General features: G+C 37.6%; 4 protein-coding genes across 6 annotated transcripts; 2 read left to right on the top strand and 2 right to left on the bottom strand.

The window, feature by feature from the left end:
* Positions 1–15075: 15075 nt before the first annotated feature.
* Positions 15076–20734, bottom strand: LOC112179507 (nuclear transcription factor Y subunit A-4). Of its 3 annotated transcripts, none has more exons than XM_024317945.2 (7): positions 20577–20734; positions 19430–19677; positions 18105–18220; positions 17766–17837; positions 16498–16662; positions 15639–16069; positions 15076–15534 (listed from the first exon to the last, which is right to left on the bottom strand). In XM_024317945.2, exons 2-6 carry the CDS (start codon positions 19662–19664, stop codon positions 15659–15661), a joined length of 999 nt encoding a protein of 332 aa, XP_024173713.1. In that variant the 5' UTR covers positions 19665–19677; positions 20577–20734; the 3' UTR covers positions 15076–15534; positions 15639–15658. The 3 variants fall into 3 exon arrangements, with proteins under 3 accessions (XP_024173713.1, XP_024173704.1, XP_040368994.1); XM_024317936.2 differs by having other exon boundaries at positions 15642–16069; XM_040513060.1 differs by lacking the exon at positions 20577–20734 and adding an exon at positions 19864–20479 and having other exon boundaries at positions 15642–16069.
* A 6039-nt stretch (positions 20735–26773) lies between these two features.
* On the bottom strand, positions 26774–32881 carry LOC112181694 (protein FRA10AC1). The gene is made up of 11 exons (XM_024320084.2): positions 32701–32881; positions 32532–32599; positions 31525–31606; positions 30235–30318; positions 29838–29877; positions 29548–29593; positions 28690–28748; positions 28098–28165; positions 27798–27881; positions 27620–27678; positions 26774–27315 (listed from the first exon to the last, which is right to left on the bottom strand). Exons 1-11 carry the CDS (start codon positions 32754–32756, stop codon positions 27221–27223), a joined length of 741 nt encoding a protein of 246 aa, XP_024175852.1. The 5' UTR covers positions 32757–32881; the 3' UTR covers positions 26774–27220.
* A 24016-nt stretch (positions 32882–56897) lies between these two features.
* LOC112184995 (cellulose synthase A catalytic subunit 3 [UDP-forming]) lies at positions 56898–64111 on the top strand. Its single transcript, XM_024323215.2, has 15 exons — positions 56898–57277; positions 57483–57607; positions 57813–58008; positions 58209–58429; positions 58515–58632; positions 58726–58924; positions 59318–59584; positions 59729–60074; positions 60170–60307; positions 60425–60550; positions 60643–60855; positions 60964–61228; positions 61795–61997; positions 62615–62965; positions 63240–64111. The coding sequence occupies exons 2-15, from the start codon at positions 57584–57586 to the stop codon at positions 63822–63824; spliced, it is 3252 nt and encodes a 1083-aa protein (XP_024178983.1). The 5' UTR covers positions 56898–57277; positions 57483–57583; the 3' UTR covers positions 63825–64111.
* Positions 64112–66715: 2604 nt separating this feature from the next.
* Positions 66716–68059, top strand: LOC112198492 (LOB domain-containing protein 23). Its single transcript, XM_024339628.2, has 2 exons — positions 66716–67458; positions 67829–68059. Exons 1-2 carry the CDS (start codon positions 67306–67308, stop codon positions 68057–68059), a joined length of 384 nt encoding a protein of 127 aa, XP_024195396.2. The 5' UTR covers positions 66716–67305.
* The last annotated feature ends 4030 nt before the right edge of the window (positions 68060–72089 follow it).

Raw genomic sequence — 72089 nt, 5'->3', positions numbered from 1 at the left:
AGCATGATTGCTACACAGGTCAGTGGACTCCATTCCGACACAAATATATTCATATGAATATGCATGTCATTCATGCCACCATCAACATATATGTTGCAATCCTGCAATGTACAATTGCAGATTCTTCCTTCTTCTAACTTGGTTCTCGCATTATGACCAATGTCTGAGTTCTACCATATACACACACAATAATGTGCACACATATTCATACTGTGCAGCCACAATTATTTACCAATTTTTAGCTCCATATCGCTATGCATGTGGTATTGACAATCAAAGCATACATCTCTACCTCTCATCAAGAGTAGATGAATTTTCATGATGGGGATAGCTACAATGTGTCTCCCCCGTATTCACCAAGATTGGTATAGCTCTAACGCCTGTACATTGATATCCATTTCTTTGATAATTGATTGCTCATATAAACTCGGCATATCACCAAGCCGTAGTCATCAATGCGCACTAGTATATTGATAACACCACTTACGCTTCCATTTGATTCTTGCACAAGCATTTATTTAAACATTGCAGAAAAGCTATATGAGCATATCATATCTAAAATAGTCAATTAAATATTTGGACTAAGCTACTACTCACTTGCTTATTTTTGATGAGGCACTACACTATGAACGACTCAATGTGTGTTCAGGTTCATATTGACTTGTCTACTCTCACTGTGCATATCTCTCAAGTTCATATTGACTTGCTGCTCTCTCTGATAAAGATAGGCAGGTTATCAGTGGTGGGAGACTTCAAAACAAAATTGATTTCCTCTCACCATTGTATACTCGACTTGCAGAAGATGTTAGCCAAGCCCGTTGGTATATTTCTAAATTGGGTGACCTCAGTCAGTATCATATTGATCCAGGAAATATCAAGGCTATTATTTCAAGTGCAATTATTCAATTGCATTTAAATGAAGCTACTGAGTTATATAAGGGAATGGACAATCTTCTTAGAGCCTTTGGGATATATATAGTCTTTAATTCTTCAACCTACCATCTTTGCTCAAGTGGGCCACAAGTTCTAATTCGTTGATATTGTATTCTTTGTGAATTTCTATGATGGAATTGGGGATCTTTGGCTTCCTGCTCATGATGAAGGATCCATTTGCCAAGGAACAAAGAGAATCAGTAGAAGGTCGCTCACATTGCTTACCCTCCATCACTGCAATAATAAGATGGCCCAACAATTCAGTTACCTGCAGGTCATTCTGAAGAAAGTCATTTTGGCAGAACTGCAACATGCGAAGAAGGCTTTTGATGAAAAGTGGGTGGCAGAAATTGCAAAGGAAGTTGCCATGGATATGACAAATGCAAGGCTTTACACCACTACCTATACCGAAGTGTTCACTGGATTTTATAAGACCCTGCAACTTTCTGAATATGAGATTAGAAACTCAGATGGTTTATTTAATGGTGAACTTGCTAGACATTTTCCTCGTATTAAGTCTGCATCAACTCATTTGAGGTATTGTTCTTCTTCAGCTATCTCAATTAATGTTACTGTTCTTCTTTATGTGGCATTAGTTATGTGTGTTACTGCTCTTGGTTTGTTGAGGACTATAGAAAAAGCACACATTGATGAATGTGGTGAGAAAGCTAAGAAGAAGCAACTTGTTTCGGGATTAGATGAGAAGAAGCTATTTTTAATAATATTGCTTGAGAATGGAATTTCTAAGGTGGGAGGAGAATTTATATATGATATTTTTTGCCTGCAATTCTTACTTGACTTGGTAAGTAAAATGCTGCAAACTTGGACATGGGAAAATACAGAACCTTTGCAGACTCAGATGACTGTTGGTAGATTTCTCTGCTCATACATGGTGATAGTTAGAGTTGATGATGCTTTGGAACTTTCTAGCTGGGACAAAGATTTGGTCAAGGAAAATTCTACATATGAGTTGGCTCCCAAGTACTTTGGTTCTTTTCAGGTCATTGCTCGGATTGGGAAGGTAGCCTACAAGTTGGAACTGCCGCCAACTGCTAAGGTTCATCCTGTTTTGCATGTGTCATTGCTGAAGAAAAAGCTGGGAGATTCTGTGATCACCTCTTCACACCTACCCCTAGGTTTTGACTCTAACAAGGAGAACTAGTATCCTGATAAAATTGTGGACAAAGGGTTGTTTAAACATGGAAATTCATCAGTGGTGACGTGGTTAATTAAATGGAAGAATGAAACTGAAGGAGATTCTACATGGGAAGAGGCCGACAATTTTCAGCTGCATTTCCCTGACTTCAGAGGTTAAGGCTGAGTTGCATCTGCAAGGAGGGTGGGATGTTGGGACCCCAACTATGTTCACTCATTTATCAGTTAATATTAGTATTTCCTTATATGCATGAGTTGTCATTGTTATCAATCATGTTGATAACATGTGCTATTATCCTTTAGGAAATGGGACAGGTGTCCTAACCCTTTCTTCTTATCTATCTTGCTCCCTATATGTACTGGTTTCGGACCATTTTGAGATCAATCGAAGAATTATCATTTCATCTTATTGCTTTCTTTCTCTTTTCTCTGTTTTCTAGAGTAGGGCCTTAATTCACTTGAATGGAGACATTCCAATGATGCCTACATCTTTGCAAATTGCTTTAAATCTCAGCAGCAACCTTTTTGAAGGACCAATTCCGAATCATTTTTCCCGCCTCACTGGTTTAGAAATTCTGGATCTCTCAAATAACAAATTCTCAGGTCAGATACCCTCATTTTTAGCGGAATTGGGAGCCTTGACACAATTGTCACTTTCTAACAACCAGCTCTCTGGAGTGATTCCACACTGCAATTCTTGGGTCATGGTCTACACAAGTGGAAATGAGGGTCTGATAAACGCTCCAAGCCCACCACCAGAGATGAAAGCAAGATCACATCATTTCAAAATTGTGGAACTGAGCTCCTTGTCATTTTATGTATTTTTTGTTGTTTCCTTTTGGTTTTTTTCGTTCGATACTTGCCGTAGGCTATGATCTAGTCTTTGGACCTCCCTGGCTTTTTTTTTTTTTTTTTTTTTCAAATTTGTCATTTAGCACCTCAAACATAATAATAAAAAATAAAAACCGTTGCTGCAGGCCATGCTTTGTTCCCACTGAAGATTAACTATCCCTGTGTTGCTATGATCTGTTAACTTGATCTTGAAATCTCATGCAACAACAACATTTAAATCTCATATGTTTGGCACAAAACAAGAGGTTCATACCTGTTAATATGATACAATTTAAGCAATATATCATTGTTTCTGGTGGCTTTCTCCGGGTACCTCACACAGAATGCTATACCGTCTGGGGTACCGATCCAACTCCTAAATCCTGTATCAAGAACACAACGTTAGAGGGGTAAACCGTACCGGACGGTTTACACCTCTCCGATGCCTGAGTGAGAAACTAATAGATGTGTATCAAGTAAATAGTGGACAAAGGAGTTATTACCCGTAAAAGGTGGTTGTGCTAATGTCTTTATACTCGAGCATGGGAAAGGAGTCTCCCCTATCTTCGATGTGGGACACAGGTTGTTCTTCTGATGCCATATCAGCCCTCTTGTGTAAATAGATGGGCTGTGCTGGCCTTGCCCCGGGCCCTGGGTGCCCGAGGTGGCATCCCATATGAGCCCCGCCATGGTGGGTCGTGAACCCGGCCCATGGCATAGTACTTGGGAGTACCGATGGGGCCCAGCCGATAGTGCCAAACTTAGTTAAGACTTCCCCAGTATGTACAAGTCCCCCAAGTTCCCATTCAAGATGTTTCTTGGGTGGGGACTTATTATTATTTTGTCTCAAGGTTTGGCACTAGTGTGCCTATAGGGAGTCCCCCAAGTTCCCGTATAAGAGAAATCTTGAGCGGGTTACGCTGTAGGTAGGTAATCTACGCGCTGGGATAGGATGAGGGTTGAGTCTCCAGTACCAGATAGGGTGGAGAGAGGACTTGGCTCTGATACCCGATGGGGTAGAGAATTTGAGCCTCCGGTACCCAATGGGGTAAAGAAAGAACTTGGCTCTGATACCCGATGGGGTAGAGAATTTTGAGCCTCCGGTACCCAATGGGGTAGAGAGAGAAATTGGCTCTGATACCCGATGGGGTAGAGAATTTTGAGCCTCCGGTACCCAATGGGGTAAAGAGAGAACTTGGCTCTGATACCCGATGGGGTAGAGAATTTTGAGCCTCCGGTACCCAATGGGGTAAAGAGAGAACTTGGCTCTGATACCCGATGGGGTAGAGAATTTTGAGCCTCCGGTACCCAATGGGGTAAAGAGAGAACTTGGCTCTGATACCCGATGGGGTAGAGAATTTTGAGCCTCAGGTACCCAATGGGGTAAAGAGAGGACTTGGCTCTGATACCCGATGGGGTAGAGAATTTTGAGCCTCCGGTACCCAATGGGGTAGAGAGAGGACTTGGCTCTGATACCCGATGGGGTAGAGAATTTGAGCCTCCGGTACCCAATGGGGTAAAGAGAGAACTTGGCTCTGATACCCGATGGGGTAGAGAATTTTGACCCTCCGGTACCCAATGGGGTAGAGAGAGGACTTGGCTCTGATACCCGATGGGGTAGAGAATTTTGACCCTCCGGTACCCAATGGGGTAGAGAGAGGACTTGGCTCTGATACCCGATGGGGTAGAGAATTTTGAGCCTCCGGTACCCAATGGGGTAGAGAGAGGACTTGGCTCTGATACCCGATGGGGTAGAGAATTTGAGCCTCCGGTACCCAATGGGCTAGAGAGAGAACTTGGCTCTGATACCCGATGGGGTAGAGAATTTGAGCCTCCGGTACCCAATGGGGTAGAGAGAGGACGGGTAGAGAATTTGAGCCTCCGGTACCCAATGGGGTAGAGAGAGGACTTGGCTCTGATACCCGATGGGGTAGAGAATTTTGAGCCTCCAGTACCCAATGGGGTAGAGATACCCGATGGGGTAGAGAATTTGAGCCTCCGGTACCCAATGGGGTAGAGAGAGGACTTGGCTCTGATACCCGATGGGGTAGAGAATTTTGAGCCTCCGGTACCCAATGGGGTAGAGAGTGAACTTGGCTCTGATACCCGATGGGGTAGAGAATTTTGAGCCTCCGGAGTTAAACTTTTTACCAGCATATCGTCCACGTATACCTCCATGATGGTACCGATAACTTCCTCAAACATGGAGTTGACAAGTCGCTGATAAGTGGCACCTGCATTCTTTAACCCAAAAGGCATGACCTGGTAGCAATAGAGACCTTTGTCTGTGGTAAAGGCAGTGTGCTCCTCATCTGCCGGGTTCATTAGAATTTGGTTGTACCCACTGAACGCATCCATGAAACTGAGTAACCGGTACCCAGCAGTGGAGTCTATTAATTGGTCAATTCGCGGGAGCGGGAAGCTATCCCTAGGGCACGCTCGGTTGAGGTTTGTGTAGTCCACACACATGCGCCATGATCCCGGAGATTTCTTTGGTACCATGACCACGTTGGCTAACCACCGGGGGTATGTTACTTCCCTGACAAAGTTGATGGCCATCAACTTCTTTACTTCAACCTGGATAGCCCGGTACTTATCGTGTGTGAAGGCCCTTCATTTTTGTCTTACCGGTGTCGAGTAAGGAACAATACTAAGATTGTGCGTGGCTATCTCTGTTGGTATACCGGCCATGTCCTCATATGACCAGGCGAATGCAGATGTGTTAGAGCGGAGAAACGAGATCAACCCTTCCCTGACAATCGAAGACAGCCTAGTACCAATCTTAACAGTCCTGTCCGAGAACTGCTCTGATAGCACCACCTCTTCAATGTCTTCTACGGCACCGGGCCGTTCTTCGTCGGAATCGGTATCATCTCTGGGATCCTCGTACCTGTCCGTCAGAGGGTTAGTAGCTACGTGCAACATCTCAGACTTTCCTCTACCGCGAGATACAGTCAAAGAATAGCATTTCCTCGCAGCGGCCTGATCACCCCGGATCGTAGCAGTGCCGGCCGGGGTTGGCACTTTCATCATCAGCATGTTACCTGCAATGAAGGTTTTCAGATGCCAGAGTACCGGTCGACCCAGGATAGCATTATAGGATGAGACGCAGTCCACTATGATGAACTCTGTTTTGATGGTTGAATAGTTCGGACTTTCGCCTACCGTGATCGATAGGTAATTTGATCCAAGTGGTTGGACGATATCTCCTGAAAAACTAATGAGGGGCTCATTATCTTGTGACAGCTTGGCTCTTCCTCTGTTCAAAGCTTTGTATGCATCGCGAAATAATACGCTAACTGAGGCCCCGGTGTTCACGAGCACCCGGGACATTATATAATGGTCCATTTGGAGCGTGATTAGGAAGGGATCATCATGGTGCATCTTCAGATCGGCTTCCTCCTCCTGCAGGAATGTCACCGATGTCCATCCGGTGCCACCATCTTGCTGCGGGGCCTTGTGGAAGTTGAAAACTTCCGGACGGCCGAAACTAGAATTTCGTTTCTTCCTCTGGGGAGGCAACTCTTTCGGGCCCCCACCGTGGATCGTGAAGATCTGGCCGTACAGGTCTACAGCTCCTATCTCCTTAGCAGGTAGGTATCGTTGAAGCTTGCCCCTCTGGATGAGGGACTCGATTGTATTTTTTAAAGCAACGCAGAGATTGGTATTGTGTCCGGCATCCTCATGATAAGTGCAGAATTTTTCGGTATCATGCTGGGTAAGTTCACTCTTCGGGAACTTCCTTGGGGGTGGTCCCGGTATCTCATCCTTATTTTCGTTCCAAATAGTCTCGTATGTAGCGTTGAGGATTGTGAACACCTCATACCGGGGTGGTGGTGGTGTCCGCGGGGCCTGTTGTACCCTCGGCTCCCGGTGAGGGTGAGTGGTCCCGTAACTGTTAGACCTGGACGAGGACTCTTTGCTTTGTTCGAGGTATGAGGTGACCTGTCATGACTATGGACCCACTCCCTCTTTCGTGGCTCATCCCTGACCGTCGAGGCCGGTGTGGAAAATCTTAGCTTTGGTCTGGGGGTGTCCCCGTACGTTTCGAATTCGGCCTGGGCGTGTTTGATGGCAGTGGCCATCAGCTCGTCGTAGTTAGCTGGAGAATTATGGTTGATCCCGTAGAGAAATTCTCCGCGTCTTAAGCCCCTCCTGAAAGCCAACTCAGCCAGTTCCTTATTAAGGTCCCGGCATTTAGCGGTAGCCGCCTGCCCTCGATTTACAAAAGACTTCAAAGTTTCATCTTCTCCCTGCTGGACCTTTAACAGGCCCTTTGATGTGTGTATCCCATCAATGCGTAAGATGAATCGAGCTACAAACTTGTCAGCTAACTTCTTAAAATTCCCTATAGAACCGACCGGCAGTTCGTAGAACCAACTCAAAGCCTCCCCTGACAAGGTCTCCTGGAACATATTACAACACACTTCATCCGTATATCCCTTGGCGCTTGTTTGCGATCGGAAAGCCTGTAGATGCTGGTAGGGGTCTCCAACTCCCGTATAGTCAATCTTCAGTGGTTTAGATGTATTCGCTCGAATGGCTCCTCTAACCTGTTAGGTGAAGGGGCCTGGGCGGTCCTCGTAAGTGGTCATAGCTCTCTAGGTGTCTCTATTTTCTGTGGCCTGTACCCTTGCCTGTAGGGCATGCAAAGAGTTGCTCATTTGCACAAGTAATGCCGTGTTTGCATCGGTTACCGGTGGGATATTGTGAACTGGCTGTGGTAACGGTGGTGGTGGCAGATGCCTCAAGTTTTCCGGGAATAAGTCTACCGGTATCTGGATTATCCGTTGACCGCCCTCCGTAGAAGGTGCTGGGGCGGTGCTGTGGTCTCCTGTTATCGGGGCAGCGTTCACGCCTATTGCTAGCTGGGATGCTCTAGCCAGGGCCTGGGCGAGTGCCTCGTTGTGCTGGTGCCTCCTGTCCAGTGCTCGGACCAGCGCTGTGTTTTCATCTTCCAAATCCTGCATTCTCTGTTGCGCAAGGCGGTTTGTTTCCCTATCGGTACTCTGTTGTTCCCGATCGATCCTGGATTGTTCCCTGAAGGCTGCGATCTCAGCTCGCATAGACTCCAACTCCGATACCGGAGTCACTTGATCCGGGACTATCGGGTCCAAGGATCCGAGACCATGCATTTCTCCTTGAACACTTGGCGCTTCTGCTGACGAAGTTCCCGGAGAGAATATCAGTGCCTGGGCGACACTTCTTGTTACGTCCCGAATCTAGAATTAACGATTTACTCACTTTTGGACGGTAATGGTCGGATACTTACAATTTTTACTTTTTATTGATATTTTAGTGGCCCTAAAAGTTGACTTTTTGTTCGGGTCAAAATTTGAGGAAATGTTCTTCATGAAAGTTGTAGGGGACGTTAAACCGAGCGCGTGCATATGTGGTGCGTAAAAATTGGACTTAGTATGTGAGAGTTATGGCCAAAAATGTAGAAGTTACTGTTCATGGTAATTTATATATATATGGAAGTTACTGTTGGTAGATTTCCATTTTCGGAAATTCTACCCAGCCCCCCCCGGTAACTCTCTCTTCTCTTCCCCGACCCTTCCTCCCTTTCGGCCCGATCTTTCCCCTTCGATTTCTTCCTCCTCCGGCCGACCCAGGACGCAATCCGGCCATTCCCAAGCTCGCCTCCTTCCCCTTGTTACATCTGTGGAGGTATTTTTCGAAGATTTGGCCGGAGAAGCTCGATTCGGAGCGGGGAAGTCACTGTAGCAGTTCGCCATTATTGCCGATTTCCGGCGATTCCGGCCACCTCCGGTCACCATATCGGCGTCGAAGGCTTGGTTTTCGACGGAGATCATTTCGCCCCTAGCCTCGAATCAAGATTTGCCGTGTAGGGGCCGAATCGATAACCTAGGGTTCTTGAATTTCTGGGTTATTTTCGCCGGTCGAATTCGACTATTTCCAGGTAAAATTTGGGGATGTTGTAGTTGAGAAGTTTAATCAGTGTGTTGAATTGTTGCTGTACATGAAATTTGGTAGCCGGTGGTGGAGGTTGGTACCGGCGCGTGGGTGCCACGCGCCGCCACTGTTGGTGGCACGTGAGACTGTGTTTGGCCGGACTTTGACTTCTGTTGTTGAGATAATTAGTCAATTATACATCTAGTTTCGTAATAGCAGCTTTGGGATAGAATTGGAGATGGAATGAATATGAATTTTGATGTTGACCAATGATGAAATTGTTAATTGGATTACGAGGAATCCATCCATCGGATTTCCTGGATTCGGCCCTAAAGCCCATACCTTAAGAGAATAACATTAGTGAAGAAGATTGGGAGGTTTTGGGCAAATAAAGATAATGTTAGGGTTTAGTTTTATTTATCGTAATTTAGTTTTCCCTCCAGTAATTATGGGTTTACGAACGTTTTATTGTACAGGACGTGAGGAGGATTCCCTCGAGGAGGGTTCGGATCGACGGCAGGCTTAGCCGTACACTGTGAGTGGACTTTTGTTTTTAAATAAGTGATGCATGCATTTATACTAAAGTACTATTTAATTAACATATTACTTTCCGAGCATATGAATTGATTTCGGAATTTGATTTCGATTTATCTCGTGGATTTGCTTCCAATAATGATTCTCATGAAATAATTATGATTTATACCGGTTGTGAGTTTCGGTTATTAAGTTGTTATGCTCGGATTCGAATTTATAATTGATGTTGATTTTCAACGAATTGTTTCCGATGTGATTTCCGGATTTATACTATTTATTTAATATTTATATTCATCGATTTGAGACTTATTTTCAAATTGAGTTTTGTTGGAGTAAATCTTCATGTTTATTTATCGATTTTCGATTTTGGCATTGGGAATGCCTCATTGATAATCTAACTATTCTTTTACCGTGTGGGACACGTTGTTAATTTATACGACTTTACGAGAATCATACCCGTGTTTTCTTTATTCGTGGGACATGGGGAAGCCTTAAGGATTTATTGGATTTTAATAGTTTTTACCCACCATACCTGGGTCGTCATATTTATTGCTAGCTAGCCTATTAGTACTCCTCCCTGCTTACTATGTGTTTGTGGGTGAGTAAGAGCAGAGCATGGGATGCTCCAGAGTGTGGGACACTCTGACCCGAGCCTGGGAGGCTCCCTCCTTTTGTATGGTGAAATTTCTTCCCCATATTTTATCATTACTTGACTAGCGGGGCTAGTCCGATTTCTTTTAACCAGCGGGGCTGGTATGTTTTTCACTAGTTTTGAATTTAAAGAATTATGTTTTATAAACGTTGCATGCATCGAGATTTTATAATGTAAATTTGTGGGAAAGTATAAACTTTTCTTCCCTTATACTTATTTATTTGTCCACTCACGCTAACGTTTTTATGTACTTTCCCCCTGGGCCCTTTGGTTTCAATTGCCCAGATCGCAGCGTTGCTGACCACCTTTGCTATCTATCCTCAGTAGGTTATTTATTAACCTACTTTATGTATTATATTCCCAGTGTGTTCTTTAGATTGCTCTGATTACTTTAAAAAGGGTGGATTTATACATTTGTATAATTATGTGTGTATGGGAGTTGTATAATATTGGAGGAAGTCGAGAGATTTAATTTGCTGGTTGTAATTTATGTAAATGGTTATGTTTGTGTAGTTTGTGTAGTACGATATTTATACTTGGGAATTTGCGGATTGTTGCTTGGAAGCAGGGTGGTTTCAAGCATAGAAATTTATTATACTTAGAAGTGTTTCAGCAGGTTAGGGTTGTCCACTTTTAGGGGAAGTTCTGTCGGATTTTCCCGAAAAGTGGGCCCCGCAGGTCCATCTTGGAGTTGGAGGGTAATTCCGGGGTGGGCCCTGACACTTCTACCCTCTCCTGCCACTTCTGGCTCATTCATGATTCACCCCTATCTGGCGCGCCAATGTTTCTGGTGGCTTTCTCCGGGTACCTCACACAGAATGCTATACCGTCTGGGGTACCGATCCAACTCCTAAATCTTGTATCAAGAACACAACGTTAGAGGGGTAAACCGTACCGGACGGTTTACACCTCTCCGATGCCTGAGTGAGAAACTAATAGATGTGTATCAAGTAAATAGTGGACAAAGTAGTTATTACCCGTAAAAGGTGGTTGTGCTAATGTCTTTATACTCGAGCATGGGAAAGGAGTCTCCCCTATCTTCGATGTGGGACACAGGTTGTTCTTCTGATGCCATATCAGCCCTCTTGTGTAAATAGATGGGCTGTGCTGGCCTTGCCCCGGGCACCCGGTGGCATCCCATATGAGCCCCGCCATGGTGGGTCGTGAACCCGGCCCATGGCATAGTACCTGGGAGTACCGATGGGGCCCAGCCGATAGTGCCAAACTTAGTTGAGACTTCCCCAGTATGTACAATCATATTGTCCATCACAAACCTTCTCTTAACCAACAAAGCCTGTCAAAAATTCATTTTCAAGTTGCAAATGTTGCCCTCCAATTTCCTCAATAACTCATAACCGAACCATTTGCTACAGGAGTCCTAGCCGCACATGCAACAAAAATTGATAAGGGGAGCTTAAATTGCAGACCTTAAAATAGATTGTTTAAGATTTGATCAAGAGATGCCCTAGCTAGTTGTGCTCAGTACCAGAATAACAATTCTTTCCCTGCGACATATGAGCACTCTATCTGAACACAGGCTTTTTTAATTTGATATGAGAAGTGGTACTATCCATCTGCATTCTTATAAGATAAACTACCAAAATCCTACACAACAACCAACCAAAGCTGAAAACACAAAGGAATATAACAAAAGCATCATTGGATTATCCGATCTGCTACATAAATAGCATGGATGAGGCTCCCCCATGAACTCCGCAGCCTATTTGCATCTTATGTGACCAAAAGATATCAAAATGTAGCAACTTTAATTTTTTATACAATGAAAAGTTAACCAGAAAATACAGGAAAAGGGAGACAACACAACTTCTCCCACCATCGAACCTTTGTCTCCATCGAATATCAGTTAGAATGGCCTGAATGGTTCAATACAAACTGCGGTTTCAAACTTGCAGAATCTTAGTAACATAAACTTACATGGCAACAATCTCAGCAGTATCCCAAAACCCAAACACTAATGCCTCAATGAGTTCTTTGTTGGAACCCCAGGTTGGGCAAAATCACTTGAGAGGTTCAATACCAGTTGGAATATCAGTTGGAATGGTCTGAATGGTTCAATACCAACTGCAGTTTCTAATTCACAGAATCTTGGGTCACGTGAACTTACAAGGCAACAATCTCAGCAGTATCCCCAACACTATTGCCTCAATGAGTTTTTTATTGGAACTTCAAGTTGGGCAAAATCACTTAAGTGGCAAGTGGCAACAATCTTGTTAACATGAACTCACAAGGCAACAATCAGCAGTATCCCACTATATACCCAACACTATTGCCTCAATGACTTCTTTCTTGAAACCTCGAGTTGGGCAAAATCACTTGAGTGGTGAAATTCCAAGGTTGCCAACATCTTTGCAAATTGTTGTAAATCTCAGCAGCAATCTTTTTAAAGGACCAATCCCGACTATTCTTTCCGAGCTCACTGCTTTAGGAACTTTGTATCTTCTAATAACAAGCTCACAGGCAAGGGCGTAGCTAGCCTAGGGCGAGAAGGGTCAATTGACCCTTCTCAATATTTAGAAAATCTTTAATTAGTGTTAATAATCTATGAATCTTAATGGAATGAAATAAAATTGACCCTTCTCAATTTTTGAAAAATCTTTAATTAGTCTCAATTTTTAAAATTCAATACAAATTTATCTTAATTAGTTTTAATTATCCTTGAACTTTAATGGAATGAAATAATATTTTACAGTTTTACACTATTAATACACTACTTATATCTAATTAATATGAATCTTTTCAAGGTTTTCTTACCCTATTGATCGATATATGCCCATATGCGCATATTTACGATTCTTTATTAATATGCTAAATTGAAGTAACACATAAGTTTTTCTATATTTATCATTCATCTTAAATCCCAAAATTTATTCAACATGATTTAAGGATCCTTCAATTTCAGCATTAGTACAAGAAATATTACACCTAAATTTTCTTAATTATACTAATATATATATATATATATATATATATATATATTTTGGGCAAAAGATTGTGTTATTTTTAGAGGACGACTAGAAATGAATATAATTTGTTAGTTAATAAAGTTTGACCCTCCTAAGAGAGACTTTTGGCTACGCCACTGCTCACAGGTCAGATGCCCTTATTTTTAAGGGATCAATTGGTAGCCTTGACACAATTGTTACTTCCAAACAATCAGCCCTCTGGTGTGTATTTCCACCATTTAATTCTTGGGTCAGGGTCAACAAATCCGGAAATAAGATGCCAACATCAGGGAAGAAAGGAAGATGACATAATTTCAAAATTGTGGAACTGATGAAAAAAGAAATCCCTCAGCAATGCCTGATTTCAGCCTGGACAGAACGAACACAATCAAAAATGGTTCCTCAACCCCAACAAAAGAGGGAGCACCAATCTTTCAATTGTAATTTCATGCATGTCTCTTAGATTACTAAATTTTTCATCATTAGGATATGCCTAACGAACATCGCATTATCTCTAAAGCTTCCAGAGACCCTGTAAATTTTCTCTGTATTAAGCAAAGACAAATCAAAAACTGAGCGCAATGATCAAATTCAGAATATATCACAGAATCAAAAGCAAGTCACAAACAATAGACTGAACCCTATCAAATGGTAAACCATTGATGTGATAGTGAAACAAGTGAGCCACTTATCACCTCTTAGACGACTTGTTTTTCAAAGTGAGTGGCCGTGGTGGAGGGTTGGGATGCTTCTCAGCTTCAATAGGGTCCAACCACTTGAGAGGGTTTGCGATTAATTGGGTACAATGACCAATGACATTGCCAGCAAACACCAGAACCATCATCTGAAACCCACCACCACGAATAGCGGAATCTGCATCAGCTCCTCCGCTAGCTTTTGCCCTCTCCAATCCATCTGAAATTCTCATGTCAGATACCCATATCTTTATATCTCAGCGGCAACCTTTTTGGATTCTGACTACTTTTTTCGAGCTCACTGGTGTAGAAATTTTGTATCTCTCTAATAACAAAATCTCAGGTCAGATACCCTTATTTTTAAGGGATCAGGGAAAAGGTGGACAATGGACACGCTATCAAAATTTTGTCCAAGTTTGGACCATTCTGGAAGTTTGCATTTCCTTGTTTGAAGATAGTTCTTCAACATTATGAAGATACTAGAATCCAATCAACCTTGTACCTGAGAACACAATGGTTCATGAAGGAGCATTTGGTATGGGAAGCATTTATTTAAAACTAAGCCATGGTAATATTAGCAACAAAATGAACTTTAGAAGACACAGACTAGATAGTCTTGGCATCATACCAAGAATTAGAATAGAACCGACCTTTACCGAGGTTAGGGATATGGAATGTGAGAGTAAATCAATATCCAGTCCATACTCAATACGCAACCTCCAGTAGACCAAACAGAAAATAGGTCTTTCATATATGAATCTTCTAGCTTGACTGTTACTAAACAATAAAGCACGGCTGCTAGGGGGATAACAACCATGCATACTTACAAATATCAATGCAATAGAATCCCCTAATAAACCCAACACAGTAGCTGAGTAGGCACCAATCAAATTAGTGTTAGCAACTTATTCTCTGAACTCCCTTAGCTTAGTAAGTCGAATTGTTTACTCTAAACCCTAAACCCTAGATATTACTTAAATGATTGTAATTTCAAACTAATTGTCCTTGGCAGTTTGGCATCATTCACATCTGAGCCTAGACCTCTCGAACTCGATGCCCTAATATCTCAATAAAATCGTCGTAGGGTTGTAGACATAATTCATATCTTGAGTAACACGTTACTCTAGAGTTTTGCAAAATAATTGTTGTGGAATTACCCATGGAAGTTTGCTAACTTGATATTCCATTAAAAGGGAATAAACAGTGAACCACAGTACAGAACATGAAAAGACTTGTTCTTGTTTGCACTACTCACCATGTACAAAACAACACACCTAGCAATTTTATTCAAACCTTCAAGGCCAAAATAAGGTTCCTGAAATTTTGACCTTAAAATCAAGCTGAGATAGTGTATACTCAGCACTTTATGCCAAGTGAAATAAACACCCATTACAACTTCCCACAAAACCTTTAAAGATTCCATTCTAAAGCAAACTCCCTTCCACAATGGGAAGTAGCAGGTGCATCAGTCACAATCTATAGACCAGTACATGGATGCAATAAACTCCAAAATATGGGAGGGAGTGTAGAGAAACTCTATTAAGTAGATACAATAAGCTCTCTTTGCCTCTACAGAAAGTCTTAACACACTTACAAAATAGGAAAACAACACTGTTTCAAATCTACGTACCCACAACTATTTTCTAAAGTTCCAAACAGTTACTTGCTTTACTGCGTCAACAACAGGGGGTGAGTGGAAGTGGTTCATGACTGAAGACAGCATGGAATCCATCACCTATCTCCTGTGGTATCGTCCCAATAATTACAAAGTAACCAAAGCCAAGAATGAATTGCCTGACAGACATTGCACAAGAAGGGTTTTTCCAAGCTGGAGACTGCACACCTTCAGCAACACCTGCAAGATAGGCAAGCCCCCATAAGAGAGAGATAACATCAATAGTATATCTGATCTTATGATTTGTTATATAAAATTCATAACCATCGCCCATAGGGTACCACAACCTCATGGGGGAATTTTGTCATTTACTGTGAATGGCCCCACGAGAGGATCCATTCAACTGCATTGTTTCCTTCTGTTGACCAAGGAAAACACCTTCCTTGCCGTCTTTAAATGTTGTACGATACGTGGATGACGGGACATGGCCATTGCCATTACCGTTGGAGAGTGTGTGGTTATTGAGTGTCCTGAACCATGAACCTGATCCTTCTTGCTGGACATTGGAGGAAACGAAATTGCCATTGCTATCATTAGGAAAGCACTCAAAACCAGATTTGGCAGATTTGGGTGAAAAGTTGGCATCCAAATTAATGGTTTTTTCTGATGAGGAATTTGCATCACTATCATCTTGCTTCTTCGTATTAAGGAAACGGCCTCCACAACCCCTTGCTCTCCTCAACGCATGCTGGTGACGAGACTCATGAAGATATGGCTGCCAAATAGAAAACAAAATCATATATAGCACAATCACTTAAGGTACTTGCAGCTATCATTTAATTAGCAAAGTCCAAAAGGCATAACACGCCTTCAGAAGTTGTGTCTTCATCTATATGCTTATAAATAGTGTGGAAGATCTGTAGAAAAAGGGGAGCATGTGGGGAAATATAGACCTTGTCAAAGCTATAATAACATTAACAGCCAAGGGGCAACCAGCACCAATCAGGCTACTGTGTACTTTAGATTTTTGTTAAAGTCTACACAGGATGAAAAACGGAAGCATGTGGGGAAATGTAGACCTTGTCAAAGCCATAATAACATTAACAGCAAAGGGGCAACCAGCACCAATCAGGCTACTTGTGTATTCCTTTAGATTTTTGTTAAAGTCTACAAAGGATGAAGAGACCTAAATCATTAACTTACCTTCCTAACTTTTATAAGCTTCCTTTCAAGCTCAGCTTTAGCACGTGACTGTCTTCGTCTCAAAATACCATGGTATTGCTTGGCATTTACATAAACAGGCTCCTCTTCCATTTCAAGGGGCAAGGGCATTCTACCATGATGCAAGCCATAGAATTGAGGGGGCACCTGGCATCAGGTCACCAGATGATAAGTGAAACTTTTCTTTGCATTAAACTTATGATGAAAACCAGTACAGTACAAAAAGGTAAAACATGCCTACTGTACACCTCAAAGTAAAAGTGTCCATAAGACAGCCGTACTTTCCTCAGCATTAAATTCATCATAACCAGTTTTAGGCTGACATTGTCCATCAAACATAAATCTCACTAATTTTGGCACACTCATACTAGCTTTCGAGAAAAAATTATAAACTACATGCATATGCATAATAGCATTTGTTGGACACTAAAATATATTGTACTCATCAAAAAGAAGTACATTGTAATTCCAAATCAGTCCTCAAATACGGTTTCCAAATGTGTTTAGAGGCCTGACCTAGACATCTCTCATTTCCTGTTTTCTCAACAAGGCATTAGAGCATCACTGGTTCTTACACCTACACTTCTGAAAGAATAAATGTTCTTTCATCAGACTACCGCCCACCATATGCTTGTCATGTTGTTTCATTTGCAAAGTCTGTTTTACATAATTTATCTCTGGTTGATCAGTGACCTAACATTCATGACGTGAGGTGAGCACTAGTGGTGGATCCCGGTTCCTCATCATCTTCTAGCAGCATTCATATCTTAGTATTATTTGTTCAATTTTCCACCTGGTTCTAACAAAATGCATATTTGACTGATAGAAAGTGTTCAATAAAGCCTTATAGAAGCAGCTATTTTGGTAGCAAGTGTTCAATATTTGGTCATATTTAGTTGCTAATTTGCTCTAGTGTTTCTTAGGAGCTTCATAATTGAACAATAAGTGTTGAGCCTAGCAGTTTTACTAGCGTTCGGTTTTTAAGTTTGGTGGTCAGTACTTTTTCCCTAAACATGATATTAGCTACCCTCTTTAAGTGTACTGAAGGATATAAGCATATTAATTATGTAGTTTTTCTAGTTTACTTTAAGGGTAATATCTAGTTTCCTAAATTAACTATTAAAAAAAGTAAAAAAAGAAGGGAAAAAAAAAAAAGGAAGCTTCAGTTCAACTGAGTGTACTTCATTGAAGCCTCCCTGCTGCTTTAGATAAATATATTCTGAGGCAATATACTACTGCAGTTTGCGTACCATAGCTTGTGGCCGATAATGAGTCAACATCCCACTGTATTGTGGATCTGAATATGGATATGATGTCAAAACCTGCATTATTTAATGGAAACCAGTAAACATTCTTCGTATAACCAATACAAGCAAGTCAAGGTCCAGAACCATAAATTGAACACCAGACATTTTCCCACGAGAATACTGTGTGGCTGTGTGCCTGTAGAGTATGGATGCGAATTCATGTTGCTCACATGTCTGTGCTCGTTTCCCATTTATCTCATGTCTTTGTGTGTGCAGTGTGCATAAACTGAGAGAGAGAGAGAGAGAGAGAGAGAGAGAGAGAGAGAGAGAGAGAGTTCTTACAATTGAGTGACCAACAAGTTCCATTTGTGAATTCGCATCAAGATGTTCACCCAATTTAGCAACCACTGCAGAGGAAGTGCTTTTCATTTGTTGGTTTTCATGTCCACTATTCCCATCTGAACAAAAGGATACTTGCACTAATTCAAATATCTATATGGGTGATTGAGCCTGGTCATATAAAAAAATATATAATGCTGGACATGTTGTAGGGAAGATATGGAGTAGACATATTCCCTATATAGTTCTAACAACATTTTAAGAACCACATTGAGAAACCACTCAACCAGGAATGTTCCCTTGAGTAAACAAATTATTAAATTTGACATGTAAACCTTTAGGCAACCTATGACAAAATTCGTTATAAAGCTCATGTCTCTTAGACTACAGGCTTATTGTAGATTCAGTTATATAGTTTATATTTCTGCACGGTGGCCCTAGAAACCAGGGTGACAAGAGGGGTCAATTTACACATTTCTTAGCAGAAGCAAGCAGACAATCAAGCCACTAAAAATAAGAATTAAAGAAGTACAGTAAGGTTTTTTCAGATACCAGAAGAAGAGATAAAGTATGTTTCTTTGGGAACTCTGATGCAGGGGGGTATTCAAATTCATCACCACATCACAGAGTCGCAATTAGAAGGCGGGCCCTATATGGTAAACAAGCTAGTTATCAAAAGGTGAGATCTTTTGCTCTGCATGTGTGCGTGCGCGCGCGCACGCGTGTGCGTGTGATGTCAGTGGGAAGGGGGAGGGGTCAAAAAGAGAGGATAAGAAGGTGAGAGTCCATTGTGCTTCCCTTCAAAATTGGTGAAAGTTATGAAGTTTCCCCTTCTTTTTACTTTAGTGCTTTATTTTATTTTATTTTTTGTTTCCAGCAAAGGGACCTAATATCAAGCAAATTCACTTGAAAGATACTTTAACAACCAATAACCGGAGTTTCAGTAACGCCTAAATCTGTTATTCTTTTGCTCCTTCTACTGAAGTTAATCTTAAATGAATCAAATTCTGGTCAATCCAGATCATAAGCACTATCTCAATCATATCAAAATAAAAACATATAAATAAAAACTTCATCTATTCCTTATTTCTCATATTAAAAAAAAAATATATATATATATATATATATAATTATATATGCATTTTAAAATCGATGATGCATTCTGTTCTTCACTCTCACAAAGGAAATAAAATTAGAGAACATTGACATGGTTTCGTAGAGTAAATAACTTGTGAATTTCTTATGGGTAGTATATAAAATCTCCAAATTTGCTTGTTATATAAAACATGAGATTTTCCAGGGGAAATGATAGTTCAAAGAGTAAGTACCAGACTGTGATCCTATTGTAGCCTGCACATCTTTTTTGAAGTTAGCTCCAGCATCAGCTTGTGACTGCATAGCGCCATTCATCACAAAACGGTTACCGTGTTCCCCAAAAGACGATGCTACAGCACTTTCACCAAAAGACAAACTATTTCCCGCTCCACGCCACCAAGGTTGTATAGTTGATTGCAACACAGTCTGGGTTCCTGGATCTACATCTTTAGATTTGGCTGGCATCATTCACCACTTTCTCCTGGGCAGAATATTTAACAGTGAGACAACAAAGGAAGAATGAGAACCGAAACAAAAAGTAAATGCTGGTCAACACCAACAGTTCCAGTTAACATCTTTCTAGAGCAGCCACGTTGCGATGATGTTAAGGACATCTGGAAATTCCTAAAGTCATCTCTACAGAAACAGGGAAGACGACAGTACTCACTACAACAAGCGCGGCTATTCTATCCCCAAGGAAACAAATACTACATCCCGAGCTCTCTCGCAATCTTCAAACTAGGTTGAGGATAAGACTAATCTGATCAGAACCATAAAAAGCATCAAAGGAATAATCCCACTAAAACGCGTTCTGCAAGTCCACATGAAAAAAAAAAACAAGAAACCAAAAACTCCAAACCTGCCGTCCAACTATCTAGACAACACAAATAGCTCAATTTGCTGCCACCTTCTGAGAATGATCCAATGGAAAAAAATCCAAAACCAACCTCAAAATAAACTAAATTAATAAAAACACCATTGGATCACACAATCACAACCGCAACGACCTTAGTTTTATCTTTGAATCAAAATCCACACCTTCAAATGAATTATAAAACTTCAAGAATTTAAATTTCATAACTTCAAAACATGTAAAATTCAAGGCTAAATTTTCGAAAATCTTTGGTCCACCAAATTGAACCAGAAAACGGCCAGAAAGCTGGGAAATTCTGACCGCCATTTTCACTATTTCAAATCCAAAAACTGAAAATTACTTCTCCTATGTTTTCAGTTTTTCCAGTTTTTCTGAGTAACCGAGGAGGGGAGAGAAAGAAGAAGGTTTCTGAGCGTAAAAAAAAACAGAAAAAAATTGACGCATGCAATTCGAAGTAGAGGTGAAGAGAATTCGCATAGAAATTTGAAGAGAGGGGGAAATCTTACAGTGGTGTGCGAAGTAAGGGATAGAAACTCCGGAAGAGCTGCGGTGGTTTTTAGGGATTCGAAGTCGCGGAGGTTGGACTCATTCTTTCTCGCTCTCTCTCTCTCTCTCTCTCTCTCTTTCTTTGCAACCTTAAGAGAGACAGTGGAGGGTGACGCAGATGCAGGAATTTTAAATATTATACTATTTATTATCTACATTTTTTTGTTTTTTTTTACCAATTCTTCAGGTTTCAATAGATTACGGGGAGACTTTAGAACGGATGAATTTACCAAATTAACCTCCACTCATGTAAGTTCTTTTTACTGTCGAGTGGGGACGTTTTCTAATTTTGGAATATTTTATTTTGTAAATATATGATCAAAATCATTTTTAACTTTTTGGAGAGAAAAATAGAAAATTCTCGATCAATCAAAATTGAAAAACATGCATGCAGTGGGGGGAATATAGACTAAAAAGGAAATTCTAATCACGGGATGTTATTTTCTAATGCTACAACGATTATGCAATCTCAAGAGTTCTGATAGTATCTCATAATCAATTATAGAAAAGACTGCACTGTCCTCTAGACGGTGTCCAAAATATATCCAAGCAAGTGTAAAGTGTACCGATCCCCTATTAGCAAATCGGCACTTAACAAAACACTAATTTTTAATTATCACTCGTTTGGCCAATTAATAGACAATTTGGAGAAACTCTAAGATTCAACATTTTGATAACCAACTTTTTATATGTTTATGCAGTTGAATAACGAAATAATGTCTGATATGAACAATGTTTTATAATTTTTCAGAAAAAAAAATTACGTTTTCTAAAGAAAATAAAAAGAAACAACATTGATAAAATAAAAACTAGTTACAGTGTATGGTCACACTTCTTTAACATTCTGATCTCTTTCTGCCCAAATTAAGTTATTCCTTAAAAAAAAATTATGGGTGACAAGCAGGCCAACAGAATGAAAAATTCCAATTGCAAGAATACACTAACTAATATTTAAAAAAGGTTTCTGTATATAAAAATTAAAAAAAATCACAAACAAACTAGTATCTCAATGGTTCCTAGGCTTTAGGCCCTCTGTTTTTCTTTTATTTTGTTCCTATTGGCCAAAATAAATTTGATTAGAATATTTTTTCTAAAGAAAAGAAGAAAATGATTCGAACAAGTATTATTTAATTTAGTGACATAAGTTTTCTTTTTATAATCTTTTTATAAGTGGGAGGTTGTGAGTTTAACTCACTCGCAATAAACTAATTATTATATATGAGTTATTTATTTAATTAAAAGGAAAATGATTCTTACTGGGCGTGGGGCTGAGCCTCCCTGCTAGGCTGGAATCCATACCCCTTTAAAAAAAAAAAAACAGGAAAATGATTCGGACAAGGATAAACGGCAGGGGCCAATCGGACAATAAACCCCCGTTTGGGGTGTGTGGGACGAGGTTCCGAAACACTAGTCCAAGTCAGCTAAAGATTTAATTTATTAATTAAATAATGGGAATTCCTTCCAATCCAATCTTGGAAGCTTTTGCCAAACATATGGATGCAGCAACGTGTCAGCAAGCCAGCATCTATGGATGGGCCCACAGGTCCATCGGGCTGGTAGCCTGGTACCGTCGGCTGCTTATAATAATCCAACAGACCCACGGTAGAAGACAAAATCCGTGCTACCCCTCACCACGCAATGCGTCCCGAAATCCACGTGTTAGTAGGTCTTTTTTGGCTTTTGAGGGTGGTGGTGGTGGCGGCTAACACTTGGCAGCAATATGGACTGGTAATGGAACATACAATATTTATGGGATTTATAGAGGATGAAATTCACACTCCTTATTTTATAATTCACATTCTGTATTTCTTTTTTTGTAACTTAAATTTTTTTTTTTATGAGAATTTTGATGAAAAAGAGAGTGTGGATTTCACTCTCGTATTTCTAAAGTCTTATTTTTTATTTGCTTTTTTAGGATAAAAAAACAAAGCTTCTAGACGAATAAATAATGTAGTTCTGAGTTGTTATATGTCTGTAGTTTGAGATAAACGTGGTGATTTTATTTAATAATTTTTTTTTTCCTCACTTAAACAGTTACGCATATGTGTCCGCGTTGCAATGGTTTGGATCATATCCGGAGTGCACAATAATTATTCAGATTCACTCCTTGGTGATTTGACTTTGGACTTGACACTTGAAGATAAGAAAGAAGACATAGCAATAGATGTACAAAAAAAAAAGAAGGGAGAAGATGATAAGCATCAATTCTATCAACGAGAAAGTAAAGCTTAAGTTTGTGGGGGGCTACAATATGCATTTCCTTAAAGTAATGTACTAATCATTGATGAGGCAAACCATTTTGCTTTCTCCTTTTGCCGTTTGATAATTAATTAATTCTATATTGACATGTTATAGTAGTATTCCAAATTATTTATCAAAATAAATCAAATAAAAATTGGTTTAATAATGATCAATTATTTACTTTACTGTTATAATTCCCTTTTATGTAAGTGGAGAATTTATGATTCGACGGACCACATTTTTTTTTTTTTTTTTTGGGTCTAAATGGACCACAGTAGTATAATGTAGATAAAATAAGAAAATTGTATCAATGATTCTGAATGCTACTAGATTCTTAGGGAAAATTTTAAGAACAGTACATGAAGTATTGGCCGTTCCGAAGTTCGATGTATTTGGTTTTAAAGAATTAACTTTGGTACATGAAGTTTCAATTCCGACCCACTTTTAGTACATGACGTCAATAACACCGTTAAATATATGAAATTATTCAATTTTCAAAGGGTAGTTTTGAGTTTTCACTTCTCTCTCTCTCTCTCTCTCTCTCTCTGAAACCCATTTCTGGGTATTTTTCTTCTTCTTCCTCCTTTTTCTTCTTCTTCCTTCTTCTTCCTCTCTCCCTCCCTCTCTCGGACACCCATTTCTGGGTATTTTTCTTCTTCTTCCTCCTTTTTCTCCTTCTTCTTCTTCTTATTCCTCTTCTTCCTTCTTCCTCTCTCCCTCCCCGATTTGATTTGGATACCCAGATTATTTGATTTTTTCCTCCTCCTTATTCTTCTTCCTTCTTCCTTCTCCTCCTCCTCCTTCTTCTTCTTCATTCTTCTTCCTCCCTCCCTCCCCGATTTGATTTGGACACCCAAAATCTGGGTACCCAAATATGATTTTCTTCTTCTCCTCCTTCTTCTTCTTCTTCTTCTTCTTCTTTGTCTTCTGCAATTTTTCTTCTTCTTCTTCTTCTTCTCCTACTTCTTCCCTCTTCTTTTTCTTCTTCCTTCTCCTTCTTCTTCTTCTTCCTCCTTCTTCCTTCTTCTTCTGCAATTTTTCTTCTTCTTCTTCTTCCTTCTCCTCCTTCTTCCCTCTCCTTTTTCTTCTTCCTTCTCCTTCTCCTTCTTCTTCTTCTTCCTCCTTCTCCTTCTTCTTCCTTCTTCTTCTTCTGCAATTTTTTTTTTGTTAATTCATGAAGAGACAAATTTACCCTTACAAATTTGACTAAAATAAGGTTGACTAACGGGGGCCATAACGGCATACACTGATTTTGGGTCGGGATTGTAACGTCATGTACCAAAGTTAATTCTTTGAAACCAAATACACCAAACTTCGGAACGGCCAATACTTCATGTACTGTTCTTAAAATTTTCCCAGATTCTTATCATTGTCAATACATTGTGTGATTTTTCTTTAGGAAAAATGTACAAACAGTGTCTGGAGACTCTGAGGACTGTCAAAATGATACTTGAACTTTCAAACGTATCAATGTGATACCTGGACTTATATTTTCTTGTCAACGTAGTACCTACATCAACTTTCCATTACGGCTCCGTCAGTTCGAGTCATGTGTGACGGATGTGAGGCCGAAAATGAGGGCAAAAAAGACTTTTCTACTCCATCAAATCCTAAAGGGAAAAATGCACGAACAATGTATGGAGACTCTGAGGACTATCAAAATGATACCTGAACTTTCAAACGTATAAATGTGATACCTAGACTTATATTTTCTTGTCAACGTAGTACCTACATCAACTTTCCGTCACAACTCCATCAGTTCGAGTCACGTCTGATGCATGTGAGGCCGAAAATGAGAGCAAAAAAGACTTTTCCACTCCATCAAATCCTAAATGAATAAATTTAAAATTTAAAATAAAAACATAATAATTAATTATATTGAAAATAAAAGATGCTTAATTTTTTTTGCTTTTTCTATTAACCAAGATCAATCCAATATATTCTCAAAAAAAAAAAAAAAAACCCAATCCGATAAGTATGAACCTAACATTTCTTCATGTTCATCTTCTCAAACCCAGCAAAAAGGCAAAAAAACAAAAACAAAAGAAATCTCAATTGTTCATGTTCTTGAACCCATTCTTGTTCATCTTCTTAAACTCGACAAACCCATTTTGAAAGAGAAATGAAAGATCTGGGAACTCCAAGAACAAAAAAAAGTGAGAAATAATTTTTTTTTAGCAAAGCTTCTCCCTTGTTCGATTCACTTCTAAAACACAAAACCAAGTCCAACTTGTTTCTGCAAAATCATTCAACCCTATTCAACTCCCAAGTCTGCCTTAATTGGTGGCAACACCAACAGCTACGGCGAGGACCACAAGGTCCGCGCCTCGAAGAAGCGGGCCGAGCCTTAGATCTAGGAGAAGACCCGCTGCCTTATCAGCTTCCGCCGCGAGGTCGATGGCCTCTTCAACACCTCCAAGTCCAACAGAGAAAGCACGAAGACTTGGATTGTAAAACAACCAAAACAATCACAGATGTATCAGATCGAATTAACACAAAATTTCATTCCTCCTTTGAAATCGCCTCAACAACATCAATGCAGACCTGTTGTGAAATAGGCAATGAAGAAGAAGAACCAAGAAGACGTTGCAGAAACCCTGAATTTCATTTTTCGTCACCACCCACACCCACACCTCCACCAAAACTCGAACTCAAACTCAAAATCCATTAATATCAAGTTATTAACTACAACAAAAACACCAGCAAGTAATGATATAGATGATCTCTCCACCCTCCTCCTTCCTCGATCTCAAGTCCCGCTTTGAGTACCGTCGAAGTTTCCAAAGAACCCAATCCAAATCCCAATCCCAATCCCAATCCCAATCTCAATCCCAATTTCAATTTCAATTTCAATTTCAATTTCAATTTCAATTTTGTCCTCCAAAATGAAGGACATACATAGTCTTCTTGAAGCCTCGCTTGTCAAAGATCTGAAATCGGCGATGAAGTGCGCCGCCAATCCTTTCGTCGAGGTGAACAGCGTCAGCGCTGTGTGCCTGAAATCGAGGAGTACTGAGGTATTGTTGCGGGAGGAATTGGCGAGGACAACCAGTCTTTTTAGAGAGTGGTTGATCGAGGGGAGAGGAAGAAGACGAGAGGTGGAGGGGTGAAAAAAATTAATTAAAAAAATTAAAGGTAAATCAATCTTTTTACCAAAAAAAATAATATTTAAAATGTTTTTACCAAAAAAATATTTAAAATTTCAGTTATAGGGCAAATCAGTCTTTTTACTTTCATTTTGTACCTCACGTGGCTCACACAGTCACACGTGGTAAATTTAACGGTGCCGTGACAGAAAGTTAATGTAGGTACTACGTTGACAAGAAAATATAAGTCCAGGTATCACATTGATACGTTTGAAAGTTCAGGTATCATTTTGACAGTCATAAGAGTCTCCAGACATTGTTCGTGTATTTTAAATGTCAATTATAGGGCAAATCAGTCTTTTTACCTTCATTTTATGTGTCGCGTGCCTCACACGTGGTAAATTTAACAGTGCCGTGATGGAAAGTTGATGTTGGTACTACGTTGACAAGAAAATATAAGTCCAGGTATCACATTAATACGTTTGAAAGTTCAGGTATCATTTTGACAGTCCTCAGAGTCTCCAGACACTGTTCGTGCATTTTTCCCTTTTTCTTTTCCCTTCCTCTTTTTCAGTAATACATGTGAATTTCAATTTAATTGTTTCTCAGTTAAATTTCAAAACTATTTAAAAAAACTAAAAAATTTGGACTATGACTAATTTGGTTAACCGTTAACTTGTAAAATCAGATGGAAGGACTGTTGAACTTTGACCCTGTGGCATTTGACGTTCTAGTAAAGAATGATCTCATTATCACATGGCCTTCCCCGAAAACTACATATAACTATAACATTTCAGCTGAGTAAGAGACAGCTATGACATATGGGAAAAGAATAGAGAATAGGACATTGCATTGCATTGCTTGAAAAAGACCCCCATCTTTGCTTATCATTAGTAACCTAAATACACCAATCAACTTTGTAGTCACACCTACAAACAAGAACATAATGTCAAGGCCTACCACAGCTGTTCTACTGTTTCTGTGGCTTTTCTAGTTGGAAAATGTATCTGCCTCACGAAACAAAGGCAAAACAATTTCAGCGTTTCATAGTCCCTTTCATACTGAAGTGCACGCAATCAATGTGAAATAGGATATAACCCGACTCCTCCGGTGATGGATTTGACTTTGCCTTCTGTCACTGATAGAAATATACACAGAAGCTTGGCACATCTTTACAACTCAAAACCTTCCATCTTTCCACCATGTTTAATGGTTTTGGCAATTTGTGGGAGATAGAGTTGTCAATCACAAACATGACATCCCTTAATTTGTTTCCATCAAGGAAACATTCCCTCAAGATACTCGTCAAAGTTTTCATCATCATCTTCATCATTGACTCTCTGTTCACTAGTGGAAAGTGAAGCCTTTTTCCCTGCAAAGAGAATGGTGTGAGCTAATCAGAAACTGTTAAGAGTGCCAAAGGATAAGAATAACGATGTTACTCTTGTATCCCTGTCAAATGTATGTCTCACCATATCTACTGACAAAATGTAATTCAGCTTTTTATAGCCAAAAAAAAAAAAAAACTGCAATTCTGCTTGACCCGCGATGAAAAACAAAGTATAATACAGATATTATAAATGTGTTCAAAAAGAAAAAGAAATCAAAACTTAATGAAAGTATTTTTCACACTGTAATTTACATAATGACAAGGTACAAGTGATATAACATCAAACCTTTTCTCCTCTCCTTGCTTCCCTCATCATCAGTGTCATCACTATCCCTTGACCGGTTCCTGCAAAAGAGATTCTGGTTAGCTTTGTATCTTAGAAGGAACATCAGATTGCCTAAAGAAAAAATAAAAATAAAATATGAAACCCAAAAGAGGCAAGGTTGTGTGTGTCAAATTCAAACCTCTTTCTTCTCTTATCTTCATTCTTTTCTTTTTCCATGTGTTCCTTCTCTTTCCGTCGTTTGTAATGAAGCTTTTCCGAACATCTGTTAGGGATCATTCAGTCCAAACATCAAAGGGAACACAATCAAAGTGATCAGGACCGAAAGTGACATCCGGTGAGACAGGTCACCAGTATAAGGAATAAACAGCAGACACATCAAAAATTTAACAGACAAACAGTCTGTTAACAACAATTAAAATGAAATTTTCACAACAAAGTACTAGAATGAGCCTATAACAGTATAATAAACACCAACTACCTCTCACAAGTTACCAATTTGACCAGCGCTTGTTTGTTTTCTCCAGCTTCATAATAAGAGAAGTTCACCTGTAAAAGAATACCCAAACTCTTAGGATGCAAACGTTTTGTAATTTGACCATTGGCAAAGAATGAGAGCCATGTAGTATTTAGGAGTTCTAATCTGGAAGCTTTTTTACCAAACAAAAAAATGTGCGACCATATAGCAAACATTCAGAAAAGAGGAAGAAACATCATTAATATTAATGACATAACGTAGTTCATTGTACCAACACCAATTAACAGATTAGACCAAGACAAACCAATTACCCCTTAGTGTACTACTTGTCTATCCTTATCACAAAGAAGTATCCAGGAGAGTGACCTCTACAGATTATTATTCACAAAGAAGTATCCAGGAGAGTGACCTCTACAGATTAATATTCATACTGACTGCTACTTTCATATACAACAACTCAACAAGAACAAGCCTACTCCTACCTGAATATGAAATGAGCGAGTATAAGTCACCCATTCAAATGACAAAATAAACCTTTTTGTTTGAGGAATATTTATGAGTCATGAATATTATATGCAAAGTTACAAACACTTGCCTCGTAGCTGGCTAAGCCATCTTTTAGATCGCAATGTTTGCTACCACATATGAACTGCCCTGTCAGAAAACAGTATCAAGTCAATTCTATACTCTAGCTCCATCCTTAATTAAGAGACAACCAACCAGAATAAATGATACACCATGTAATACCGCTACTGAAATGCATAAATAAAAATAAATAAATAAGTGGAAGGTCCTCTTTGTATTATTGCTTCTTGAGAGTGAGGAATCAATACGAAGGGGATGCAGAAGGGAGGAGAGCGAAGGAATGAGGAAAGCTGACATTTTAACCATTTCTGGGTCAAATTTTGCTAAAACAATATTACAGTGACATTTCGGCCAATTTATGCGAGAAAAGGAACTTTAGGAACTCAAAGATCAACAGTTTTTCCACAAAAGAAAAACTGATTTTGAAAGATTTTAGCTACATATGTAATTCTCACCGAGTTACACTCGTGGAGGAAAACAAATGAACAAGCATTCAGATGCCCATCATGGGTAATTTTGTTGGCCACCAATCAAACGCAAAACATTCTTGCTTGGATGCTTTAGGAACTACATTTTGTATCTTATCCACTAATCTCAATCAGATGATTTTGCATGAAAAATTGCACACTGATGCTTTACTGCATTAATCTATAGTATACATAATGTCTTACAAAAGGAAAACGTATACAACTAGCCAACACAAATAACTGAGTCTTGGAACGAAATTGGACTTTAATTACATGAAAGAACAAGTTTCGTGAGAGTAACTTTAGACCGAGAGCAAGAGAACATATATTTTATGTAAATGTAAATCAAAGGAGTTAGATGATAGCGGTGCCTTTGTAGTTAATGCAGGCAATAACATTACCTTTACCGGATACAACTTCCTTTTCTGTCCTCCACCTCAGACCAATCTACAGAAGAATTGGAAATCAGAATAAAATTATTTATAGCATAATGGGGCGTAGCATAACAACAGTCTTTACAGTAGAAAATGAGCCAAACAATAGTTCAAGGACATTCCCTTCAAACACCTCATGAGAATCCATTTCAAAAGGAGACTGAAGATGTTATATATGCATTAAAGTGAGAATTTAGAAGTATGCGAAAGATCGTCAAACTTTTGTTGGAATTTTGCAGATCAATGTGACTACTTACCTTACCACTCTTGTAATGTGACATATCAGCTATGCAATATCTTCAATAAGATTAAGGCAACAATCAATGAAGCAATTTAAGTCAACAGCCATGTGACTTGTGTGGAAGAGACACTATTTTTTAAGACATCTAGGAAAACCGATATACTCTAGGTAAAAACATGTGAAAATGCAAACATAACAATTACATAGATAATGCAATGAGTAAGAAACTAAAAATCTTAACCATTCAGTCTGAATAATAAAACCAGGCTTTAAAGGAGGTTGTTGTCAAATTTCTATCACATATATCCAAAATAACAAAGCATTGCTAGACTAAATAAGTTGATAATCATATTTTTCAATATTCGAAACAGTTGCAGGAAAATAGCACCACTGCACCAGTTTGCAAAGGATACTCTTTAAACAGCTTGTCATAGTATCGCTTCACCAGCCTCTGCTCCCAGGATGTGTCCATGTCATCTTCCTCAGATCTTATAAACCTAGTAAAAGGTGGTTAGAAGCGAAATCAAAATCTCACAATAGGAAAGAGATACTAAACTTCCAATAACTCCCATAAAAGAAAAATCAGAGTTACAATAAAGGAAGGTCTAGACCTAACAAATGCCTGACATGAGAAGACACTGACTGGAATAGGTATCGTGTAGCACACAAACCTTTAAAAAATGAACGTACATGGTCAAGCAAATTAACAAAGGGTCTTGCCAAATGCACCCAGCAAATATCTAAGTGTACCCATCACTTACAAAATTATCAAAGTTTACCAAATTTACCCCCTAAAGTCTAGAGCATACAACACTGGCTGCCTCCTCTCAAACTTGGATGCTGAGGTCCCCAAACCATAGTTTGCAGTAATCAACTACATAGGTATTATCATTTATGTTCTTCACCATCTTCTCCATCGATCCAATGACCACCAGGCTCCTTACCATTCTCTCTATTCGCCCAATTCCCAAAGATTGCTCTAGCTAACTGAGACTTCAAAGTCAGCTTTCTTAAACTTGAATCATGAATCTCCAAACAAACCATGTTTCTTAGTAAAACCCAATTGCATGAGAAACCAAAGCCCCAATATTCCAAACCATGAAAATCCTCAATGCCTATATGGAAGTTCTATACATCTGCAAATGAACATTGCATGTTTTCTGAGGATTGAATAAAAAAAAATAAAAATAAAACTCCTTTGGATGATGAAAGAAGAACTGCTGAAAGTGTGTGGATATCATCAGAGTAAAAGGAAGCAAATCAAAGGGTAAAAAGAAAACCTCCTCTGCCGCATCATTTGAAAGGAGTTGAGGAAGCTGGGTGCGCTTAGACCTTTTTTTTTTTTCCAAAGAAAGGGGCAAAGTTGGAAATAAAAAAATAATTTTTAATTGCTGGGTGTATTTAGATTTATGCTGGGTTCATTTAGCAACACCCATTAACAAATTGACAAAAGTGAAAACGTGTTTCCCAAATGAAAAAGAATTGCAGATTAAATTGCAAGATAGAATCAAAATTTTGTGCGTGTACACTAAAAACAACACATATCTAAGAGCTCAGGTGTAGCTGTAACAAAGTGGGACTTTTCTATAGTTTTTGTTTTGGAGAAGTGGTTCAGTCAATACAACCAAAATCAAATTGCTGGTAATACTACCAAGCAGGTGCAATGTACCACAGGAAAGAATAAGGGAATACAACTTACATACCGGTACCCTTCTCTTAGGGTGTCTTGATCAGTTTTGACAGGCAACTTCACGTGTGAAGATCCTTCTCTACCATAATAGCTAACTGCAACATTAATAAAAATTATAAAAACTAAAAATAAATTAAAAGTTTACTAAGAGTTGCTAAACTGTAAGATGCAAATCTAGATTTATTGATAACTACTATCAAACTGACAAACTAAATGTGAGGGAAACACCTAAATGGACATCCAGCCAATGGATGATGCTAACTTTTGTTTTGAACTAACAATAACCAACACAGTAATGAAAATAAAGAAAAAGAAAAATCACAATGTTGAAGGAGAAAGAAGTGCAAAGACTGCAGTTGACAAAAACGAGAGCAAATTCACAAAAGCAATCCAGTTCACAAGCTCCAGAAATGACAGTAATCACAGTATCAGGTCAGAGAGAAAAGATATTTGCACTGATAAAGTGAAAAAGCTTAAACGGCCAAAACATAATCATCCCGTTACTTGAAAGGCACCATTGCTTTTCCACCAACAAATCCAAAATCTAGCAAAGGAAAACCACAGCCACCATGGCTTTGCACCAAAACAAAAATAAATTAAAACAAAAGAAGTTGTGTGCATTCATCTATGTACATGTATAGACAACTGTAGCCACCCTCCTTACTAAGTAGAGGAGACTGTTCATCATCCATTTGCTCTAGGACATAAAAGGATCCAACAAATACAGAGCTCACTATTTGTCGATGCTTCCTTTTATGTCCTTTCTCTAGCGTTACATATTTTACATTTCCATAGCTTTAAGCCATTAAATCTATCATAATCCAAATGATTCGAAGTTCCGAATGCCATATAGACTTTGTCCGAATCGAAGCTCAGTCCTATCTTGATTCTCGAGTATGCCAATCAAAAATGCTCTTCTTATTTCAGCACAAAAAATGCTATATTTATGCGGATAACAAAAATTGCTGGTAACAGAAACTCGGAACTGAAATGCTTGTATGGATTCGAAAATGGCAGTACCGTAATCTTTGACGAACTTTTTATGGCGTTCGTAAGCGTTGAGGCCGCGAATGTGATCCTGGTACTGCCTGAAACATCCACGAAGAGAAAGATTTAGATCATCAAAAAAAAAAAAATTGAATAAAAGGAGAATCGATTATAGAGAAAGTTGAGAGGGAGAATGGTTTACTGTTTTCGCTCTTCTCTGTCGAAGATTGCAGATTTTAACGACGCAAACGAGGCCATCGTCCTGTGCTTCAGTGAACCCTAATTGACCCAACCAAATCCAGCTCCTAGTGAAGAAGAAGAAGAAGAAGAAGAAGAAACTTCTTTAAAGCAAATTAGGGCTCTGCGTTCGCGGTCCCTCGACCCCTTTTTCGTTGCGCGGCTAATTTTATGGTTTCGGTCCCCAAGGTTTAGACCATTTTTCACTTTAGTCCTCAATTTTTTTTTTTTTTTTTTTTTTTGCCGAATGAAATAAAATGCATTAATTGAAATTTGGAAACGAAATTATTTACTTGATGTTTGTCTAATCAGCGAAATAATACTGTGTATGGCTTATTTGACTCTCAATGAGTTTGGCATACAAATTCAGACATCATTTGCTTTTCTGTGATTATATTTCTGGTTTATTAACTAAATCGGGTGGTATAACGAGGGTCTTAGAAAATGTTAATTTAACTTATAATTACACCTATTTAGAATCAGAGTATACTACAAAATTTTGGTCGCGTTGAATTGAAACACACTTTATTCATAATAGTTCCCTCAAAATCCCGTGGCGCGGATAGAATGTTAGTGTTGTAAAATCAACATTTTCAGAATGTTGTTAGGATGGCTCTCTCTCTTCTCTCTCTCAAAATAAGGCTTTTCAATCACACTCTTTTGCATCTTATTTCGAAAGTAATGTCTTCTTCATTTGTTTCTCAATTCTGTCCAATAATAAATCTTTGTAATGTGATCTACAAATTAGTCGGAAAAACTCATGCAAACCGGCTGAAGAAGGTTCTACCATCAATCATTTCTCCCACTCAAGGGGCTTTTGTTCCATCTAGGAGTATCTTGGATAATATTATGGTCGGTTTTGAAGCTACTCATTATTTGAAAAGGTTAAAGACAGGGAATTGGGGTGAATGACAATTAAATTGGATATGGCAAAGGCATTCAATCATGTGGAGTGGTGCTTCTTGGAGGCAATGATTATGAAGTTAGGCTTTCGTGTGGACTGGGGCAACAGGATTATAGACTATGTTTCAACGGTTTTCTTTTCGGCGTTGTGGAATGGGACCCCTCTTGTTCGTATAACTCCGAGTAGGGGGATAATACAAGGTTGTCCAGTGTCTCCCTACCTCTTCTTGCTCATTGGGGAGGGCTTCTCTAACTTACTTAGGCAAGAAAAAATATCATGTTTGTTGTCTAGCATTAAAAATTCACCTTCGCCCCTCCTATCTCCCATCTTCTATATGCGGAAGATAAATTGCCTTTTTAGCTGCCAGTCAAACTACACCGCAAGTTCTATCAAATAGGTTCTGCATTTAAGATGAAATTTTAGGCCAATAGATCAATTATCAGAAGTCTGCTATATATTTCAGTCCAAATATTAACTTTGTTGTTCAAGAATTCAACAACTTCTTCTTAGAAATTCTTATTGCTTATTATCATGAGAGATACTTGGGACTTCCTACTCTAGTAGGCAGAAGCAAGAGGTCTTTATTCAAATTTGTCTGGGATAGGATTTGGCACAAGCTAAATGGATGTAAGGTTAAATGTCCAACTATTTCATCACGTTTCTAATATTCAATTTCATTGGAATCATTGTCTCTTTTAAATTTGGACAATAATATACTTTGTCGACATTTATAATAGGGTTAAATACTATTTATTCCCACCAATGCTTGGTGGTTCAAGTGGTAAGGAGCTTGTTCCCCTTAAGCAATGTCTCGAGTTCGAGCCTTGTGAATGGAGCAGCCAGTATTGGGAAAGCTTCCCCCCTAAATGGGGTCCGACCCGGCTCGAGAGGGATTAGTCCTTACCTACGGGTGGGGGATACATTGGTTTAACCAAAAAAAAAATACTATTTATTCCCTGAACTTTCAGGGAAAAAACAGTTCAGTGCCTTTTCAATTTCACACGTTTACTCCCTCATCTCTCAATTTTGAACCAATAGGTCCATTCCGTTAAAAAACTCTATTAAAATGTCTATTATACCCTCAGTTCATCTTTTTTCTTTTTCTTAATTTTATTTTTATTTTTTATTTTTTCCTTTTCTGTTTATCTCTTCTTCTTCCACCTCTCTTCTCCTTCAACACCAAAATTTCAAAAGCGACCAAATCAATCCAAAGCACAAAACCTCTCTTCATCTGCTCAATCAAAAAAAGGAAACAAAAAACCAAAACAAAAGAGAAAAAAATCTTTTCAAAAAAAATTAATTAATTGATTAAAAAATTTGAGGTTAGAATAGACATTTTTTTTATCTCTTCTTCTTCCACCTCTCTTCTCCTTCAACACCAAAATTTCTAAAGCGACCAAATCAATCCGAAGCACAAAACCTCTCTTCATCTGCTCAATCAAAAAAAGGAAAAAAAAACCAAAACAAAAGAGAAAAAAATCTTTTCAAAAAAAATTAATTAATTAATTAAAAAATTTGAGGTTAGAATAGACATTTTTGGTCGGAGAATAACAAATTGGACTTATTAGTCCAAAATTGAGAGATGAGAGAGTAAACGTGTGAAATTGAAAAGGCAGGGACTGAACTGTTTTTTCCCTGAAAGTTCAGGGAGTAAACAATATTTAACTCTTTATAATAAAACATGGTATAACATTAATATATCAATACAACCCTTAATGATTTTTTGTAGCTACCATATATATATTGTGATTGATGATCATCAATCATAGATCCCACATCTTTTTATATGCATTAGCTATAATAAGCTTACTAATATTGAGTAACCATGCCTCTTTTGGGGCATCTATTGTCTCTTTCAAAACAATCATCTCTTACAAATGAATTATTTAGTGAATGTGGATCTTTTACTTATAATCTCATCTAGAGTGTTATAGAGCTTGTATGATCTTCATCTTTTAGGAGCTTAGGGCAACTCCAACCATAGGGTTCAAAACTAGATTTTGTTGAATTATAAGACTTTTCATCTCCAACAATGCTTTTTAGGGGGAGTTGGTCCTAAAATTATATGACTTTGGCTCATCCCAAGTCTCATATTTGAGACTTTTCCAAGACCAAGACTCGGATACTGTTCATAGGGCCCAGCAAATGGGTTATTATTTGCTTTTACTCAAATTGACCTTATTTAATCTGACGGCTCAAATTTGAGGAAAAAAAGTGATCAATGACTCTTATTAAATCAAGGGTTATTATTTCTATTTTGTTCCAAATTTTTTAAAAAACTTACCAAAAAATTGAGGGAAAAACAAATATATACCTATTGGAACAGTAAATTGTGAGAAATTCTATAAATATCAACCCATTCTTTTCTATTTCCTCACACCAAATATCCTCCATCTCCTTCACAATTGTTTACCTTATTTAACTATATTAACATACTTTTAATATAATATTCATCAACATTACACTCATATTATATTTAATCAAGAATAGTGAAAATAGCACCCATATAGCACCTCATTGTTGGAGATGAGAATTAAGTCATATATGAATAGTGCAACAAGAGGGTGCTAAAATGAGAATAGCACCCCCAAATAGAGCCTATGGTTGGAGTTGCCCTTAGAGCATCTTTAGCAGACTCTCTATTTTAACTCCTTAGTTATTTTAGAGAGGATGTTTAGCTTTTTATCTATTTTAGCAGCTGCACCAGACTCCTATGTGGCTCTCCATTATAACTTTTAGCTACCTCGCTCCTAAATATAGAGAGCGAGATGAAGCTCTCTATAATTTAAAACATTCCTTTTAAGTTATTTTATGTAATTTATAAATATATTTAAACTATTTAATCTTCATTTGAAAAATTATATAAATTCAAAACTAGCTAAAATAGAGAGCACTGATGTAGACGTATTTATAAAGTGGCTAGCTAAAATGATTTTTTAGCTACTTTAGCTAAAATTTAATTCTAAAATGGTTAGGATGGCTAAAGATGCTCTTAGAACTTTAGAGTACGTTGGTGGATATGTTCCACACAAATTTATGTCATTCTTTTAATGTATTGGTTTTCCTCCCCCTAACGGCAAGAAAATTGTCTTATAATGACGTCTCGCAAACATGTTTTTGATAACATCACTTTCTTTGAAGTGAAGATATACATTAGCTAGTAGTGAACCCAAACTAAGTTTTAGGTCAAAAAATGTAGTTTATGAAAATTAGGCATATATATTGACGAACAGTAAGACATCTCCTTAATGGTGATTTTACAAAGAACTAACATTGGTCTATGTCATCCTTTAACATTAACCATATCATGACCAACACGTCTGCCACCATGCATAGTTGATCTAGATTGTCTATGCAATAATGTTATCCAATCAAGTAATATCATGCTCAAGATGAGACACGACGAATAAGTCTTGCACCAATTCACGTCGTTAATCAATTAAAAACATCAGTCTATTTTCCCCATGATAGCAGGAGGACTAGCAATAATATAGCTCATATTCAATAAAAATTCCATAAAGATATCACTAATCATAAGTTTAGGATATCGATCGGTGAATTATGAGTCCAAACCAATTTACTGGCCAATGAACTTTTAGTACATAAGCTTTAATATTGGAATAGCAATCTTCATGCTCATTAGACCACTTTTTTTTTTTTTGAAGAGATATGTCAACTCTTTAATTGATCAACACAATCATATATAATAATTTACCCCAGTGGGGCTATCAGAAAAACTATTACCTAAACAATTCCACCTTCTTAAGGGACAATGAAGCACATCCAAAAATCGTTCAACAACACTCATGAGAAATCAAGAAGCACAGGTGAAGTGAACCCTCTTGGCGACATATGTCAAAGTTATGAAAATGCCAACTCCTTCCCCAAAAGAAAATAAATTACCAGTAATTCAATCACCCAATATGAATTGAAAAAAAAAATAAAGAAGAAAATTGCAAAACCAAGATTGGGCCCTAACAAACCAAGACCTAACCCTAGCACAGCTTGAGGCCAAGGCCCAAACTCGTCTACTTTGGGCACTCAAAGATTTGGGCATCTAGGCACTCCAGCCACGGAACGGCCATTGCCATAACCTGGTCTACCGCCTAGGCCGCTAAAATCAACACTACCAATCTGACTGCCACCCCTTGTAGCATTTACACTATACAAGCTGTCACGCCCCGAATCCGGGTCAAAATTTTTTTTTTTTTTTTAAATACTTCCCGAAATCTGAGGTGTGAGTAAAAATAAAAATAAACGAATAGAAAAATAAAATCGACACCTTGATAATGGAATTGACTTCTCATTTCGGTATAAGGATAAATCCAACTCACGATCACTAAGAGTACTCACTTCCGGAATAATGATCTTATATAAGCAAAACTCCAACTAACTCTAAATGCTTTCGATCACTAATCTTCATAGTTCTTGTGTTTAATAACCTGCAAGACTGTTAAGGGGTGAGCTCAACCTGTGGCTCAGTAGGGAGCTATTTCTCTTCACACAAAAGATAACCAAACAATCATTATATGGTATGCATGAATGCATGTTCTATTCCCGATAATTCACACAGCAGAATAAACTGAGCCTACATGTCCCATACCATGTATTTTACCACGAAGGTGACTCAGAGTACTCAACTATATGAACTAACCCCCACCCAAAATCAATCCCCCTAACCCTCTTTTGCTAGTCATCTTGTCCATGCCCCTTTCGCCAGTCCCGAATTACCCTTTCAATCCTATACTAATTGCGCATTAACAATGGGCATACCTGGGATCTGGTACCTGCTGAGGTTATGGACTCAACTACGCAAAAGATAAATTTCAAACTTTCTTATATCGATAACATTACACATATCACCATCACCACCCTTATACTTCATATGTACTCAATGGACGATGCATCAATTGATAACATATACTTCGCAATGTAATTGCATCAAATATTCATTCATTCCACAACAAACATGTCAAGCAACATATATGCATACAATACAATTGAGTAGAGGTTCCCAGATCCCCCTACCTGGATTTCAAGCTATTGTATAGATACATGTTCCTGCATAAAAAGTAAATATCAAAGTACACTTCACTTTTCCTATGCATAAGCACATAATTTATTCTAAACACAAAGCTATGATTCTGCCTTAGAAACATACTTCAATATCAAGCTTATGTCTTAAGAAAATGGTACCTAAAATCTAACATTTGAAGTGCTAACTAACCAACCAAAATGTCTTGCAGATTTATTGTGAAGGAAAACTGATTTCACAATGACATAAGTATCTCAAATGAATTCAGTAAATAGCGTCACAAGTTTTGTTAAAAATAGAAGAATCTCTATGTTCAGTTGGTGGTCAACCTAAATAAGTTTGAATACAGGAAACTATTGAAACGAAATGGAACAAACAGAAACATAATGAAAATTGCAGAATTTCCTGATGCAGATCCTCAACTTCGAAAAATCATAACTTACTCTAGAAAAGTCTTTTTCATGAGATTTCAATTCTGAAATGACCTTTGAGATGTCTACTGAAACTTTCATGAAGACACCAACTTCAAATACCCAGCCGAAATGTACATTTTTTAGTGAAAAGAAAACTGTGTCAAAAACAACAGATTGCAGACCTCTGTTTTTTAGCCTCAAACTTAACCAATGAGTCTTTAATGAAATTGTATGAAACTGTACAGATATCAAGCTTACATTATAAGCTTTCAATGCATGCAAATGGTTTCTAAAATGAAAGTCTAGATCAAAGGATATGGTTGCTCAAAGTTAACTAATGATTATAATGCAGAAACTTGTTCTAGCTTTCTCCAATGCCTACAAACTAATGTTTGAGGTTACTGCTCAGTCTAAGGTTGTTAAACTGATGCATATAGGTTCTTTGATCACTCTAACCTCTTGTTGTTAAGACAAAATAAGAAATCTAACCCAAAAAGCAACCTAAGAATTTACTCAGGACACCCACCTTAAGAAAACCAAGTTTCTTATCATCTTAATCTGCTTCTATGCTTGCCTTCTTTGAATCCCAAATCTAATTCTCCAAAACTAATCTTTGTAATCATGCCTTCCCTTCTCTTTCTTCTACCCCTTTCCTTTTCTCTTCTTCCCTCTCTATTTTCATTCTCACATATCTTTTTCTTTCTCCCAGTGTCTCTTTCCTTTTGTTTCCTTTCCTTTCTATTTATTTCTTTCTTTCTATCCTACTCCTTTCTCTCTATCTCCCTCACTCACGTTCTGTTTTCCTATTGCTCTCATTGTAATGTGTAAAAGAATCAAGTAGATAGCTGCTATTTATGCTAGTTAGGTTCTTGGGCATCAAGCAAAACAATAAAATCTGCATATAGATGTGTTTGTCCATACCTATCACTTAATGACTTAATCACTAAGCATTCAATAGATATACTTGTACAATCCTATCTCTTAATAGAAACCTTCATCAGTAAGTATTGCAGAGATAGGTATGAAAACTCTTATCCCTTTATAACTTAATGACCAAGGTTATATATAAAAACATATAGGAAGAAAATAAGCTTTATTTCTACAATCTGGGGATATCCATGTGATAGCAGTAGACTAGAAGTTTTAATGATGGATAAATAGAGCTTGAGCTATAAATTGAGTGATTCCACTTCAAGCTACTAGCTAGCTTAGTCTACAGGTTCAACAACACCTATAATTCCTAACTTTGCATAATCACCCAAATAGAATACTTACTCACACTTGGATACGAACAATGACTAATAAGAGATTCATTGATTGGGTTTATAAGGTCTCATCCGAAAATGTTTAAACCAATTGAGTAAAACTAGCTTCCTCACAAGTCTACATGTAATAGGTAATAGACTTCTCGAACACACACGCTAACACACACACACACACACACACACACACACACAAGCTAGTAAAGAAAATATTATCACACGATATAATTAAAATTTCAGGTTGTTACACTCCACCCTCCTTAAAGAAATTTCGTCCGCGAAATTTACAGGACCTTAATCCTCGAATTCCTATATGACCTTGAATTTAATCAACCGCGTATCACTACTTTCTAAATCCTCAAATACAATACTCATCTTAACCACCGTTCACTTATCTATTTCTACCAACCTTTAGTCACAATATTCTGTTCTTAATCGTACTTTCCTCGAAATAATCTACTATTAACTGAGTGCATTCTGATGTCCCAAAATATTCCAATTAATTCTAACTCTCCGAGTAGAGATTCTTCCTTCCATAATCCACTCCTGTGAATCACTTACCCAAAATAATCCCAATCCTCAAAACAATCACCAAAACTTCCGTACTTCTATTTCCTAGCAAAGAATCTTCAAAACTGAAAATCTCCTAGTTCACCACTGTAAAACTTGATGTACGAAAATTCATTTCCCTTCCTCCAGTTGAACCAGATTCTATAACTTTGATTCTATAACTCTCAATAACCTCGAACTTTCATTAATACGACCAAGACTAATCAATAAGTTTTCTACTATCATATCTCCACAAATCCACCAAAATTCAAGCCTAATTATCCACAGAACTCGATGACATGCTTTTAGAGAACTCTCAATTCAACTCTCAATATCTGTATACCTAATCCGTATGAATAATTCCTGAGTAATTACCAACTCATTGTCGAGACTCGATTGTTCAAGCATATCTTAACTAAAACATTTCTCCATAACCAATCAGTATCTACCTATAACAACAACTTTCCATACCTAGTAGTTAGTACTAAACTCCAAGTAATCCACCAAGAGTAATCCTCAAAGTTTGTAGTGATCTCCCTCAACACCAATTATAACATAAACCTCCGAGTCTATTTTTCATAATCAAAATCTGATCAAAATTACTTAAATCACAATCCTCAATTTGAATGGTTGCTACCAGTATCTATTCACTCGATTATTATAGAACTAACTATTAATCCTATAGAAACTATCTCAAGCATAAAAGCCTAACTCATGTAAACATTAGCACGTAGTTCCTACAGAGATCACAAATAGATAATCAATCAAATCAATATCTTGTATACACCCAAATAAATACATGAAATTAATATGTATTTTAAGCAAAAGAAATAATTATCGATAATTATACAGAAAGAAAATCATAACAGTCATAGTGATCAATAGTTCAGTCCACAAATAATATAACACCTAAGCTTCGGAAATTCAGAGTACTTCTCATGTGAAATTCTTACTTCCCTATTTGCAGGCTAATTGTTAGCTACTGGTATAGTATGCCTTAAGGATTCCAATGGTATCTTACTCTAACCCAAAAGTGAGGAAATATATAAAACTAGTCGCAAAGTTTTGAAATTCTTGAAAAGCTCGACGCTATAAAATTTTGAAATAAGAATCATAAATATGATCTGAAACACATTTGAAATAAAGTGTAACAAGAAAACCATTTCGAAGTTCAGGAGCACAAATAAGCTATCCATAGAGAGAAATCCATCCCCTCCAGCATAGATAATGTCATTCTCCTTGGATAGAAGAATCTTTGAAGTTCTTAGATGCTGCTAAGATATTCATCGACCCTTAATCATTCCCCGACAATAGGACATTGAGCTAGAGTGGTTGCATTTTGGATAGTACCATTCCACACATAGTAGATTGCATTTCTCCATGTAATGCCATCCAACTCGAGCATCTCATCCTTTTAGCTAGGCAACATTTCCAGAAGTATCCGTAAAAATGATTTGAAATAGTAAATTCCATACATTTTATCTCAACAAAGTGAATAGCATTTTTTTTTTTTTTTTTTAATAAATCAGAGAGGATCCTGACAAAAGAATATAAGACATTTTTGTTTCCACTCTAATTTCAAGAAAAAAATCCAGTTTCCAATTTCCCACTGTCCAAAAATCTTACCATTTCAAACTCCATCTAATAATGACCCAAAAGAGATTGGTTACCGTTCACTAGAAATTCTAGTTTATTTCCTAATGCTATCATCTCTCACAGATCCTGGGCTTCTAGTCCCTATGCTCTGATACCATTCTGTCACGCCCCGAATCCGGGTCAAAATTTTTTTTTTTTTTTTTAAATACTTCCCGAAATCTGAGGTGTGAGTAAAAATAAAAATAAACGAATAGAAAAATAAAATCGACACCTTGATAATGGAATTGACTTCTCATTTCGGTATAAGGATAAATCCAACTCACGATCACTAAGAGTACTCACTTCCGGAATAATGATCTTATATAAGCAAAACTCCAACTAACTCTAAATGCTTTCGATCACTAATCTTCATAGTTCTTGTGTTTAATAACCTGCAAGACTGTTAAGGGGTGAGCTCAACCTGTGGCTCAGTAGGGAGCTATTTCTCTTCACACAAAAGATAACCAAACAATCATTATATGGTATGCATGAATGCATGTTCTATTCCCGATAATTCACACAGCAGAATAAACTGAGCCTACATGTCCCATACCATGTATTTTACCACGAAGGTGACTCAGAGTACTCAACTATATGAACTAACCCCCACCCAAAATCAATCCCCTAACCCTCTTTTGCTAGTCATCTTGTCCATGCCCCTTTCGCCAGTCCCGAATTACCCTTTCAATCCTATACTAATTGCGCATTAACAATGGGCATACCTGGGATCTGGTACCTGCTGAGGTTATGGACTCAACTACGCAAAAGATAAATTTCAAACTTTCTTATATCGATAACATTACACATATCACCATCACCACCCTTATACTTCATATGTACTCAATGGACGATGCATCAATTGATAACATATACTTCGCAATGTAATTGCATCAAATATTCATTCATTCCACAACAAACATGTCAAGCAACATATATGCATACAATACAATTGAGTAGAGGTTCCCAGATCCCCCTACCTGGATTTCAAGCTATTGTATAGATACATGTTCCTGCATAAAAAGTAAATATCAAAGTACACTTCACTTTTCCTATGCATAAGCACATAATTTATTCTAAACACAAAGCTATGATTCTGCCTTAGAAACATACTTCAATATCAAGCTTATGTCTTAAGAAAATGGTACCTAAAATCTAACATTTGAAGTGCTAACTAACCAACCAAAATGTCTTGCAGATTTATTGTGAAGGAAAACTGATTTCACAATGACATAAGTATCTCAAATGAATTCAGTAAATAGCGTCACAAGTTTTGTTAAAAATAGAAGAATCTCTATGTTCAGTTGGTGGTCAACCTAAATAAGTTTGAATACAGGAAACTATTGAAACGAAATGGAACAAACAGAAACATAATGAAAATTGCAGAATTTCCTGATGCAGATCCTCAACTTCGAAAAATCATAACTTACTCTAGAAAAGTCTTTTTCATGAGATTTCAATTCTGAAATGACCTTTGAGATGTCTACTGAAACTTTCATGAAGACACCAACTTCAAATACCCAGCCGAAATGTACATTTTTTAGTGAAAAGAAAACTGTGTCAAAAACAACAGATTGCAGACCTCTGTTTTTTAGCCTCAAACTTAACCAATGAGTCTTTAATGAAATTGTATGAAACTGTACAGATATCAAGCTTACATTATAAGCTTTCAATGCATGCAAATGGTTTCTAAAATGAAAGTCTAGATCAAAGGATATGGTTGCTCAAAGTTAACTAATGATTATAATGCAGAAACTTGTTCTAGCTTTCTCCAATGCCTACAAACTAATGTTTGAGGTTACTGCTCAGTCTAAGGTTGTTAAACTGATGCATATAGGTTCTTTGATCACTCTAACCTCTTGTTGTTAAGACAAAATAAGAAATCTAACCCAAAAAGCAACCTAAGAATTTACTCAGGACACCCACCTTAAGAAAACCAAGTTTCTTATCATCTTAATCTGCTTCTATGCTTGCCTTCTTTGAATCCCAAATCTAATTCTCCAAAACTAATCTTTGTAATCATGCCTTCCCTTCTCTTTCTTCTACCCCTTTCCTTTTCTCTTCTTCCCTCTCTATTTTCATTCTCACATATCTTTTCTTTCTCCCAGTGTCTCTTTCCTTTTGTTTCCTTTCCTTTCTATTTATTTCTTTCTTTCTATCCTACTCCTTTCTCTCTATCTCCCTCACTCACGTTCTGTTTTCCTATTGCTCTCATTGTAATGTGTAAAAGAATCAAGTAGATAGCTGCTATTTATGCTAGTTAGGTTCTTGGGCATCAAGCAAAACAATAAAATCTGCATATAGATGTGTTTGTCCATACCTATCACTTAATGACTTAATCACTAAGCATTCAATAGATATACTTGTACAATCCTATCTCTTAATAGAAACCTTCATCAGTAAGTATTGCAGAGATAGGTATGAAAACTCTTATCCCTTTATAACTTAATGACCAAGGTTATATATAAAAACATATAGGAAGAAAATAAGCTTTATTTCTACAATCTGGGGATATCCATGTGATAGCAGTAGACTAGAAGTTTTAATGATGGATAAATAGAGCTTGAGCTATAAATTGAGTGATTCCACTTCAAGCTACTAGCTAGCTTAGTCTACAGGTTCAACAACACCTATAATTCCTAACTTTGCATAATCACCCAAATAGAATACTTACTCACACTTGGATACGAACAATGACTAATAAGAGATTCATTGATTGGGTTTATAAGGTCTCATCCGAAAATGTTTAAACCAATTGAGTAAAACTAGCTTCCTCACAAGTCTACATGTAATAGGTAATAGACTTCTCGAACACACACGCTAACACACACACACACACACACACACACACACACACAAGCTAGTAAAGAAAATATTATCACACGATATAATTAAAATTTCAGGTTGTTACACAAGCAAAGAAGAATCACGACTATGACTGTCATAACCATTTCCGCCACCAGTCGGACCACTGCCCACCCACCAACACAGCATAGCTGCCACCACCGTAGAAACCGCCAACATGAGGCAACAACCTCCCTTGTTGCACCTCTAAAGCGATCCCACCAAGACCACCGACTATGCCACGAAACCACAGCCAAGCCTCCTCTTAAACACCGGCAATTTGATCCAAGTCCAATTGAACAAGAACCACCAAATCTTGTCCAAGCTCTTCTTCCGTTCAACCTCGGCACCCTCCCACACTGATCAACAGGATTGAACCACCAGCCATGACCACCATGGCATGGTCAACCTCCTGTCCATCAAAACGTTGCCAGATCGAGGGTGAACTAAGCCGCCCCACCAATTCATCGGTCAGCCACCTTGACATCTAGAAGGAGACCTCCACCTCCTTCACATTTCAGATAATCGAGAAGAACGGTAAACCCACCATTCCAATCCCAAGAGTAAAAAGTGCAAACAAACAACCCCCTTGAAGAGAAGAAAATGAAGCAAATTGTAGGGAGATTAATCCCCAGATAGCCATCGGAGATAACAAAGTTAAGTGAAGTCGACTGCCTGCCTACAACCCTAGCAAAGCTAGGTATATTTATTGAGGTATTTCAGTTAGAAGTGCTCAGTTGACGAGTATGATCATTGAGAAACTTCTGGTCCTCAAATAATTAAATAATAAAGATTTTTTTCTTCTTCTTTTTTATCCAAAATTCACAACCATGTATCAGTGAATTTATTATATCAATTGTCAAAAACAATACTAAGAATAGTAAATTAAATCAAACAGTAATAGCAAAGACGATATAGATCTAGGCATTCAGTTATAAAAACCATGAAAATGTACAAGAAATGTATATCACTATAGAAAATTTCTTGATATCAATATACAAAGAGCCAATATAGTTTTCTCATGAATTGATATCAATAACAAAAGAAACCCGTTGTCGTGTCATATCATTGTACTAACATGACATGATGTTCCAATCAAAGTTTGACACTTGGCTATTTATTTAGAACAACTTAATTTCATTTATTTTAGGACTAAATTCTGCTTACTACCCTGTACTTTTAAGGGTTCATCAGTTCAGTCCCTGTACTTATAATTTAATCAGAAAAGTCTTTGCACTCTCCAATTTCATCAAATCGATCCAATCCGTCACCACTTGGTCAATTTTTGGAGAAAATTTCCAAACTACCCATCTGCATTCACAATGCTAATGCATCGACGGACTGCCTAGCGATGGGTAGTTTGGGAATTTTCTCTGTGAGAAGGTCCCACATCAGCATTTTAACAGCTAAAATTGACGGAATAGTGATGGATTAGATTAATTTGATGAAATTGGAGAGTGCAAGGACTTTTCTGATTAAATTAGAAATGCAGGGACTGAACTGATGAACCCTTAAAAGTACAAGGTAGTAAGCAGAATTTAATCCTTTATTTTAATATAAAGAAAAACTTCTATGGGTCTTTTTCTTTATAGAAACTCATAAACATAGTATAAGTTCCAGTATGCAATCTAAAACCATGCAATCACCATTCAAAAGAACTGCAGACTTGGTCACACTTGTAAACTTGGGTATTCATTTCAAAATTTCCTAGACTAAAATCACTCCTTGCCTCCTTATTTCACTATTTTCATCTCCAAAATAAAGATATATTGAAATTAAGAATTTTCCTCTCAGGATAATATTTTCTTTATATCAAATACCTAAACTAAGAATCTATCAATCTGCAAGGTTTGTTGGATTACGATAATTCAACACTATACCATGGAAATGAAAGCTCTTTAGCAACTCAACAGATAATATGAACTTACAAAATATTGTAGCATTGCTCCAAAAAAAAAAAAAAAGAGGCATTAAAACACAGTACTTTGCCTTCAGCCTCTCAAATAGTCGGAATCGCACACCGCTCCTTCAATGAAATTGCCAATTTAGCCCAGAAAGCTGTATAGCTTTTCCAAATTTCGATTCCTACTAACACCAAATGAACTGGCCGGTTATAGCTTGATCAATGTATGATCATCCTGGACAGTGCTTGTATAATTAAATTCACCAACTTTGGATTAAATATCGAGTATCTCGGAAGGAGAAAGAAGACCCACAGTAGTTTTTTACAAAATATTGAAATAAATGAATTTGAGCTGTTCTAGATAAACAGCTAGGTGTCATAATTTTATTGGAACGTCATGTCATGTCAGCATAATGACGTGACATTACGGGAGCACTGAAAAATGTCTCCAGGATCACAATTGTTTTTTTCAATCGCAAGATAACAATATTTAAAGTCATAAAGCACTAGTAATAAATTCGAAGAGCAAATGCCACTATTGTTCAAACGATAAGCTGTATAAGCTTGTACAATAACTCTTTTATATTTGGTCAAGTGTGTAGTGGCTTACACATCTTGACTTAGTTAGGGTGTATAACACTCAAATATACAATTGATCATGTTATCAATTTGCTCATCATTAGCAAATAGTTTTGTTAGGTCACAATAAGACAATGGTTATATGCCCTAATGAATTACATTGATATGTTTGATCAATGTAATCAATTTCACAATTTCTTATTTCAAAGTGACTTGACAAAGATTCAGCACATGCCCAATACATAACTCATAATTTTAGGGGCAACATTTAAATTATGTTTCCATTTGTTTTTCATAATGTAGTTCTACTTCTAGTGGTAATGTAAGGTTTAACCAAACTTCACTGATCTTGTAGTTGTATAATACAATGAAAATCATAAAGCAAGTTTTTCTCATAATTGTTTGGCAGATGGCACAATATTCTGGATAAACTGTTATGTTGATATATTATTTCTGTGTGTTCTTAGTCTTCTCACCATATGTCGAGTTACCAGAAACTAGGTCCAACAATAATTGTATTCTCACTTTGATGTTTAACAGAGGCCAAATGATGAGTCCATACCTATTCAAATTCTAAGTTGGATATGCTCTTCTCCCTCCTCTCCTATCAAATGCAGGGTCTCCACCCTTATCCCACAGTTCAGATAGAAACATAGGTTTGAAAAGTCAAAAGAAGAATAAAACCAGATTTAGGTGTCGTCCTAAACTCTAGACACGTCAAGCACAAGAACAAGCTAACATAAGACCTTGCTTCAGTCCACACTAATAAACAACAACAAACCCCAAAAACAAAATAAATAAAGAAGCAAAGCAAAGTAATAAAATAAAATAAAAAGAGAAATCATATCAAGTTACTAGTCTAGAAAACAAAACACTCAGTAAAATAAAAAAAATGGAACCATATCAAGTTAATAATCTGAAGTAATCATGAATATTATTTTTAAAAGCCATAATCTCCCTCTTATCTAACGGTTTAGGCTTAACAAGCCGACATGCAAAAAATAGGTACAAACGTACTATTGATAAGTCTTGCTCCTCAGTGCTCATCTATGACTTATGACATATCAAATAGTGTATACACAAGTTAAAGAAAAGAACTCAATTAAATTATGAAAAAGTGCACGGTCATATATGATCAGCAATATTTGCCATAGATCGACATGCTGAATCGTGTATAATAATCTCAACAAAAAACATCATCACCAAAGTATACAAGGTGTCAAGGTAACAGAGACGGGAATCCAAAATGTTGCGAATACTTTCCCATATGTAGTCACAAAACAGCATCTTCTTATCCGACTATAGTCACTGTCACGACTGCTAAGTGAACGATGTCTCAAAATTCTAAATGCGTGGAGACAGATGTAGAAGACATGGCAGAAAGAGGTAGATATGGACATGAAGCTCCATTGGCTGGTTGGTCCCTCTAAAAAATATAGATGCCTAACATCATCGAACCTATAGACACCAAGATCGTGCAAATAGCTTAAAGCACTTGATAACAACGTCTGACACTCACTCGGTACAGTAGATACAAGATCGTGCAAATAGCTTAATGCACTTGATAACAAAGTCTGACGCTCACTCGATACAGTAGATACATACATTTGGTCCAAACTATGTGCTATATGATACACCTAAAGTAGACACTCAACTTAACCCTGCAAAAATGTAGTTGTTAGTGTAGAATAAGTAGGAATCGTTCAAGCCGGGGATTGAGGATACACAAGTAATTACGTAACAAATAAAGAATTAAAGTATGAATATAGCTATGTATGAAAATAATGAAAGAATCTGTGAACAAGAAATTGTAGGGGGGGGGGGGTTTAGGTTTTGTAACACATAAAATTAAAGTAAAACATAAAAACAATGCGGAATTTACAATGATATGGATGAAGATGTTAGAGATTGGGAAATCCACCAGCAAAACATGCTCAAGACAAGTTTATAATCCTAATCCTAGTTTCAATTGCTAAGTCGTGAAAATATTTCAATCAAGAACAAACCGTGAAATGCACTGCATAAGTTCTTATTACTTCCCTAAATTACTTAAGCAAGACAAACACACCATTACTAAGCCTTTAGAACAAATAATTAAGATATAGAACACTATCATATCAACAATTTATTCTAAGCATTAATCACATGTGGAAGTTTGATCGAAACAAGTATGCAAAACTAGTGTGGAACGCCTACTTAGCATGCAATCCTTTTTATTTGGTTTCACCTATTGTTTTATAGGTTTTACTACCATTGAAATAAGCATTATTAACCTTTTAGGAGATTAAAACACCTATTTCTAGCCCCACTTATAAGTTCATAATGTTCTGTGCACATGTTCATGAACATAAACAAGTAAGAGATATGCATAAACCAAAACCAAATAAACAATTTCACAACAAAGTACTTTCAAAACTAAGAATCAAAACAATGTCAAAAACATGTCTAGGGCTTCAAATCTCGCCCCTAGCAAAAGTAATTTAGCTATATATTGTCTTAAAAATCACAAGCATAAAACATAAAAATAAAGAAAAAGAAAAAGATGGTGGCGGATGAATAAGAAAAAGAGGTAGAAGAGAAGGTGAAGGGTGCGGTTGTCTTCACGTGTTGCAGAGCTTCTTTACATAGGGGATACATAGCCCTAGTTTCCTTCTTCAATTCTACTTTGCAAACCTTCCCTGGTTGCTTGAAGATTTCATTGATTGGTGCACAATTTAATTGCCTTCAAGCCTTAGTAATCTTCTCCCAAAATCTTGTAAGGTTCTTATAGGACTCTCCTTGATAATTGCAACATCAATAACCTACCAAAAACGCACAAGAAATCAGTCAAAAGAAGAATTTTGTCGAAACTGCCCTGTTTTGACTGGGACTCAATTTCCGTCTCTGAAGCTTCTTTCTTGGACTAGGAAAGACTTTCTCTTGTAACGTTTATGGATGGTTCTCGACTTCTACATGTTCTATGACATCATATCTTCTCGAATGATCAATAGCCTTCTGGAAAAACTCCAAGTAAGTCGCCGGAAAAGATCTCCCAAAAAGCTTTTTGAAAAACTGACAGCTTCTGCCTTAACGGGAAGCCTAATTTGCACCTTGTTTCCTACTGTATCCTTAACGCTTCTGACAGTTCCTTGGCTCATTTTGAAGTGCGACATCATGTATCTAAAGATTGTTGGCCCTTTCTGCAAAGATGTTGTTGGAAGAATGCAAGAAACACTCCCTAAAATTGTTTCAAAAAAAGCTGAACTGAAACTGCAGTTTTCTGCTTTGTAGCAATTGTTTTGCACAACTATTTCTGTGAACTTCCCTAGTAATTTCCGGCCATATGAATGATCAATTTGAGTCCTTTGCATCAGTATTTCATGGTCTATGGCTTCATTAATTGCTCCCTTTAAGCTCCTATTTCTCTTGAATTGCTTCACGAATTACCTAAAAAGATAATAAAGTTAAAACAGACTTTGTAAAGGAAATAGCTAAGAAAAATGTAAATGATTGCATATTATATTTGTCACATTTTATGCTCCTATTACTATATGATCCAACTAGAAAAAAGGATAATGAGTCAAAATTGACTGACCATCGCCACTGCATCACAAACTCTACGAGTTGTGACCATCTGAGGAAAAACACCAAAACCAACCGTGTACGACATAACAGATGATGTATATTATGCATCGACAAATGTAACATCACATATCTATTATATAGTAATCCCATGAATATATGGCAAATGACCGTAAAAATGAAAGACGTGACAGAGAACACACATAGGCCAGTATCCCAAGAAAATGCAAAAGAACGATAAAAATGATTGTATTAATTGTTTGGCTCCAGTTTTCATTTTGGGTTCAAACATTAATGCTCATGTTAAAGTATTATATTCTAAAAGAAACATTCCTATATGCAAATAGCAATAAGAAACTTTCCTAGACTATGTCTTAGAAAATAAAGACTTGGAGCTAGATGGAGAAGTTGGATAAGAGGCTGCTTGAGATCGGCAAATTTTTCAAAATTGACAAATGGAAGAGCAAAACTGAAATTCGGTGCTTTCATGGAATTAAGACAGGAGGATCTCTTATGATGGTGGATGTTTTACGTAGAACAAGGCGGTCCTGACATTTTGAAGACTTGAGGCGAACCATTAAAATGTGGCTTCACATGAAAAAACCATATAATCGAATGAATTTATTTATATAAAAATTTCATGCATCTATATTGTATTCTTAAATTACAAAACACAAAATAAATTAAACGGAAATACATTAGTAGTAATTAAAAAAAAAGGGTTTTCAATTCCAAAAAATATGTTTCCATAGATTTTGAAAAAGAAAAAAAACGCATAAAAGGTGTTTTAATTACAAATGAAACCAATAAAAAGAGTTTTCTATTAAAACCTCCAAATTTTCTCATTTGACCTCCTTTGTTTCTAAATAGTCAAATTACCTATTTATTCTAATATAAAATTTATATTATAGACAACAAATCATAGGCAAAAAAAAAGACAAATATCAAATTTATTTTTATTTTTTTTGAAAAAGAAAATAAGCTATTCCAGTTTAGTTCGGTCACAAAACTGACTTGATCAACAATCCATTCTATCATTATCTTCATAATAGCTAAACAAAAGAAAAGGCTAAACTGAATCATCCGGTCAGCTCAACACCTTGTTGATCGCTAGTCTGATCATCATTCTGCTTACCTTGCTAATAGCCATTCAGCTCCACTTGCAGCTCATCATTCTGATCACCATACAACTAAACTTGCTGATCACCACTCTGGTCACCTTGCTGATCTCCAGTCCGATCACCATTCTAATCGCCAACATGCTCCACTTGCTGCTTAGCAATAAGGTTTCCACTGACAACAAGGTTTCGAAGAACAACAGCATGGTCATAGAATGAAAGTGGAGCAGTAATTATAGAAGGAACTAGAGTAGGAGGTGAAGAGAAGTACAAGGGAAGCATGTAGCTGAGCACTTTGAGGAATAAATCGTAAAGAAGATTGAACAGATATCTTGTAGCCCACCACCCAAGAAGGAAAGACACTTATACAGTACGATGACACACAATGCATGGATGATACAAAGTGCAACAAGTTGCATTGAGGTTGAAAGATATAGGAAATGAAACCAGAAAAACCTTGACCAAGACAAGACAACCTGTTGAAAACCCTAAGATTCAGAAGGTACAACAAATAAAGTACTAAGTGCAGATATTACCTAATTGGAAAACAAAGTAACCATTGAAGAACTATCTCCCATGACCATTGAAACGGTAAAGAAAACGAGAAACTGTGTGACAAGTTGAAGTTGAGGTAGGGGGCTTTGAAAGCAGATGAGCTTATACTAGTGAGGTAAAAAGAGCCACCAATGGTAAGGAGAATTAAAAGAGGAGAAAACCTCTGCAGCTGCTGGATAAAAAGACTTGTCCTACTTGTTCTACTCATCCTATGTACTGATGGTGATATTGAACGGTCTTGGCGTACAACATCCATGCTATTCCAAATTTACAATTTCATTCCCCTGCTCTTGTCTAAGAGTATGAAAATTTCATGGCACTCGAAAGAAGAAAGTCAAGAATGTATCGCTTGATCTTGGCCACAAGGCTCTCAGGAGCATCAGAACCATTATTTTTAGGAGAATCAGAACCATTGTTCTCCATACCCTCCATCAGTGATGAGTAGGGTTTCAAAGAAACGAGAGTCTACGTCACGAACGTAGAGTCAAACACAGACACAAAATATATAAAAAAACCCAAACGACTCTTCTTAAGACTGGGAGGGAGGGTTAGAAACTAAAGAAGACAAATATCATTAGTAGTAATGAAAAATATAATAATAAAGTGTCCAATTCTAAAAATTCTTTCCAGAAATTGAAAAGAAAAAAGAACAAAAGATGTTTAATTACAAAGAAACCAATATAAAAAAAAAGGCAAAACAAAAGTGATCCCACCGTGGATCAAATCTGGGTGCTGTAAAAGTCAACAAGATTAGCTTACCACTACACTAGTGCAACCTCTTGTTATCATGATGGCGAAACAAAAATATATATACACTAAGTCACTAACGTATATATGCAAAATAAAATAAAGAATCGTAGGCAGGGCCGGTCTTGAAGTAGATTCATAGGGAAATCAAGGGATTATAGATTGGTTTGGAGGAAGTTGAAATTACCCACTTGCGATTTGTTAATGATACCATTTTCTTTTTGAAGGATGATGATCATAACTGGATTAACTTAAACATGATTCTTGATAGTTTTTGCCTCCTCTTAGGACTGAAGAAGTTTTGCGCTCTCACCTTTTTGTTACCCTCATAAGTAACCTGAAGAAGATCCCAAGTTTTCTTGGCGATTTCACAATGACTTATGCGAACTCTTTATTTTTTAGAAAAAGTAGTGAACAATTTGTTCTGTGTTTTTACATCATTGTTACAATCTCAAATGTCAGACTTGGACCATTCATACCTTAGTTTAAGAACAATTTTAATCTCTGATGTTCCAATTTCGTTAGGATTGGCAGGTTTTGTTGGTTTAACCCACATTTTCAACATGTTCTACATATGTTCATCTCGTGAGTGTAAAAATGCTCTCAGGATGATTTTTCATTGGGAATAGTCTTCCCTATCAAACCAAGGTGCACTATTGATTGAGTCCAAGGCTCGATCTCGTTCCATCATTCACACAAACTATACTAAGAAAACTTAGTGACCCACTCTGATGCCAAATGAAAAACTCGGATAAAGACAAATTAGCCTTTGGGGGGGGGGGGGGGGGGCGCAAATAGGCTGGACGTAAGAACTAAATTGACTTTTCAAAATCTTTAACTAACAAGGATTGTAAAGTAGCTAGCTATCCCAATTACTAAAGTTCTTTAACCAACAACAAAAATTTATTAGTTTCATGCTTGTTATCAAACCAACAACAACCAAACAATAATAAATAAATAAACAGAAATTGTTCACACAGTAAAACCCTCAAAGTGAGGTAAATAACTGCGAGTCTTAACTATTAAAGGCCAAGTGCAAAGCAACTTACTCAATGAAAAGACACAATCCAATTAACTTACAACCAATAACTCTATTCTTGGCAAATCTTACTAGACTTTTTCTAGGCGGTTGTTTGATTATACGATGTTTTTCTTCACCGTTGAAACGCTTCCACTCATCTTCTTAGATTGACAAGCATTGACATTGGCTTTCAATCACATTGAAATCAATGACACCTAACTAACCAAGTGGGTTGCAGGATAAAATGAATGATAAACTATGTTTATTTGACTCACTAATTTACTTAAATATGGAATAAGTAAATTAATGATTCTTTATGAATCTCATGATTTTGCTGATACAATTGGAAAACTCATAAACGGCACAATAGATGCACACAGTTTGTTTCGCAAAACGTCACAAAATTAAAATGTATTAAGTCTATATGTATTGCACAGACTCTCAATTTTGAGGAAGATCTTAAGAAGTAACTAAGAGAAAAATCTGCTAAGGTCATTGTCTTTTATGAACCAATTTTTAAAGTAAGCTTCCAATGTGGGAGCCATAAGCACAAAGTCAAATCCTACCCTTTTCGATATATAAAGAAGCATTATTTCTTTTTTACATAAATTAGGACAGAAGATGTAGAGCCAACTGGCATGGAACTTGAGCTATATATTCAAGTTCTTATCTTGGATAAGGTGATGGTTTACTTTCCTCAACCAACTAGGAAGGAAGAACATGATCCAAATGTTGATTCTTCTATGAACTCAAAGTTCAAAAATGTGGATCTTGATCCACCATCTCCAAATTAGACTTTAGTTCAAAGAAAACGTAGACTTTGTGCAACTAATAGTTTTTGGAGATCATAAAAATGATCACCCTGCTATCAGAGCAATGTCATTACCTAAGACAATCAGTTCAAGGTTAGTTAAGTAGAACAAGTCTTTAGAGATGTTGCTTGGAGCCATGGTGTTGTTATCAGCCTATCAGGTGGTTGTGGAGTCACTAGTGAGTTGGTGGTGAGATTTATCAGTTGATTAATGAGGTTGTGAAGTTGCGAGATTGTTGGTTTGTTAATCGATGAATCGTCTGTTGGTCGATCAATGAAAATGCCAATTGATTAGTGAGTATGTGATGTCATCGATTAGGTGTTTGAGGAATGAGTTGGTAAGGGTAAGATTGTAGTGGGTAGTGGAGTTGGTCGGTGAGAACACCGGACGAACAATGTGATTGCTGGTCAGCCGATGAGGCGAGGTTGTCGTCAGGTGGTCGCTGGGGTTGTTGTATGAAATGGATGATTTTTTTTAATCATGCTTACAAAAACTTGTTTAATTTAGTTTTTGAAAACTACTTATCAAACTTGTTTTACATCTATTTTCTGTATCTTAAAAATAAAAATATTTTGCAAAACATTACCAAATGCGTCGTAAAATATTAGAATACTCATCAAATCTACTGGTCTTTAATTTTGTTACATGAACATGAAAAGTTTTTTTTTTTTTAATTGAGATCACACGGTATCCTCAAAGGCTTTCTAGACTCAGATACTAATCTGTGCGCAGGAGTCATGTGAAAACTCTTCCTCCTCTTCGGCTATTAAGATTAGTTTGAGATTGAGATTTAAACTCTAATCAGCGTTGACGGGATTCGAATTCGGGTGTGGGGGTTTCCACACCTGATGGTTCTTACTAACTCGACCACCACTGGCGGTGGTTTATGAAAAGTTGAAAACTTTCTTGGCAAAACAAAACAAGACGAAAAAAAAAAAACAAAACAAGACGAAAGTCACCCTCACTAGCCAGCCGTGATGACGTGGCAGAGCCTGATTGCTCTATTTAACTAAGGTCAAACTTCCGGTACAAGCATCTTCACACTCTCGAGCAAAAACCACTGGCAGTGAACATTCGACAGTTGCAAAGGTACAACTCAAGTTACCCCCCCCAGTTTCCTTTTTATTTTATTTCGCATTTATTTTGTATACACAAGATTTTTGCCTTTGCATAAATTTCCAATCTTGTGAGTGAGGTGGACGATGTCTTTTCCTCTTCTTCATCATCTACAACACATGCATCTCTGTCTCTAACAAACGCATAAGACTGTCGGTGCCACTTTGAGAGCTTTGTAGTTGCTCTGTCTCTTTCGTCTCTATTAAGCCATTTCCCACCCTCATTATAATATCTATATATTTACAGCTATACACAAACTCACACACTAGAGAGAGAGAGAGAGACAGAGAGGGGTTGGCATTGTCTGCTTCAGTCAATCTCCTTTTGGGTCTACTTCTTTGATCTCCGATCTTCAAGAAGTAGAATCCTTTTCTGGGTTCGTGTCTGTTTGAGATCTGGTGGGGAATTGGATCATTTCAACTGGGTTGAATTGGGTTTTCTGGATTTGAAGAATTGGCTATTAAAGATCGGTCTTTTAGTTGAGAGATAAGGTATGATTTTTTGATTGGGTCTGCTCTCTTTTTGTTTCATCTTTTTATGTCTTATGCTGTCTCTGCTGTTCTTTACTGGATTTCACTGATTATGCAATGTGTGGTTGTTGAGAAAAACAAGGAAAACTATTCTCCTTGTGGTTGTTTACATACTCCCCTTTGTTGCTAGAGTATGTAAAATCTGATTGTTACATTGATTTTCCAGGTGCTTTACGAAGATCTGGGGCTTTCGAAATGCATAGATCTTGTTGACACTTGCATACTATTTAGAACCATTGTTTACATCTGAGCACAGAGAAGGTGGAAATGGAGTCGGAAGGAGAAACTGAGGTGAGCATCATGCTGGTTCTAGTTCCCTTTTGTTTGTTTAATGTAAAGTTAGGAGAATTGAAAATAACTATCACAATCAGCATCAAAGTGTTTTGAAAATAACCATTGTAATTAATTTTTGGTTGTTGGCCATCACTGTCTCTATCCGTTGTCATTAGCATTGGCTTTCATAAACACTGATTGATCTTAATGTGTAACTACTTAGGCAAAGCCGATGAAGAACTTGGGTGGTCAGGTCTGCCAGATCTGTGGGGATAATGTTGGGAAGACAGCTGCTGGTGAACCATTCATTGCCTGCGACGTCTGTTCTTTTCCTGTTTGCAGGCCATGCTATGAGTATGAGAGGAAGGATGGAAATCAGTCTTGCCCTCAATGCAAAACCAGATACAAGAGGCACAAAGGTTAATCACATTCCTCACAAGTTCAATTTGCACAGAAATTTTTGGCGCCGTTGTTCATTATCCCAAACTAGTCTGTTTTCACTGCTGATGTGTCAATTCTTTAGAACATGTAAATGCTTTAATCAATTTGAGTTGTTAGAATTCTTAATCGTGGTTTTGTGACTAATTACTTTGTTATTTTTTTCCGTGGTTAATATCAGGAAGTCCTGCAATTCTTGGTGATAGAGAAGAGGATGCTGATGCTGATGACGGTGCTAGTGATTTCAACTATACTTCAGAAAATCAAAACGAGAAACAAAAGATTGCCGAGCGCATGTTGAGCTGGCATATGACATATGGGCGAGGAGAGGATATGGGGGGTCCAAACTATGATAAAGAGGTTTCTCACAATCACATCCCTCTGCTCACTAATGGAACAGAGGTAGATCAAAACATTTGGCAAGCTATTTCCAATTTTAAAACGAAATTTGTACTGAATCTACTATTTGGAAATTGCCAATATTTAGGTTTCCGGAGAACTGTCTGCTGCCTCACCAGGGCGCCTTTCCATGGCATCTCCTGGAGCTTCTATTGGTGGAAAGCGTGTCCATCCTCTTCCTTATGCATCGGATGTTAATCAATCACGTAATACTCTCCATCTAATGTGTCATCTTTTCTGGTTCTTTATGTATTTCTGCCAATATGCATTCGAGGTTGTTGATTGCACTCTTTTTGCAGCTAATTTAAGGGTTGTGGATCCTGTGAGAGAGTTTGGTTCTCCGGGGATAGGTAATGTAGCATGGAAAGAGAGAGTGGATGGCTGGAAGATGAAGCAGGAGAAGAATACTATTCCAATGAGCACTGGTCAAGCTACTTCAGAAAGAGGGGGTGGAGATATTGATGCCAGCACTGATGTGATTGTGGATGACTCTTTGTTGTGAGTGCTATTTGTTATTGTAAAAGTTTTCTTTTCCTTTGTGGTTATGATTGAGCATGTTTTAGTCTTTGTGTTGATAGTTTATTTTGGTCAAGAAAGATGCGTTTGATCTTTGCTTCCTGTCTTGATGACATTACCTTTGCCAAGAGGCTGGTCTGACAACAAATATCTGTGTTGATAGTTCTCATGACGCTAAAACCTTGAAATTTGCTTCGTGTTTCACTTATACGAGTTTTTCTGGTACAGTCTTCAGAATAGAAATAGTTGTAAACATAGTGCTCTATAGCAGAACACATTATTGCTCTATCTAAAATTTGATGAACAAGTTTCCTTGTTTTTAACTCCACTTTAGCAATAGCTGACATTCATTTCTATGCTCTTTCTGTTTTGCAGGAATGATGAAGCGAGGCAACCTCTCTCTAGAAAGGTCTCTATTCCATCGTCTAGGATAAATCCTTACAGGATGGTCATTGTACTGCGGCTGGTTATTCTCTGTATTTTCTTGCACTATCGGTTAACAAATCCTGTGCGCAATGCCTACGCTCTGTGGTTGATATCAGTCATTTGTGAGATTTGGTTCGCAATATCTTGGATTCTCGATCAGTTCCCTAAGTGGCTGCCTGTAAATCGTGAAACATATCTCGACAGACTTTCTCTGAGGTAGGAAAATATTTCATTTCATTTCTACGGCCAGTTATAGCCAAGTGATTGAATTCAGCTTTAGATCTCAAGTAACAGTATCACTTTAACTCTGAAGTTGCCCTTGTATATTGAAGTTTAATCCCTACTCCATTTGAGTTACAGATATGACCGAGAAGGAGAACCATCACAGTTAGCTGCTGTTGACATCTTCGTCAGTACTGTGGATCCACTGAAGGAGCCTCCTATGGTGACAGCAAATACTGTGCTATCTATTCTTGCAGTTGACTATCCAGTTGACAAGGTTTCTTGCTATGTTTCTGATGATGGAGCTGCAATGTTGACATTTGAAGCTCTCTCTGAAACTTCAGAATTTGCAAGGAAATGGGTCCCTTTCTGCAAGAAGTATGCCATAGAGCCTAGGGCTCCTGAATGGTACTTTTCACAGAAAATTGATTATTTGAAGGATAAAGTTCAACCATCATTTGTCAAAGACCGCAGAGCAATGAAGGTAGGTCATTAGCTTACAAGTTAAACAGCTGCCCCGTTCACCCCATCCCTTAAATCAAAGTGTTCCTTATTGATACTATTTCCTTCTTGATTCAGAGAGAATACGAAGAATTTAAAGTTCGTGTGAATGGGCTTGTTGCAAAGGCGACAAAAGTACCTGAAGAAGGATGGATCATGCAAGACGGTACTCCATGGCCTGGAAATAATACTAGAGACCATCCAGGAATGATCCAGGTGGCTACATCTTCACATTGAATCCTTATGCTGCAGTTCGCTAGTTACTTAAAACGCTCCATCCTTGCTTTAGCTCCATTTTTTTTCCTAAGATTGTATCTGTTTTGTCACTTCCAGGTTTTCTTGGGGCAAAGTGGAGGGCTTGATGCTGAGGGTAATGAGCTGCCACGTTTAGTGTATGTTTCTCGTGAAAAGCGTCCGGGTTTCCAACATCACAAGAAGGCTGGTGCTATGAATGCACTTGTGAGTACTTTTTATTTCTTATTTTTAAGGTCAGTTCTGACCTCATGTTTAATTCTATCCCCATCTGATGATAAATTCAACTTTTGATGCAGGTTCGAGTATCTGCAGTCCTCACGAATGGACCTTTCTTGTTGAATCTTGATTGTGATCACTACATTAACAATAGTAAGGCCTTGAGGGAAGCAATGTGCTTCCTAATGGATCCTAACCTTGGAAAAAACGTGTGCTATGTTCAGTTTCCACAGAGATTTGATGGCATTGATAGAAATGATCGTTATGCCAATCGAAATACTGTTTTCTTTGATGTAAGTTCTCTGACTCCGCGTGATCAAATAATTTAATTCCTTTCTCAATGATATTAAGGGTTTGCATAGCTTGATTTGTATGTTCACACATTTCCTTCTGGATTTCAGATTAACTTGAGAGGTTTAGATGGTATCCAAGGCCCAGTTTATGTGGGTACCGGATGTGTTTTCAATAGAACAGCCTTGTATGGTTATGAACCTCCTCTCAAGGTTAAGAATAAGAAAGCTGGAGTTCTTTCTTCACTTTGTGGTGGATCACGAAAGAAGGGTTCACAATCCAGTAAAAAAGGCTCAGACAAGAAGAAATCAAGTAAGCATGTGGATCCTACTGTGCCGATTTTCAGTCTAGAGGATATTGAAGAGGGGGTTGAAGGTAATGTGTTTATTTCTGTTTTGTATCAACTATTGTTTTGGCTGTGTAAAGTGTCTTTGGATCAGAATACATATCGAAAAGCTGGCAGTTATTGCCAGGGTTTTGTTTCTTTTTGAGATTTTCACCTTATGCATGAGTTTTAATAATGAAGTTTACTGAGCCATCTGTGAAACTATATATATCACATAAGGGTAACATCTTATATCTCTCATTTATAGCAACACATCTGTGAACCTTTTGGGTATAATATTCTCATATTAATGTCTATCTGCATGCTTGTATTCTTTGTTCCTTCTAGAGCAAATGTTCGGACTGGTATATCAGTTCTTTCCTTTTGGTTTACATATTCACATTCACATCACTAACACCCAAATGGTCATCTTATTTCTGTATTAGCGTGTACACAATTTGATCTGTATTTAATTCAGGTAGTCATAGGTGCAACATATCATACCCACTAGGTGGCATACTCCAATGCAGAAAATTTGCTTCTCTCTCTCTCTCTCTCTCATTATTAATTTTATTAGTTGGCACTCAACTCTTCATATACCCATTTCCGAAACCAGGTACTGGATTTGATGATGAGAAGTCATTATTGATGTCACAAATGAGCCTGGAGAAAAGATTTGGTCAGTCTGCTGTTTTTGTTGCGTCGACACTTATGGAGAATGGTGGTGTTCCTCAATCTGCGACACCCGAAACTCTTCTTAAAGAAGCTATTCATGTTATTAGCTGTGGGTATGAAGACAAAAGTGACTGGGGACAAGAGGTAAGTTGTACTTCGTAAATCCCTTTGTTACCTTCTTTGTATCCTTCTCTGTGCAATACAATGAGGAAAAATTCCAAATTTAGTTACAGTATATCACCTTTGGAAACTATGTGTCTTAAATTCTTGATATAAGCTGCTGGATGAGAGAAAAGAAAGTGAATTTTTTAAAATATATAGCTAACCTTAGTTTGATTTTGCATTTCATAGGTGAAACAAGCCTTTCAAAGTTGAGTTTTATTCCACTTCACTTGTTAGACCGCTATTTTATACATATATCCATGCTATAGTTGGGCTTTTGAGAGGAAAAAGAAATCACATGATAAATTTTTGTTACACTTCTGATACTTATTTTTATTTTCTTGGTTTTCTGTTTATTCTTTTTTAAGAATTTTTCAGAGCGGTAATTTGTTCTAATTCTTGATGAGCGTTACAACCATAAAGTAGGAGTAAGGCATCATAGACAGTTCTTACTGATATCTTCAGTTTTTGTATTCACATGTTTTGTCTGCTATTCTGAATGTTGTTTGGCAGAAGTTTCAGTTAATAAAGCTTTTCACTGTAATTACTGTTTCCGTTTCTTATTCTTGTTCAATCTAAGAGCAAACGGTATTTTGCAGATTGGATGGATTTATGGTTCTGTCACAGAGGATATTCTTACAGGATTCAAGATGCATGCCCGCGGGTGGAGGTCTATTTACTGCATGCCTAAGCGCCCAGCCTTTAAAGGGTCTGCTCCCATTAATCTTTCAGATCGTCTCAACCAAGTGCTTCGATGGGCATTGGGTTCTGTGGAAATTCTTCTTAGTCGGCATTGTCCTATCTGGTATGGCTATAGTGGTAGGCTAAAATGGCTGGAGAGATTTGCATATGTGAACACTACCATTTACCCAATTACTGCCATACCTCTTCTTGCGTACTGTACATTGCCGGCTGTCTGTCTTCTTACCAACAAATTCATCATTCCACAGGTTTGTCTTTTTCCAATATCTGCCATGTACTCTGTTCATCCCGTCCTTAAATTTCAACATGCCAAGTGCTTTTTGAAGGAAAGAAAAAAAAAACAATGCTATCTTTTGCTGTAGCTATGTAACTGCTAGTTTTAAGTCTAGATAGGCTAGGTTCTGTATATAGGAAAGGATAAACCTATTTGGACCTTACAGCAAAGTCAATCTGCGTGTAGTGTGAAGATTTGTTAGAAGATTATTGTGACAGTTTACTGAAATCATCTCATATTGGTTGCAGATTAGCAACATTGCAAGTATATGGTTCATCTCGCTCTTTCTTTCCATCTTTGCAACTGGTATTCTAGAGATGAGATGGAGTGGTGTTGGAATTGACGAGTGGTGGAGAAATGAACAGTTTTGGGTTATCGGTGGTGTTTCAGCCCATCTTTTTGCTGTTGTTCAGGGTCTCCTGAAAGTACTTGCAGGTATTGACACCAACTTCACTGTCACCTCCAAGGCATCAGATGAAGACGGAGACTTTGCTGAACTCTACATGTTTAAATGGACAACCCTTCTCATCCCCCCAACAACTCTTCTTATCATAAACTTGGTGGGGGTGGTTGCCGGTATATCTTATGCTGTCAACAGTGGTTACCAGTCATGGGGTCCCCTCTTTGGTAAGCTCTTCTTTGCCTTTTGGGTGATTGTCCATTTGTATCCCTTCCTCAAAGGTCTTATGGGACGTCAGAACCGTACGCCTACAATTGTTGTTGTGTGGTCAATTCTCCTGGCTTCAATTTTCTCTTTGTTGTGGGTGAGGGTTGATCCATTTACCACAAGAGTCACCGGTCCAGATGTTGAGGTGTGTGGAATAAACTGCTAGACAGAAAGACAACGGTACGGTCTGAAAATTCATATTCATTTTGTTCACCCAACTAAAGCTCGAGATTTAGAGGGGGAGTGACTAAACTGTCTTATATTTTGTTCAGATATTTCTGTCAACTGGTTTGTCCATTTGAAGCTTACACACTGTCACTGTTTGTAGATTATATTATTGATAGGAGTCGAGGGGAAAAAAAGATTTGTTGTTGTACTTATTTTGAAAATGTGAAGACTATTTATGAAAGAATATTTTATTTATTACACATTATATATGTTCTCTTCCAACTCTGGTATATGGCTTCAGCTTCGGTATGGATGATATAGGAGTACCTCTTCTTTTTTTTGACAATATATAGTACATAAAAATATGAATTGCAACGTAATATCTACTTCAAGTTTTGCCGCTTCTCATAACATTTTCCATTGCTGATAAAGCTCTTTAACAGTGCTAGGTTCTTTGTGATCACAATCAAAACTATTTACTAAAGGCCCTTACTTTGATACTGTTATTTGCTGATAGCAGTAGTAGTAATGGTAGTCTCTATGCCTTCCATATAGTGGTGTTTCAGGCTAATTTTCAACTCTTGAACCTAGCCTCATCTCGCAGTCCTCTTGTTAAACAGGAAGGGATTATGGATCACCTAGCCTCATATTAACATAATTTTCCAACTCAACTACTTGAGCTAATAGGGCTTATATACGGGTATTAATTAATATTTTTCTTGAGCATGGATTTAAGATTTAGTTCTTGGGTAGCTTAGCCCTATACCGTAAGCATTGAACACTACCGTAACTAAAGTTGTTACGAAAACTATCCAATTTGTAGGAAGTCCTGAAGTCCAATGACAACCATTGCTAGTCCCGTAACTATCCAATTCGTAGGCCACATGTCCAAGCAAACAAAGTGAGGTTGATGCAAATTGGTGCAACTCTTGTTTGCGGTAGCGCTTTCGGTGTGGTAGTGTCCTTCCTCGGCTAGATCGGAGTTTGGTTGGATTGGGCTAGCCTTATTTAGGTCCTGTTGTTTTAACTTTTAAAATACAGCACAATGCGGGCTAACATATCCAGGACGGAGAGCAGCCTCTAACACAAGGTTACTTCTAACAGATCATATAGCCAAGGACGACCAACCTCCTTACAGTACATAGATTGGACCATCTTCAATGCCTTTCTTGCTAAACCATGAGCTACTTGGTTAGCTTTTTTGCGCACATGCTTCAAAGTCACTACTTCAAACTCCCTCAGCAGCAAACGGAGTCCCTCCATAACAGCCCCAATCCCAGTTAAGTCCAAACCAGTGTTGGATATAATGAATTAATAATGTTAAGAGCATCACCTTCGCCCTCCAACTTCGTTATGCCCAGCTGTTTACAGTACTGCAAGCCCCTCTTCAAAGCCAAAGCTTCCACCGCAGCTGGCTCTAGCAGCGCTGGGATAGGTTCAGACAAAGCTCCCAACAGATGACCATGTTCGTCTCTAGTCACCACCCCTAGTCATACTTTCCCCCTATTCACATCACACGCTCCATCAGAATTCATCTTGCACCATTGTGGGGGAGGAGCCTGCCACTGTACCACGCCCTGCTAATCATCTCTACCATCCCTAGTCTCCTGCTTCTGCTTCTTCTCTAACGCGTACAAAATTTTCTTCTGCCAATTAGTATACACTTCATTACCAACTCACTTGGAGCAAGACTAGTTTGTCTATGAATGAAATTTCCATATCCACCAAGCTAAGAGCGTAGGTTCTTCAATCTGAACCGAATCCATTAGTCCATTACCCTTGCAAATAAATCCCCAAATGATGGAACTTTCCATTCCTTATAGTGTGGCGAACATATTCTGGAAGTGCGGTCCTATTAAGTTATGCCCAGCAGTGCACCCAGCTCCAGACTTGGTGGAATGGTTCTATGACATGATTGATTTGCTGCATGGTGAGCATCTTGAGTTTTTCTTATTGTCTCTTTGGGCTATATGGAATGAAAGGAATAACCTTGTATGGAAAGGTCGATGCTTCATTCCAATGAATGTGGTCAAATGGATGTGTACGTACCTTGATGAGTATAAGAAGCTCCATGCACGTGGTGCTAAGAACGGAAGGCATGTTACCAAATGGAAGTGCCCACCAAGTGGACGACTTAAGGTGAACATTGATGGAAGCTTTAGAGCTGGAAATGGCTGTGGTGGTGAGTTATTGTCCAGGATGAACATGGAGATTGCGTAGCTGCGTTGGCTAGACCTCTCCCTCATGTACGGTCTGCGTTGCAAGCTGAGGTGGAGTTACTCCGCGCCGGCTTACTGGTAGCTATACATCAAGGTTGGGATGAGATTGAGGTAGAGTCAGATTGTGCTATGCTTGTAAATGCCTTTGATGGGGAGGAGGAGGACTTGTCAGAGATAGGCCGGATTGTAGAGGATTGTAAAAGGTACGCTAGTTCTTTTAAGTCCTTTCAATTTCGGCATGTCTTTCGTGAAGCAAATGGGGTGGCCAATAGGTTAGCACACCTTGCTAGTTGGAATAGTATTGATGAATTTTGGGTAGAAGAGACGCTTGTTATTATTCGGGACGTTTTCTATGAGGATATGTGTAATGGTTCTTGGGGTTCAGGCAATATGTCCCCCTGCATTGTACTGTTTCCCTATTAATAATATGAACGAGGCACCTAGCGAGATTGGCGCCTCTGCTATTTTCAAAAAAAAAAAAAGACTGGCCACAACCAAGTCATTTTCCAAATTTCGCTAGGTGATTTACACTCCCAAAGACAATGAGTCACAGTCTCTTCCTGATCTCCACATCTTCCACAAGGCGAAAAGGAACATATTTTGCGTTGCACCAAACGCTCAACACAAGGCAAGAATGAATGGTAAACTCTCCATAAAAAGAGCAAACAAATTGAGGTTAAGAGTAATCTCCCTAAAATAGAGTGGGGGGACCAATGAAAATGAAACTGTAGGTTAAATAAGGAAACCAGTTCCGAGTTTTTGAATCTTTCGAAGGCTTGTGATGCATAAACTTAATTAAGAAAATCAAATTATCTAATTACAAGTCTACTACCATGCTAAGAAAATTTCCAAAAACTCTTCAATAGTAGCCGTTGGAATAAGAGCCAACACATAGCCTTCCATACAAATTAAGCTCAGAAATCAGAATACTCCAGAAATATGTGCAAAAAAAAAAAATGAAGTTGAAGAACAAATTAAATTACCCTAATTATACGTCCACTATTGCCATGTTAAGAAGATTTACCCTAAAAATCTTCAATTTGAAAAAAGTAGCCGTTGGAATTAAAATCTTTCTAAGAGCTAACACTTGTTTTTTACTAAGAGCCAACACATACCTCTATACATATACTTGTAATCTTGAAAATTTTATACACAATCTACACAAAATCTTTCTAAGATTTCTCTTCTTCAAAAGATTGTAATTGAGGAAATCTTTTGTGGGTACGTGAGATTTTGATTTATCCTCTAGATTTTCGAGCTATGATTTCCGGTCGTTGTGCTGCTTGCAGGTATTTGAGAAGGAGATGCCCCTCAGATTGCATATTCGCTCCATATTTTCCACCAAATAATCCTCAAAGATTTGCTGCTGTTCATAGAATCTTTGGTGCCAGCAATGTTGGAAGAATGCTCCAGGTAACATATACATATTTCAAGTTACTATATATCCTATAGTATTTCTATTTTCGATTTCTAATTGAGACTCGAAATTAATCTTGACCTTTAGCCTAAACAAGGAGAAGATCCAGAACAAATATATGATTTAGGACAATATTCAATAACCTTTGAACAATGGAGGGTGTCTTCAGTATTATTATTTTTCGGAGTAATGATAGTAGCTCACTAATCTTAGTGGTGCGTTTACTTCTTAGCTTGAATTCCCGAGTTTGAATACCCCTGCTCATCACTATTATGAAAAATAAAAATAAAAAGTCTAATTCAAAATGATGCCAGTATCTCTAATTTGCTTATTCATTTTATTTTTTATTTTTTCATAATTAATCAGCAACTCCCACCTGATCTTCGAGCTCAAGCTGCAGACACTTTGTATTATGAGGCAGAATGCAGAGTAGAAGATCCTGTGTACGGCTGTGTTGGGGTTATTTCCCGATTACATGAACAAATAGATGAAGCAGAATGTGAATTAGCTAAGACACGAGCTGACATTGTCATTAACTCTGATATTGGACAACAAGCTCAAGTTCAGCAGCTTCATGATGAAGTTGAAGACAACTAAAGTCTTTAATTTGCAGGAGCAAAGCAATATTGGGCAGACTCAACTTGGTTCTTCCTCCTAAAGTTCCTAGGAGTAATGATCAGTTTTTTTTTTCTTTCTTAATTATGCCAGGAAAAACACATGGTTTTAATTCAGTAATGTAACCTCGGCTGTTCACTGGTTAAATAATGTTATTCCCAAATGTGTTCTTTTAACTTGCATGTATATATCAATGTCCATTTCAAAATTAATTCATCAATTGATCGAACCCATAAGCGCAAAACATTTCCCTTACACTGGACAAAGTGAATGCATGGGTGGGGTGTGAAACAGAGAAGGAATTGGGTTTGAAATGTGCTAATGACATATTAGCATGTGAACACTCCTATAGCAGTACTAGTAGCCATTTTGAGTGAATATTGATTATTATGGTGTTCCCAAATTAAATTTTTAATAAAACTAATTAAAATGAAAGAGAAAACAACGTAAAAACAATTCATAGCTGTAAGTTTCCTAGATCTCACCTCTTTGGCTAGATATAGTGATATCGATCTTGATTAGAGTTAATTTCACTAAATAGTTTTTTTTTTTTTATTTGAGAGAAACTGTCAACTCAAATAGAAGAACAAACAAAACGAGCTAAATTATGAGCCACAATATTGGCTTGACGATAAGCATGAGTAAAGTAAGAACCTGACATCTGTTGAAGATGAAAGGTAATGTCATCATACACATGAACAAGCAAAACGAGCTAAATAGTTTTGTTGGCTGCTATAGTGTTATTGCTATGCATTTGGGTTCCTAATACGGGCCGTTTCTAGATTTGAAGTTAAAATCTGAATATATATATATACAAAATTAGGATTCTAAATCCTAAACCATCGTTGATGGAATTATTTATGAGCCTTTGGGTCAGTTGGTTAGCTTCCCTCAGTTATTTTGGACATTTATATTTAGGGTTTTGCTAAATGTACCCAGCAAATATCTAAATGTTCCCAGCACTTAAAAAATTATCGAAGTTTACCAAATTTACCCCCTAAAGTCTAAAGTCTAGAGCATACAACACTGGCTGCCTCCTCTCAAACTTGGATGCTGAGGTCGCTAAACCATAGTTTGCAGTAATTAATCAACTATATAGGTATTATTATTTATGTTCTTCACCATCTTCTCCATCGATCCAATGACCACCAGGCTCCTTCCCATTCCCTCTATTTGCCCAATTCCCAAAGATTGCTCTAGCTAATTGAGACTTCGAAAGTCAGCTTTCTTATACTTGAATCAAGAATCCATCTCCAAACAAACCATGTTTCTTAGTAAAACCCATGGCACTTGCATGAGAAATCAAAGCCCCAATATTCCAAACCATGAAAATCCTCAACGCCCATATGGAAGTTCTATATCATTTGCAAATGAACATTGCATGTTTTCTGAAGATTGAGTAAAAAAAAAACTCCTTTGGATGATGAAAGAAGAACTGCTAAAAGTGTGTGGATATCATCAGAGTAAAAGGAAGCAAATCAAAGGGTAAAAAGAAAACCTCCTCTGCCGCATCATTTGAAAGGAGTTTAGGAAGCTGGATGCGCTTAGACCCTTTTGTTTTTTTTTTTGAAAGAAAGGGGCAAAGTTGGAAATAAATTTGCTGGGTGTATTTAGATTTATGCTGGGTTCATTTAGCAACACCCTTATATTTATGTAGGCTAATTAAGGCACAACGTTGAACCGTAATTAACCTATATAAATAAGGGGTTTTGCCCGTTTGTCCAAAATCACTATGTATTTTGCCCAATCAGTCCAACAAGTTGGTATTTTATCCAATTACACAAATCTTAGGGGAAAAGACTCCTAAGGGTAGTCATATTTAGAATGATGCCTGATATATCCTATGCTGACCTTTTGGGTTCAAAACTTACTTTTCCTTAGAAAAACTTGTTCAAACTTTTGAGAAAAACTAAACTAGCCTTAAACATGCCCAAGTTTTTCACCTAACGGATACTTTAACATCAGAATCACTGCTGCTTGTTTCTATCTTAAGCTAACACAACTCTTCTTAAGAAATAGAAAATCTGAACTTAAAAATAGTACAGGATTAAGGCTGAACACAGATAACAATAACATAAAATAACGACGTAAAACTTAAATATTGACTAGGTGGATGAGCTATCTGAAATAAACTAAAAACTCAAGCCTCATTCTCAGGAAAACAGCTAAAAAACTGTTTAGCTATCCATGAGGATGATTGTAGTTACTTACTTGAAAAAGAAAGCACACCTCTCCACACTAGATAGGAAGGAAAGAGCATCCTGCTACTATGGCTTTCTTACTTCTTGAGAGAAGACTCTTCTACTCAATTTTCTGATGCCTTACAAACTGAACTAAAGGCTCCTTATATAGGGAGCGGAACTCAAACTAGAATTCAAAACATAAAAATGTATAGTACAACTCTATTATTTTCTGCTTTCTTGAGTGCTCTTGATGATTGAGGTCGTTTGAAGAAAAGTAGATTCCCTTAGGTAAAATGTTTTTCACCCTCTTCTTTTTGAAAAGTAAAGCATCTTTAGGGAAAATACCAAAGTTTCTTTTGGTGCTTTTTATATCTGATGCTTCACATGTTTTCATCTGTTTCTGAATTGTGGCCAAGGACAAAAGAGTTGCTTTCCATCCTTGCTTTGGTTTCATTTTCCTCTACGTCTGTATCTGCATACATCTTGTAGTGGTTATCATTTTCAAGCTTCTCGATCCACTGTAAACATGCTAACGTGGAGTCTATCTCTTTTGTTTTAAGAGATAGGAAAAGATCACTGCTAACAACTTTAGGATGGTCATACGCAGTAATAATAATTTTTTTCTCCGACTGCCAGGAATGTGTTTTCTATATCTTCTTTAATGATCTTTTTGATATATTCCAGAGTCATAGCCTTCATGCAAGGGATGTTGGAATTTGGTTGGCCACTATATCCCACACATGCAAGCTGAAGATATCTTCCTTGAATAATTCTCACATAATGATATGGAGAAATATACTCAACTTCACCATTTCTCTTATGAACCCATTCTGGTGTAGTAGATCTAAATTTCAACCTAAGAATGCAGTCATTTTTCCTGACATTCTTGACAGTGTTAACTATGATAGGTGGCAAACCTTTTAAAGCTTCATTGGTTTTTGTTCAGAGATTATGGACAAAACCATTTTCAACAAGCCAAAGCTTATGTTCTTGTTGATGTTCACTCTAAACATTGATTGTATATCTTCCAACATAAGGTTCGGGGACAATGAAGAGGATTGGAGGAAGACATGAATCAGAGTTGTGACTTCCAATAAGATTATGAAAGTCAAACCAATCTGCTTCATTTAATGCTAAAACAAGAACTTTAGCATTCTCAGGATCTTCAAGATACTGGATTTTTTCATTCTGGATGTTGGAGAGAAAAGATCCCACATTGGAAAAGTGACAAATAAAATATAACTTATAAGTGGGTGGATCTCACCCAATTGTACCGAGGCCTTTTATGATTAAAACCCAACACCTATCGGGTGGTTAAGTTGGAACAATATCGGTACAATGGTGGGCCACGGGCCACGCTTGTCGCTGTTTAACAAGTAGAAAAGAATACTTCAATTCAGGGTTAATTCGATAATTGTATTCATCCCACAATGAGGGTATATATACAAGTACAAAGGAGTAGTCTAACTCTAATAGGAAACAATCTTTCCATAATTACAGGATATCCTAATTAAATAAAATCCTAATTACATACAGATTTACAGCGATTCTACACTCCCCCTCAAGTTGGTGCATAGATATCTATCATACCCAACTTGTCAACTGAGCTGTCAAATACCTTCCTGGACACTCCTTTAGTAAGAACATCAGCTAATTGCTCCTCTGAGTTTACAAATGGAAAGCGAATAACCTTTCTGTCAAGATTTTCTTTAATAAAATGATAGTCAACCTCCACATGCTTTGTTCTATCATGCTGAACTGGATTATGTGCAATCTCAATGGCAGCTGTATTATCACAATGCAAATCCATAGGCTTTTTAAGCTTGTAT

Source organism: Rosa chinensis, chromosome 1 (genome assembly GCF_002994745.2).
Source record: "Rosa chinensis cultivar Old Blush chromosome 1, RchiOBHm-V2, whole genome shotgun sequence".
Classification (NCBI taxonomy): domain Eukaryota; kingdom Viridiplantae; phylum Streptophyta; class Magnoliopsida; order Rosales; family Rosaceae; genus Rosa; species Rosa chinensis.
The sequence above is the reverse complement of the archived record's forward strand: the minus strand, read 5'-3'. Positions and strand labels throughout refer to the sequence as shown.

Bases quoted from the DNA above. Each gene is read 5' to 3' on its own strand.
- LOC112179507 (XM_024317945.2), bottom strand. From the start codon at position 19,664: ATGATGCCAGCCAAATCTAAAGATGTAGATCCAGGAACCCAGACTGTG. The intron at 16,663-17,765 runs GTACGCAAACTG...ACCTGATGCCAG, and splicing joins ATTATCGGCCACAAGCTATG to GTGCCCCCTCAATTCTATGG. The intron at 16,070-16,497 runs GTAAGTTAATGA...TCTATTTGGCAG, and splicing joins AGCTTATAAAAGTTAGGAAG to CCATATCTTCATGAGTCTCG.
- LOC112181694 (XM_024320084.2), bottom strand. From the start codon at position 32,756: ATGGCCTCGTTTGCGTCGTTAAAATCTGCAATCTTCGACAGAGAAGAG. The intron at 28,749-29,547 runs GTAATGTTATTG...GTTTTCTGACAG, and splicing joins GGAAGTTGTATCCGGTAAAG to GGCAGTTCATATGTGGTAGC. The intron at 27,679-27,797 runs GTTTGAATTTGA...TCTCTTTTGCAG, and splicing joins GAAGATAAGAGAAGAAAGAG to GAACCGGTCAAGGGATAGTG.
- LOC112184995 (XM_024323215.2), top strand. From the start codon at position 57,584: ATGGAGTCGGAAGGAGAAACTGAG. The intron at 57,608-57,812 runs GTGAGCATCATG...GTAACTACTTAG, and splicing joins AGTCGGAAGGAGAAACTGAG to GCAAAGCCGATGAAGAACTT. The intron at 58,009-58,208 runs GTTAATCACATT...GGTTAATATCAG, and splicing joins CAGATACAAGAGGCACAAAG to GAAGTCCTGCAATTCTTGGT.
- LOC112198492 (XM_024339628.2), top strand. From the start codon at position 67,306: ATGATTTCCGGTCGTTGTGCTGCTTGCAGGTATTTGAGAAGGAGATGC. The intron at 67,459-67,828 runs GTAACATATACA...ATAATTAATCAG, and splicing joins ATGTTGGAAGAATGCTCCAG to CAACTCCCACCTGATCTTCG.